The sequence below is a fragment of the Nerophis ophidion genome, linkage group LG16 (genome assembly GCF_033978795.1).
Source record: "Nerophis ophidion isolate RoL-2023_Sa linkage group LG16, RoL_Noph_v1.0, whole genome shotgun sequence".
In the NCBI taxonomy this organism is placed as follows: Eukaryota; Metazoa; Chordata; class Actinopteri; order Syngnathiformes; family Syngnathidae; genus Nerophis; species Nerophis ophidion.
In genome coordinates, this window is record NC_084626.1 from 20,666,896 (window position 1) to 20,738,338 (window position 71,443).

Consider the following 71,443-nt stretch of genomic DNA (forward strand, 5'->3'; position numbering starts at 1 on the left):
CAGTCTGATAGTTTATATATCAATGATGAAATATTAACATTGCAACACATGCCAATACGGCCAGTTTAGTTTACTAAATAATTTAAAATTTCCTGAAGAAGTTCTTGTTGAAAACGTCACGGAATGATGACGCGTATGATGCCGCGTGTTTGTGACGTTACTGGTTGAGTGGACATTTTAGCCCAGCACCACTTTCGGCTAAAAGTCGTCTCTTTTCATCGCATAATTACACAGTATTTTGGACATCTGTTTAGCTGAATATTTTGCAAATCTGTTTAGCTGAATATTTTGTAATTTGTTCAATTAATAATGGAGAATATAAAGAATGCTGTTGGTGGAAAGCGGTGGATTGCAGCTGCCTTTAGCAACCGAAACACAGCCGTGTTTTTGTTTTGAAGCTTTAGCGAACATGTTTCTCTACCACATGTCAACCAGCAAGTTTTTGGATGAGAAAATTGTGATATTAAGTCAGCCCTTACCGGAGACTTGTGCAGAGTTAGCATCCTCCTGCAGCAGCTGTCAAAAAGGCAGCTGTGATCTTGGCTCCTCCATTAGCTTCTCTCAGAGACACTGGCAGTCCCCGCAGCCCTCCAACTTTCAAGTATGACTTTATAATCTCACTAAAACACTATTAACATAATAAGCAGATAATGGATTTTCCAGAATTATCCTAGTAAATGTGTCTAATAACATCTGAATCACTCCCACTGTTGTCGCCTTTTTCTTTTCTAGTGCTTCACTCTAACTTTTAATCCACAAATCTTTCATCCTCGCTCAAATTAAATGGGGAAGTTGTCGCTTTCTCGGTCCGAATCGCTCTTGCTGCTGGTGGCTATGATTATAAACAATGTGAGGATGTGAGGAGCCTTACAACCCGTGACATCACGCGCACATCGTCTGCTACTTCCGGTAAAGGCAAGGCTTTATTAGCGACCAAAAGTTGCAAACTTTATCGTGAATGTTCTCTACTAAATCCTTTCAGCAAAAATTTGACAATAACGTGAAATGATCAAGTATGACACATAGAATGGACCTGCTATCCCTGTTTGAATAAGAGAATGTCATTTCAGTAGGCCTTTAAAGATTCTCAGATCATGAGAAACATTTCTGGTCTGATGAGACAAATATTGAACACTTTGGTGTTAATGCCAAGCGTCATGTTTGGAGGAAAACAAGCACCATTCATCCCCAGTACCATTCATACAGTAAAGCATGGTGGTAGCAGCATCATGCTGTGGGGATTGTTTTCAGTGGCAGGAACTGGGAGACTAGTCAGGATGGAGGGAAAGATGAATCCAGAAATGTAAAGAGACATCCCTGATGAAAACCAATACCTCTAATCCAACTTCAAAGGTGCTGCAAAAGGGAATTGGCAAAACTGTAGATATTAAAAAAAAAAAAAATCTTGTAAAATTATATTCAAAAATACTTGAGACTGCATGTGCGAAAAAGGTGCATTAAAGTATTTTGCAAAGGCTGTGAATACTACTGCAGGTTTTTATATATTTTAATTATGGGATAATGTGTGTAGAATTTTGAGGACACCATTTCATTTTGGAATAAGGTTGTAACAAAACGTGGGAAAAGTGAAACACTGAATACTTTCCGGATGCACTGTAAAAAGTGAGCTTTGATGTCCTTATGACATCTGTGTTGAGTGAATAGTAAAGTGTCTATGCCGGGTTTGCTGCTACTCGATGGATTTATTTTGTACCTTAGGTATATCTTAGCCCTGCAATGAGGTAGCGACTTGTCCAGGGTGTACCCCGTCTTCCGTCCGATTGTAGCGGAGAGGCACCAGCACCCCCCCACGACCCCAAAGGGAATAAGCGGTAGAAAATGGATGGATGGTATATCTTACACATGCATAATTTGATTCAAACAAACCTTTTGAACCATGACGAATTGATTTTAACTTTTAGGACACCTTTTAATAACTGTAGGGCTTACATGAAATAAATGTTATCTTTATGAAATATGTAAACATTTATACCCCTACAATAAGCCTATGTCACAGGGTGCTGTGGCGCAGATTGTAGAGCAGCAATGCCAGCAACTTGAAGGTTTCAAGTTCAATTCTAGCTTCCACAGTCTTAGTCACATCTGTTGGGTCCTTGGGCAAGACACTTCACTTTTGCTACTGATGGGTTGTGGTTAGCACCTAGCCTTCCATGACAGCTTTTGCCATCAGTGTGTGAATGTGATCTAAAATGTAAAGCGCTTTGGTTATTTATTTGCAGCATGGCCAGCAAACCTGAGCATTCCAGGTTCAAATCCCACTTCTGCCATCAAGACACTTTTTTTTTTTACATTATATAGCACTTCTCTAGTGACTCAAAGTGTTTTACATAGGTTGAAAACCTCTGCACTTTCTTCAGTGATGTACCCCCTGTGAACTTTTTTTTTTTTTTTTAATTCAAGTACCCCCTAATCAGAGCAACGCATTTTTGGTTGAAAAAAAGAGAAAGAAGTAAAAATAAAGCACTGTCATCAGTTTCTGATTTATTAAATTGTATAACTGTGCAAAATATTGCTCATTTGTAGTGTTCTTTCTTGAACTATTTGGAAAAAAATATATACAAATAACTAAAAACTTGTTGAAAAATAAACAAGTGATTCAATTATAAATAAAGATTTCTACACATAGAAGTAATCAACTTAAAGTGCCCTCTTTGGGGATTGTAATAGTGATCCATCTGGATTCATTAACTTAATTCTATTTCTTCACAAAAAAAAATTTTTTTTATCAATATTTATGGAACATGTCCACAAAACAAAAATCTAGCTGTCACTGAATATTGCATTTATTTTCAAAGTTTATGAACTTAAATTCATATTTTATTGAAGTATTAATCAATAAATATATTTATAAATGATTTTTGAATTGTTGCTATTTTTAGAATATTTAAAAAAAAAATCTCACGTACCCCTTGGCATCCCTTCGAATACCCCCAGGGGTATGCATACCCCCATTTGAGAACTGACGACTCCCAATATCTAAGCTACATTAAAACTAGTGTGGTGTCAATAGGAGCAGGTGGGTAAAGTGTATTGCCCAAAGACACAACGGCAGTGACTAGGATGGTGGAAGCGGTAATCGAACCTGGAACTGTCAGGTTGCTGGCACAGCCACTCTACCAACGGAGCTATACCACCCGCTTCCAGTGCCACCCACACTGGTTTAAATGTTGCTTAAAATAATGTGTAGATAATGGGTTTAAAACTATGTGAAGTGCTATATAAATATAACCCACAATAGTAAATAGGTATTTTTAACTGTGCCATAGACCAAAGTGTAAATATTTAATAGTTTGGAAACAAAAAAAACACAACAAAAAAAAAACGCGCCAAATGTTAAAGTGCTTTATTAAAATGGTAAAAAGATGTGATAAGTGTCTTGAACGTGTGAGAATCAGTGACAAGTTGTGCAGAGTGAAAAGTGATAACATGATCTACAATATTTTAAATGTTCATTGCAATGAATGCAGCAGCACCTTCATCCACTGCTCCATGTCTGACCTATAACCCAAAGCAGACGCCGCTTGGACCACTAATGGCAGTTAATAAACCCCCCATTGTTATCATACCTGCTGTGTGCCACCAGTATCATGGCCGTCGGACGTCCACTTTGTCCGCGTGAAAGACGCAGCACGAAGGAGTTCGGTGGCAAACCCACAGCTTCCGTCTTCAGCAGCACCATGTGCACGTGTGAGGGGAACTCTGCGTGGTCCTTCACCAGGAAGTGCTGCTCCCTGACAAGAAAAAAAATATTTTAAAAACGTCCATTATTAATCCTCAGTATTATCATGTGGTACCTTTTGGAGGAGATGATCAAAAGATCATTGAAGAGATGAAGGTGGATGCTGGTAAGCGATGTTCTCGTCGTCTGGTAGCTGCTCTCCACGGTCAGCTGGTTCAGAGGACCATCGTGCACCAAAAACCGGCCACTTACCACCAGAGGAACGGCCTAAAAGAAAGAAGCGGTTGAGGACAAACCAGCAAAATAAGAACATTTGAAAGTCCACAAGAGCCACCTTCAGTTGGCCAAAATCCAGCAGCATCTCCAAGGCGACCAGCTGCTCGATGAACTTCATTTTTTGGATGCCCTCATCACACTCCTTCACTATCTGTCACAGCAACCATGTTGATGCAACCTTGATTTTATTTGCATTTAATATTCAAACATTACCTCATGGATGGCCTCCTTCGCTTTCTCAAGATAGAACAAACTCTCCGACTTTTCTTCCGTCAGTTTAAGAATACTCTGAAGGGAAACAATGTAAAGATAAAATAAATAAATTAAAAAAAACGTACATGCAGTGTTCCCTCAAAAGCTATTCACATGTCGGAGCTCATACTCCAACAGGCTCCTTCAGCTTCCTTCCAATAGTGTTCGATTCAAAATCACCATTTCGCACTCAATCCAGCAATTTATGATATCTGTCTATTACCTGACCACTTTCAGTCTCTTTATAATGTATATTTTTTTGCTGGATCTACTCTATTTTAGGCTGCCCTTTTTTTTGCTGCAGCCATTACGTATACTTTAATATTGTACTTTGTATATATATATATATATATGATAAATGGGTTGTACTTGTATAGCACTTTTCTACCTTCAAGGTACTCAAAGCGCTTTGACTCTACTTCCACATTTACCCATTCACACACACTGATGGAGGGAGCTGCCATGCAAGGCGCTAACCAGCACCCATCAGGAGCAAGGGTGAAGTGTCTAGCTCAGGACACAACGGACGTGACGAGGTTGGTACTAGGTGGGGATTGAACCAGGGACCCTCGGGTTGCGCACGGCCACTCTTCCACTGCGCCATATATATGTCTACTACAGTACATTTATAGTCTACTTTATACCTGCATTACCCTTTCCATATCTTTGTAACTGAGCTACTGTGTGGAACAATTTCCCTTGTGGATCAATAAAGTTTGCCTAAGTGTCACGGAAGATTTATGCAGTGCATTAAATAAAACCCAACCTAATCCAGAGAGAATTTATAGTGTGCTATTTCGCAATTCAACCGAGTGACAAGCGTCCCACATAAAACACTCATTTATTCTAACTTCTGAGCTTGTTTCACCTCTTCTGTCCTTATTGGCGAACACCATGCACAAATAAAACTGGCAAAACTTGACTCAGCAGCACCACCTATTAAATTGCAATTTTTTTATTTTTTCAACTTGCAAATCGTTAGGCGTGAGTAAAACCCTTGTGTGTTTCACTCCATAATTACCTGCAGGATGAGTTTTATGCGAGTGATTCTTTGGAAAGGAAGGACGAGGAAAGACTTAAGATTTTGTCTTTGGCAAACCGGATCGTCTTCCAGCTGCTTGAGCGTACCCACGAAGTCCGGGTTGTGCTGCCTGGAAAGGACGAGCAGGAAGTAGAAACGTGGACGCCGCTTCAGCGGTGAAGAGCGTGGTGACTCACAGCAGATGCTTGACCAGAGCTTCCTGGTACATCATGTTTGTCACGTAAGGCACATAGCGAGTACGGAAGGAGGGGCAGTGATCCAGCACGATGTCCCCTAGCTGGGACATGAAGACACTTTCCCCCAGGCGGATCTCCAGGTCCATGAGAAATCTGCAGGACATAAGACGATAAAGTAACCATGTACACAGGAACAGTGTGGCACTCCTACTTCTCACTGGCCGCCTTCACGTGACGGATGTTGGAGAACAAAGTGTGATGCTCCAGCCGGGACAAGGTGTGTTGGAGGGCCTTGGACGCGCAGAAGTGATCCACGGCCACGCCCAGACTCCTCAGGTAAGACGCCTCAGAGCCAATCAACTCAAACATACACTAAAGAAAAAAATACATTGAGACTTTTTAAATATGTTAAGAAAGAAAAACATTTCATTGCTCGGAGGTGGAGACTACTAGCATGTAATTACGCCCCCTGGTGGCAATGAGGGCATCACACCTCTTGAAGCCGGACCTGTCCAGGAGTCAGGAGGCTCAGCAGACCCGCAGCCTTCACTTCCTCCAAGTCCTGCCACAGCATGCATGGCGACACTCTGATCACGTGACCATCGGGAGGTGGAAGAGTCTGCTCAGGTGAGCTTGGTTGAAAGTTCAGACGGGATTGAAGACCCTGCAGGTACTGCGGGGCGATCAGCTCAGTCAGTGACCGTTTGTTGTTTAGTCTCTGGAGGTCCTCTTTGACGTTCTGCAGACAGTAGTCCTGATAGAGGGGACCTAAAAAGTACATTAATTCTACGTTAGATGCCATAACTCAATTAAGTACCACAGTAATCACCTTTAACCCCTCAGGAAAATTACATGGCTGCGGTTTACAAAATAAATCAGTATGTAGTTTGTTCTATGGTACTCGTACATGTATTTTTTTATACATTTGGAATTAGTCAACAAAAAAACTAAAAATGCGTTTACAAAAGTATTTGTAGGCATTTTTTTCAAATACATATTTTAAGTCTTTAAACAAAATATTACAATACTTGAAAACAAAACACATTTGTGCATTTTTCCCAAAATTACAATACTGCTTTACGAAAAACGATTTTGTCTCTACATTTAACTGTACAAAATATACAACCCCAAAAATATATATGAAGTTTTCCCCCTGTAGACCTGTACATTCTTGGATTTAAAAAAGCAAAACTTTAAAACAGTTCTCAATATTGGTGAACAAATAGTCGATTGCAATACTGTATAATGTTTGTTTTTTTCCCCTAAATGGACAAATTTAATATATCTTCATTAAAGCAGATTCAAACTAGCATTGTTAACTGCTAAATAACCAACTTTTATCTTTCAATCACCATCAGCAGCTTCTCCATATTTCATGAATAAAATGTTTATATATTATTTTAAGCGTGTTTGGCTGCCTTTACACACATTCTGCTTCAGTAGGTTGCAGGCAAGCAATGCTGTACAATCAAACTGCTTCACCAAGTTACACAGACATGTTTTTGATGATTTATTTCTTTAATTCAATGAATAGCATCCTCTTAGCACTGTCCTTTACACACTTTCTTCAATGCTTGGAAAAACAGTTATAACCATCGCTGGCTATAAGCAAATGCTAGCGAGCTAAACCACAGGATGTTTTATTTGATCATACAGGGTGTGACATTTACAATGCCAACTAGTGGGAGGAGGCTCATAACCTGAATCTTTGTTGGGGAAAGAAAGTAAAACTAGCAAAAACAAAACTGGGGGACTTGTATTCTGTGGTACTAAAGTACTTAAAATAAGCCATATTGGCACTCATTGTTGGTCAGTATGGTTTGAGCATTGGTACTTTCATTTAATTTATGGAATTTGAAAAACAGAATTGTTTATCAATACATCCATTTTCTACCGCTTATTCCCTTTGGGGTCGCTGGTGCTTATCTCAGCTACAAATCGGGTGGAAGGCGGCAACAAATTTAATTGAAAAATAAAGCATTTTTCCAGGATCAAAGAACAAACAAAAGTTTTTGGACTAATTTTCAAAACGTTGTCCCTACAAGGTCGCTCCGTGTACCTTCCGTTCATTCTATTTCCAATTCTGAAACCCAAATCAAAAAATAAAATTAGCACAGTTTATTTTTTTTAATCATACATGGCAATTTAAAAAAAAAAAAAAGGGGGTTGATTTTCATTTAATATTGCCGTTACATTTTATTTTGTGCTGTTTTCCTTTAATGGATTTACATTTTTCCAGATAAACACAAATCGAAAAAATGTTAAAATGCAAAAACGTGTGGTTATCCGTGGAATGACAAATTGAACCGGAAGCAGTATTTTAGCTTTTCCTTTGTTTTTAGCATAACTAATCTTTATTCGGCAGGCGTCCCATTGTTTTTTTAAAGTGTTACTACATAAATTTAGTTTCAGAACTGATAATAGAAAAAAAAAATCCGAAATTTGCATTTAAGAATTTGAAATCAAATAAATGGAACATACACAGACCAAGGTGTTGTCAAATAGCAACTTCCGGTTCCGGAATGTAAAACACCTGCTTTTGGTCTGATTTTTAATCTGCTGACTGGTCGTTTTCTTTTTTGTAACGTGAAATCTAACTGGAATATCCAACCCATTTTTAGATCTAGTTACTGCGTTTTGACACTGGGAAATTTTGTTCAACATTTTTTTTTTTTTTTTACCATGAATTGATATACGTGGACCCTGGCTTAAACAAATTGAAAACCTTGGGGGGGATGTCGTAGTGGTTTGTACAGTCCTTTGAGACTTTGTGATTTAGGGCTATATAAATAAACATTGATTGAAAGACTTATTCGGGTGTTACCATTTAGTGGTCAATTGTACAGAATATGTACTGAACTGTGCAATCTACTAATAAAAGTTTCAATCAATCAATCGTACTCCAAAATAAAACTTTGAAGTTTTGATTTGTAATTCTCATGAGTGTACTATTAGAGCAGGGGTCACCAACCTTTTTGAAACCAAGAGCTACTTCTTGGGTACTGATTAATGCGAAGGGCTACCAGTTTGATACACACAAAGAAATTGCCATAAATAGCCAATTTGCTCAATTTACCTTTAGTAAATAAAAAAATAATATATATATATATATATATATATATATATATATATACATACATACATACATACATACATACATACATATATACACACACATATATATAAATGGGTATTTCTGTCTGTCATTCCGTCGTACATTTTTTTGTCTTTTTACGGAAGGTTTTTTGTAGGGAATAAATTATGAAAAAAACAATTGAACGGTTTAAAAGAGAAAACAGGAAAAAAATGGAAATTAAATTTAGAAACAGTATATTTTCATTTCCGACTCTTTAAAATTCAACGTAAAAAAAAGACAAAAACTAGCTAATTCGAATCTATTTGAAAAAATAATGAATTTATGGAACATCATTAGTAATTTTTCCTGATTAAGATTAATTTTAGAATTTTGATGACATATTTTAAATAGGTTAAAATCCAATCTGCATTTTGTTAGAATATATAACAAATTGGACCAAGCTATATTTCTAACAAAGACAAATCATTATTTCTTCTAGATTTTCCAGAACAGAAATTTTAAAAGTTCAAAAGATTTTGAAATAAGGTTTAAATTTGATTGTAAAGATTGTCTAGATTTGCCTGAATAATTTTTTTGAATTTTAATCATAAGTTTGAAGAAATATTTCACAAATATTATTTGTCAAAAAAACAGAAGCTAAAATTAAGAATTAAATTAAAATGTATTTATTATTCTTTACAATAAAAAAAATACATTTACTTGAACATTGATTTAAATTGTCAAGAAGAGAAAGGAATTTAAAAAGGTAAAAAGGTATGTGTTTAAAAATCCTAAAACAATTTTTAAGGTTGTATCTTTTCTCTAAAATTGTCTGTCTGAAAGTAATAAGAAGCAAAGTAAAAAAAAAAAAAATGAATTTATTTAAACTAGTGAAGACCAAGTCTAAAATATTTTCTTGGATTTTCAAATTTTGAGTCTTTTCTCTCTTAGAATTAAAAATGTCGAGCAAAGCGAGACCAGCTTGCTAGTAAATAAATACAATGTAAAAAATAGAGGAAGCACACTGGTAAGTGCTGCTATTTGAGCTATTTTTAGAACAGGCCAGCGGGCGACTCATCTGGTCCTTACGGGCTACCTGGTGCCCGCGGGCACCGCGTTGGTGACCCCTGTTTTAGAGCAAGGTGTCACAGTATTGTATTGCCAAAGGTGGCGCGTCCATTGACTAGTGGACGTCTCATAAATGTAGAAGCGGCAGAGTTAGCATGCTGTGGGTCCGTGTTTTAAGTAGATAGTTGCTAAGCAAAGTGGCGGACATTTACGGTTGCAAAATAAACGCTTACCTAAAGAGATCCCCAGTCTCCTCGTTTAAAGCGCATGGCATATTGTTGTAATGTTGATGTGCCATTTTTGATCAGGCAGCACCGTGACCACCACAAGGGGTTCAGGCGAAGTTGTAGGCAATTGGGCTAGTGAATTGTTTAGAGCAGTGGTCCTCAACCTTTTTCAGTGATGTACCCCCTGTGGACATTTTTTAATTCAAGTACCCCCTAATCACAGCAAAGCATTTTTGGTTGGAAAGAAGAGATGAAGTATAATACAGCACTATGTCATCAGTTTCTGATTTATTAAATTGTATGACAGTGCAAAGTATTGCTAATTTGTAGTGGTCTTTCTTGAACTATTTGGAAAAAAAGATAAAAATAACTGAAAACTTGTTGAGAAATAAACAAGTAATTCAAATGATAAATAAATATTTGTACACAGAAGTAATCAACTTAAAGTGCCCTCTTCGGGGATTGTAACAGAGATCCTTCTGGATTCATGAACTTAATTCTAAACAGTTCTTCACAAAAAAATAAATCTTTAACATCAATATTTATGGAACATGTACACAAAAAAATCTAGCTGTCAACACTGAATATTGCATTGTTCCATTTCTTTTCACAGTTTATGAACTTAACATTCATATTTTGTTGAAGTATTATTCAATAAATATATTTATAGAGGATTTTTGAATTGTTGCTGTTTTTAGAATATTTAAAAAAAAATTTCACGTACCCCTTGGCATACCTTCAAGTACCCTCAGGGGTACACGTACCCCCATTTGAGAACCACTGGTTTAGAGCAGCAGAGCTAACATTTGCGCATAATGTATCTGTGTGCCGGGCTTCAATTAAGTTCAAGTTGAGCACAATAAAAAGTAACATACTTTGCAACAAAATGCAGGATAATGTGTAGAAATTATTGAACCCATGCAGTCCGCAAAAATGCAATAACCTAATGTCACTTTTCACCTACTAGTTTAAGCACGCACATTTAAATGGGATCTAGTCGGGGCCGGCGCTAAGTGGGGCTTGGGAAGGTGCATACCACCGCCCCAGAGGTCAGCGCGGGACTTACGGTTGTCAGGACTCACCCAGCTTTGACCTGGGGATAGCAGGCATCTTACCATTTATGCCTGGAGAAGCTTAGACCATATACGGTTATGATAATCACAAATGCTGGACGTACATCGACTTTAAGGTTGCCCCAGTCTGGACAAATCATGGCTGACTATTTTATATTGCCGCTCACAATTCACTTTGTAAGGACCAAACTCACAAGTGGATCAACGATTTTGCCGCATAAAAAAACAGAAACAAGAACAAATGAAGTGGTGGTATACTTTCATAAGCGGTTTTGAGTCTTTGCTGCTGCTCTGAGTGGGGCATGAACCCTGGTCGCTAGCATGAAAGGTGATGGTGCTGACTACCAAGCTAAACACACGTATTTCCCGCTGATGGCACAGAATTTAAAGGCCCACCCTGGCTCTGATTAGTTCCGCCACTGTATCTAGTAAGAATATATGTACGATTTTGATAGTATCATGAAATGTGTTGGTTATCTTTTAGAACTTGCATGGAGTGATGAAACGCCTGCATTGTGTCTCCATGGCATCATGCCGTGCACCAGCCCACCTCTTCCAATGGTACCAAAGGAGGGGGCTTGTGTAGTGACAAAAGTAATTGTGGTCAAATTTGACCATGTGGTCACTCAAGTGAACTTACAGATGTGAATGTACTTTGACTTGAAGGACACAATCGCCACTTCCTCCTCTTCTGGATCTTGAGGCCTGCACGCCATCACAAAGAAAGTTGTTAATGAAGCCAGAGATCACACCTTTTGTGACGTCTTACTCTTCTGTAGTTTCCTGATCAGTCAGCAGAGATGAGAGGCGCTCATGTCCTGGAACAGAGAACTTCGGCACCCTACACATTTTTCCAAAACTCCATAAATTCATTTCAGCCATCGATCTGATGGCTGATGAAATATCTACAGGACTACAGGAGAACACATCAAAAGTAAAACATGGAAAATTGCAATGTAATTTTCTCACTTGTCATCCTTGCTGCGGTCAACAGGGTCATGTCCTGGTTTCTCTCCTAGAAGAGGGTCTTCAAAGTAGGCAATAAGCTCAGCGATCTTGTCTGAGCTGCAGCCTTCATGCATGCTGTCAAACTGAGCCATGGTCTTCATCTTCAGAAGCTTCATCTTGGAGCTCATTAAAAGCTGCTGCCAGGAGGCAATCACACAACGCACGACAGCTGCTGAGGTCGCTTGGCTACTAAAAAAAAAGGAGAAAAAAACAACCTACAAAAAACATGACAATGCATTTACCCAACTGAAAAGAAACACAATAAAACTAATTCCACACACTGTACAGAATATACAAATACTAATTAAGCTTTATTTGCTCTTTCATATCTGATACAAGATTAAAAGTATATTGCAAGACAAATCAAATAAAGTGATGTCATTTTCTCACCGACTAAATGAAAACGAAATGAGCACCCAGTCCTGAAGATTGGACGTACACGTCCAATATATAACCTTCAAAAATTAAATTGTAAATGTGCTTATATTTGTAATGTATAGATGACCATGTAATGATATCTTTGATTATTGAGGAGAGCAGAAAGTACAATTCTCTGTTTTATCAAGAGAATTTATTGATACGGACACTACATATTTAAGGAAAGGGTATTATATATTTAATGCTTGGAACAATAACTGACATGTTCAGGATTGAACAATGTAGAAAAAAAACAATGCGATTTATAGTAGAAAAGACCTTCAAACCACTGAGTTGGGTGCTCATCAACATGCAAAAGTCAAGTAAAGTAGTATCAGTACTTGAGACAGCATCTTCCTGTTGTGGAGGGACGAGACATCTGGATTAGAACCAAAGTTCAAATGAGACAGACGTTAGCGGCTCGGAGTCTAGGTGGGCACGGTGATGCTGCGGGCCAGGAGCGCCAGCAGTGCCAGCTCTACGATCCCGTGTGCACGCTCCAGAGCCTCTGCAGCATCGTGGGCAGAAAAACCTGCAGCCTGGATTCTCTGGATGTGTTCCATTGGAAATTGTTCTCTAAAGGGAGCTGAAGGTGCGGGCTGAGCGAGAGGGGTTGCAGCAGCGGAGGAGCATGAGGAGGTGCTGGAGACCTGAGGGCTGAGATGGGAGTCAGAGGCTCCTCCTTCTGCAGCCTCGCTCCCCTGCTGCCCCTCAGGGGGTTTCCTGAAGTCCCCATCAGAATCGGGAGGACTCATCGACTCAGGATGACAAATGCTGATATGACTGGCTTCATCTTGGCCCGCGCAGCCTTCTGGAGGCTCCAGGGGTCCCTCAACAGAGTCTGCTCCTTCTCCATCCCACACAAGACACCCTGAAGGTCCTTCACATGCAGCAGTAGCGGGTTTGGCTTTAGCATCGCTTGCTACTGCTTCGGGCGTCACTTTCTGCAGGTCCTCCAGATGTGTCGGCAGCTGGGGGGTGGTGTTGGAGAGCAGCAGTTCGTGGAGCTCCATGAGGGCCGCGGCCAAGGAGGGGATGCTGTCAGCGCTGGAGCAGCGCTCGCCCTCAGGCTGTTCCCTACAAGAGCTACTCACACTGTAGGGGGGTTCCATTTCTACGGATTGGTTGGGATCAGTTGGACATGTTTCTGGCGTTTTAGAAGGGCTGGGCCCAGTCACCTCCTGCTCCATGGGCACCTGCTCTGCATGGAGGGAGTTGTCCTCTACCTTGGTAGATTCTCCAGGGACAGGACCACCATCTGGACACTGAAGAGCTTCTGCTGATTGACTGGGTCCAACTGTGACACTGTTACTGGGGACCTGCTGTGGCGTAGAACCATCACCCTCCTGGCGGCTGTCTTGGTCCTGGCACTGTCCTGGCTCTAAGATCTTATCAAGAGGGACCACGGAAGACTGTGGCAAATCCAAGGTTTGGTTCTGCTGGCCCGGGGAAGGTCTAATGGAGGGATGAGTGGTTGATGAGGACATTTGGTCTGAGATTGTGGGAAGTGACGATGACTGTGGCTGTGGTGAGGTAGTCTGTCCATCTGCAGTGTCTTTTTGGAGGAGAATACATTTGCCATAAACACTTAGTTGGGACCATTGCTTAGGACAACCTTAATGTATCAATACAGTGGAACACGTCATCTTCTACGTTCAAAACTGCCGTCTCGCATCAAATTGAACAAGAGATGTCAATAAATGTGACACGGCTCCAGTTCACCAGCAACCAAAGAATAATTTATCTTTTCTTTGGCTGTTTGGCAACACTTATTTCAAAAGGTAAACCGCCATGTTAGATGAAGTGCGCATTCATAAAACAAAACATTCACGTCAGCAATTGTTAACTTCTTTTTTGCGAGTAAGATTAATAAAAAAAGTAAAACAGTTAAATAAAAGTTTGAATTGCCTGTGCGGTAATTAAAGGTTTACAGATGGTGATGTGGACTTTCTAAGAACAAACGTCCAGACTCAGATATTCCACTGTAGATTGTAAAAGCTCACACATTGACTGAAGTTACTTGCTTGTACTTGTTTTATTCCCACAACAGTAAGTAGAAGATGTATAGAAAAAAACACATCAATTAACATAAATGTATCTTGCAACATAGCTTAAATGATAATAGCTAAGAAAAGCAATGGATTTAGCACAGACAATGGCTGGCTTGAAGTACCTGATTGTTTGGACCTCTCCAGCTGTCTCCATTTGCATCAGTGCTGCTCTGCTATGAGGTTAACACACAGCACACGTCATGCAGAAGGACGGAGAGAGTTAGCAGTCACGCACACACAACATGCAGCAAAAAAAAAATTAAAAAAAATCACATTTTGGATTTTTATTTTTTAAGCCTGATCTATTGTACCACAGGACTATAAACATAAACTAAACTACAACTTGTATTATATACTTAGTCATGTCTAATAATGCATCACGATGAAGAACAATGAATTCCATTCCGTACAAACAGAATCAAAATCCACATGTATAAAAAACACTGCACACACGTACTTCATTTTTGCTCGAGCAGTCTTTGTGTCTCTACATGTGCTATGTTCCTCCTTTTGGCACTTAGGAGCAGACATTGAATGCACAGCAATTCCCTTCCTTTTTAAATTGGTTACTTTAAACGTTAGATTAGAGTCTTTAGACAAAAAAAAGCCAATATTATTGTATTTTGTAATTTAATAAACATGTTTTACACTACGATCTATTAAATGATGACATTGCCATTTATTATGATGTCCTGTGAACAACATGCCAAAAATCTTAAACAACAACATTTAACAACTTGATGTCATTAAATATTAATTTGACTGACAAACTGTTTTTCTGGATAAATGCTCCCTAGTATTTGCAATGTTTGTAATATATATACATACTTTACATCATTTAGATGAGAAAAACGAGGGAAAGATTATGACTGGCTCAGAGGCGAGCAGTAAGTAGCTCCAGTTCACGTCTGCTGCTTGGCTCTACAGCGTCTCCTTTCACACTTCGGCTTAGAACAGCTACTACACGCAGGACAGACAAGCAGTGACTTAAGTTTGTGGTCAAAAGCTTGAACCAATGTGCTCCTCATTTTCAAGAGTTGAATGTTCAATTATAGTCAGAGAAAAGTTGCATGTTTTCCTTTAACCACATTTTCACTCAGTCATTTCCATTATACAGGTGAAACTCATCAAAATAGAATACTGTGCAAAAGTCCATTCATGTCAGCAATTCAACTTCAAATGTGAAATTAATATGTGATATTAACTCATTACATGCAAAGTGGAATATGATAAGCCTTTATTATAATTTTGATGATCATGGCTTCTTGGAAGACCCCACATTTGCTGAGCTTTTCATAAACTGTAAGCCATAATCATCAAAATTATATGAAAACAAGACTCAAAATATCATGTGTTGCAAGGTATGTATGATATTTTCACCTTGTAAATCCAAACAAACCATCTGAATATTTTGAGTTCCACCATTATATTTTCTAGGGAGATGATAAAAGATTCGTACATTTTTGAAAATATTCCTAAATGTTACATTCTTGCGTAATTTTAACATACCAATCAATCATCAATCAATGTTTACTTATATAGCCCTAAATCACTAGTGTCTCAAAGGGCTGCACAAACCACTACGACATCCTCGGTAGGTCCACATTTATTTTGTTAAACTCTACAGAAGTATACCGAAAATTCCAGACTATATTTCGCTACTTTTTTTGTACACATTGAACCTTTTAAAACGGTGCGGCTAATTTATGGATTTTTCTTTGCTGATGGTCGAATATATCACTCGTAAAGATTCTTTATTCATCGCTCCAAGCAACGTTTTTAAGTTTTACAGTATAAATAAAACTGTTTATTTTTCCGAAACCGTCCCATGTGTGATGTTTGTAGAAATGTTTTCATGCATATTTGTACGTGTTATCGTAATGTAATAATGCTAGCGCCGTTAGAATTAACTAATAGGCTAACACGTTTAAGAGTGTTTGTGTTCGTATTACTAACTTACAATGGCATTCTTTTTGTATGATTTCAGTTTAACAAATTCCTCAGTAAATTCACCAAGATGTTACCGAACGTTATTTCATATGTTTATCTGATTGGGGAGCTAGCTTCTGCAGCTAGTGGGTCCATAATGATATCTTCTGTTTTGTTTGATCATACTTTTTACTAATGTGTCACAGACACCGTTTGGAAACAATTAATTTATGTAAAATAAACATTTACAGAATATTTATGTGTAAACAACTTATTTTGAAACGTATATATCTAAGGCTTAAAGTCTGTTGCGGCTAATATACGGATAAAAAATGTTCCTAAAAATTTGTGAATGCGGCATATATATCGGTGAGCTACACAGTCCGGAAAATAAGGTATCTATTTTTAAATGTTATGTTTTTTTATGCTATATGTTCATCTTAAAACCTCACTATGGCTTTTTATGGTCAATTTAACTCTAAACCAAACAAAATTGATGCTAATGAACCTTTTGTTTTATTTTTTTCCAAATAAAAATCGATAAGAGAACCGTTAAGAAACTGCATCGATGGTAGAACCCAAAAGTGGAAACGAAACTGGAAAAATCTGTTCAATTCCTATCCCTAAATGTTACAAAGGGTTATTTTGGCTAAAGACTATTTTCCTTCAGAAGGGACATAGTTTGACAACAACAGTACCTAGAATTGTCTCTGACCAGGAGACATTATGCGTTTAAAATGACCAATTACAAAGGAGAGGAACTGCTGGGCCCGCCTCTTAGTGCCAACAAGGAGGAACGGGGTACGCGTAAGGAATTAGAGAACTAAGCGCTCAGAGAGTGGTTCTTATGTAAGCGGACTGTAGCACTGTTTTGACAACTTGCAGTTGTTTTAATGCATGCTTTTTACTGGACTTTGCGTCAAAGTAAGTGGCGATTGCATGGAGTGATCGTACAACAACGGCGTGAATGGATTTGAAAAGTGCTCATGCGTTTGTAGTTTATATGTTTCTTACCGCTTTCTTGTATGGACCTCTGAAGCGCTTCAGCAAGCTCTCTGTCCGCTATCTCTTCCGGACGACTCTCTTCGCGTCCCTCGGGCCCGTATGCCAGCCGGGCGCATTCAGGCAGCTCAGCCTCAGACAGGAAGCGAGTCTCCGTGCCTGTCGTGCCAATGAGAAGCACGTTTCTCTTCAAGTCGATTGAACACTGCGGGAGAAGAGAACAATGATGTGCATCCTCCAGTGTAGATTGCATCCAATCGGGCGGATGGAATCAGGGATTGTACCTGGTGTCTCTTCAGCATGTCCAGGCCAAGGAGCATATCCATGGGCTGGTCCTCCAAGATGGAGAAAGAACAGGGAAGAAAATCTCCTTCAATCTGGACCTGAGCTGTGTGGATAAAATTGAATGAGCAACATTTTAGCAACTTGGTGGAATGCTGACTTTTCAAGGTCCCCTAAAAAAAGGCAACATTTACTTTTTGATAATGTTCTAAATAGCGGTTAGGGTTGGGCGATATGGCTGAAAACTTTATCACAATATAAGTGTTTAATGTCAGTCGATATCAATAACTACCTATATTTTTCATGATCTACTGAAATTAAGGACCAGGAGGAAAATATATCAAATGTAAACATTTTTATTTAAAATGTAACCTTCCTCTGATTATAATCGCCTCAACTATCATGGAAAGGAAAGGAAATATCATCACAACCATGGGAAAAACTCAAACAATGCAAACAAGATTCCAAAATCACATTGGACACATTAGCCTCTAAAAATGAATGGTGCAGACACGTTTGTTACTGGATACTTTTTAATACACTTCTGCCTTGGAGGCTTTGTACGTGTAAGTAGTATAGACATATAATTATTCTGATACTTATTTCTAATGATAAATGTGCTGTTTTCGACTGCAAAATTGTTAAACTGACGACACGTATTACGTCTGGCTTTTTTTATACTCACAGCCTACTACCTACCATGTTTATCTTTTGCAAATGACTGCACTGAAATAAAAGAAATGACCAACCTTGTGTGCTTATTGGATGATATTTAGATGCTAACTGGGTGTCCAGCTTTGCACAAGTAAAAACGTTGCTGGACTGCTTGTATCGGACATTATATCACATATCTTTCATGCAAACACATCATATAATACTTGTTTTTATTTGCTCATATTGGGCAAATGGTATCGAATCGGGCCACTCCTAGTTCTTAAAGTAAAATGTGTCCTTGGAACCAAATTATTTGATTCACTTTTGAGAGAAGAGGCACTAAATCACTTTTCATTATACATATTAGGGCTGTCAAACAATTAAAATATTTATCCAGATTAATCACAAGTCATGGTTCAATCCAAATTAATCGCAGTTAAATATAATTTTTCATCATTATTAAGTCTACCCCAGACACAGGCCTCAAATTTTTACTTTTTAAGGTCAAGGCAAGTGTTGCCCAAAATGAGAGCTCATATTTTAGGGCACCAAGGCAAGTTAGAAGGGCACCAAAGCAAACATTATTTTCTTTCAAGGCAGGGGCTCCAAAGCCCCTGCCCGAAGAGGCAACGCGGGTCCCCCCTTCAATGGGCTCACCACCCATAGCAGGGGCCATAAAGGTTGGGTGCGTTGTGAGCTGGGCAGCAGCCGAAGGCAGGGCACTTGGCGGTCCGATCCTCGGCTACAGAAGCTAGCTCTTGGGACGTGGAACGTCACCTCACTGCGGGGGAAGGAGCCTGAGCTAGTGCGAGAGGTAGAGAAGTTCCGGCTGGATATAGTCGGACTCACCTCGACGCACAGAAAGGGCTCTGGAACCAGTTCTCTCGAGAAGGACTGGACTCTCTTCCACTCTGGTGTTGCACGCAGTGAGAGGCGACGAGCTGGGGTAGCAATTCTTGTTTCCCCCCGACTCAATGCCTGTACGTTGGAGTTCAACCCAGTGGACGAGAGGGTAGCCTCCCTCCGCCTTCGGGTGGGGGAAAGGGTTCTGACTTTTGTTTGTGCTTACGCACCAAACAGCATTTCAGAGTACCCACCCTTTTTGGATACACTCGAGGGAGTACTGAAAAAGCTTTCTACCGATCACCACCTTGGGGCTGAGTTGGCTGGGATGGTGGGGGAGGATGCTGGACAGACCTGGAAGGCCCAAACGCATTGTGAGGGTCTGCTGGGAATGTCTGGCAGAGTCTCCTGTCAGAGAGAGTTTCAATTCCCACCTCCGGAAGAACTTTGAACATGGCACGAGGGAGGTGCTTGACATTGAGTCTGAGTGGACCATGTTCCGCACCTCTATTGTCCAGGCGGCTGATTGGAGCTGTGGCCGCAAGGTTGTTGGTGCCTGTCGTTGCGGTAATCCTAGAACCCGTTGGTGGACTCCGGCGGTGAGGGATGCCGTCAAGCTGAAGGAGTCCTATCGGGTTCTTTTGGCTCATAGGACTCCGGAGGCAGTAGACAGGTACCAACAGGCCAAGCGGTGTGCAGCTTCAGCGGTCGCTGAGGCAAAAACTCGGACATGGGAGGAGTTCGGGGAAGCCATGGAAAACGACTTCCGGACGGCTTCTAAGCGATTCTAGACCACCATCCGCCGCCTCAGGAAGGGGAAGCAGTGCACTGTCAACACAGTGTATGGTGCGGATGGTGTTCTGCTGACCTCGACTGCGGATGTTGTGGATCGGTGGAAGGAACGCTTCGAAGACCTCCTCAATCCCACCAACATTTCTTCCTATGAGGAAGCAGTGCCTCGGGAATCTGTGGTGGGCTCTCCTATTTCTGGGGCTGAGGTTGCTGAAGTAGTTAAAAAGCTCCTCGGTGGCAAGGCCCCGGTGGTGGATGAGAACCGCCCGGTGTTCCTTAAGGCTTTGGATGCTGTGGGGCTGTCTTGATTGACAAAACTCTGCAGCATCGCGTGGACATCGGGCGTGGTACTTCTGGATTGGCAGACCGGGGTGGTGGTCCCTCTCTTTAAGAAAGGGGACCCGAGAGTGTGTTCCAACTATCGTGGGATCACACTCCTCAGCCTTCCCAGTAAGGTTTATTCAGGTGTACAGGAGAGGAGGCTACGCAGGATACTCGAACCTCGGATTCAGGAGGAACAGTGTGGTTTTCGTCCTGGTCGTGGAACTGTGGAACAGCTCTATACTCTCGGCAGGGTCCTTGAGGGTGCATGGGAGTTTGCCCAACCAGTTTACATGTGCTTTGTGGACTTGGAGAAGGCATTTGACCGTGTCCCTCGGGAAGTCCTGTGGGGAGTGCTCAGAGAGTATGGGGTACCGGACCGTCTGATTGTGGCGGTCTGCTCCCTGTACGATCAGTGTCAGAGCTTGGTCCGCATTGGAGTTCAAGTACCTAAGAGTCTTGTTCACGAGTGAGGGAAGAGTGGATCGTGAGATTGACAGGCAGATCGGTGCGGCGTCTTCAGTAATGCGGATGTTGTATCGATCCGTTGTGGTGAAGAAGGAGCTGAGCCAGAGGGCAAAACGCTCAATTTACAGGTTAATTTACGTTCCCATCCTCACCTATGGTCATGAGCTTTGGGTCATGACCGAAAGGACAATATCACGGGTACAAGCGGCCGAAATAAGTTTCCTCCGCTGGGTGGCGGGGCTCTCCCTTAGAGATAGGGTGAGAAGCTCTGCCATCCAGGAGGAGCTCAAAGTACAGCCGCTGCTCCTCCACATCAAGAGAAGCCAGATGAGGTGGTTCGGGCATCTGGTCAGGATGCCACCCGAATGCCTCCCTAGGGAGGTGTTTAGGGCACGTCCAACCGGTAAGAGGCCAAGGGGAAGACCCAGGACACGTTGGGAAGACTATGTCTCCCGGCTGGCCGGGGAACACCTTGGGATCCCCCGGGAAGAGCTGGACGAAGTGGCTGTGGAGAGGAAAGTCTGGGCTTCCCTGCTTAGGCTGCTGCCCCCGCGACCTGACCTCGGATAAGCAGAAGAAGATGGATGGATGGATGGATATATATATATATATATATATATATATATATATATATATATATATATATGTATATATGTGTTTGTTTATCCATTCATCCATCCATTTTTACCGCATTTCGGGCGGGAGGCGGCGTACACCCTAGACAAGTTGCCACCTCGTCGCAGGGCCAACACAAATGGACAGACAACATTCACACTCACATTCACACACTAGGGCCAATTTTTTTAGTGTTGCCAATCAAACTATCCTCAGGTGCATGTTTTTGGCGGTGAGAGACAGCCGGAGTACCCGGAGGGAACCCACGCAGTCACTGGGGAGAACATGCAAACCTTCGTATTGTGAGGCACACGCAAGAACCCCCGGTCCACCGTGCTGCCCATGTTTGTTTTATATATATATATATATATATATATATATATACATATACATATATATATATATATATATACATATATATATATATATATATATATATATATATATATATATATATATATATATATATATATATATATATATGTATATGTATATATATATGTATATATATATATATATATATATATATATATATATATATATATATATATATATGTATATATATATACATATATATGTTATCAATTAATAATATCAACTGCTCAGTGGCCTAGTGGTCAGAGTGTCCGCCTTTAGAATGTTAGGTCATGGGTTCAAACCCCGGCCGAGTCATACCAAAGACTATAAAAATGGGATCCATTACCTCCCTGCTTGGCACACAGCCTTGAGGGGTTGAATTGGGGTTTAAATCACCAAAAATTATTCCTGGGAGTGGCCACTGCTGCTGCTCACTGCTCCCCTCACCTCCCAGGGGGTGATCAAGGGTGATGGGTCAAATGAAGAGAATAATTTTGCCAAACCTAGTGTGTGTGTTAGATTTTGATTGAGGAAGGTTTATTTTTTTTGAAGTTATGTACATTTATATGCACATGTAGATGCAGTTTCGGGACAGATCCATTCGGAGTTTGAGCAGAAATGTTTTGTTTAGGAATTAACTATACACAGTAAAACATTAACATAACAAAAAATGTGTGTCAGAAATGGTTTTTGAAGAAATACCTTTGTGACATGAAAAAAACACAAGTAATGTAAATAAAACATGGTGTTTACTTTTTGATATCGATATAAAACTCAAAGCGGTTTGGCTAATAATTTACCCACCCCTTCCAATGGGCAGCTTCAATACATGTCTTAAAACTATGTCTACAGACGTGGAAGGTGTAGGTGTAAAAAAAAAAAAAACTCTCACCCAAATGAACTCTGCCGATGATCTTCTGCGTGCCCACTCCCTTGGCAATCCCTGCCCAGCGGCGATCCACCAGGCGCATGATGTTGCAACGCTCGGCACACGCTTGGCTCATTATGGTCATCTGAGCGCCTAAATACACGCAGCATGGGCCAGAGAGCAGAGACAGAGATGCCTTGAAATAATATACAGTACGCTGCATACTTGCCCTTGCATTGACGAGTTAAACACAGAGATTCATCAATCTAAAATGTAGTAGGGTTGCACGCTAATGGCCAAAATAGCACAGCACTGGGCGGAAGGCGCCATTTGAATGATGCTATTAAAATGTTCCTAAGAGGGTGAACTAAACAAGTATCCAATGGTTCACAGCAACAATACAAGTTAAGTCACTACTTTACCTGAGTCAACAAAAGCTTTTACTGGGTGCCCGTTGACTTTGCAGTTAATGTAGAGCATAACCACCTGCCCAAAGCTTTCTGGGGCCTCCTCCATGGCAATGGTCATATTTTCTTCTACGTTGTGCTGCCTGGAGTGTGCAGATACACAGCGTAATATAAATTACATTCCAAAATGAGTGTCAACCATCATGCCTGATTATTATGTTATAGATGATGAACTCTTATTCAAACCTGATATCCTCCTCGATTTTCGCCTGCGCATCCAAATCGAAAGGATCTGCGGTCAGCAGTCGGATTCGCTCCTGCTCACGCTTCGCTCGGTCCTGCTGTTGCTCCAGCAACACTTTGGTGAAGCGCTCTGAAAAAAAAACAGACGGCTACAGCGTGTAGAAGATCACCGCAAAGTGACATTTCTTCATCTACCTAAATCTCCGCTCAGCAGAGCCTCGGCCAGGGGCGGGTTTCGCTCTTTCAGGAGAGACAGCTCGTGTGGATTGGAAAGGAGCATTTGCTGAAGTAAGGCAGGGTCATCCAGCCCCTGAGGAGAAGTGGAGCCACGACTGGTCGTTGGTGCGGAGGTTTGTGCGCAATTCTGTGGTTGCTGCTGTTGTTGTTGGTGTTGTTGTTGTTGTTGTTGCAGCGGTGACAGCTGCGGCTGTTGTTGTTGTTGCCTCTGCTGTGGAATCTGCTGCGGTGGGATGACAGTACTACGAGGAGCCGTGGAAGAAGAGGTGCCAGGGACTGTGATGGAGCTAAAGTCGATACGGGGCAAACCTGCAGAGAAAAGGAAGTGAAGGTTGGTAAATAACGTTATCCATTTACAAAAGGGATCTCTCTGTAGACTCAATCTAATAAAGCAATAAGTAGCAATATTTTATGAATCATTGCATAAAGCCAAGATGTTAAAAGCAAAGTTTGTCACCTGTGTTTAGATGAGGAATTTAGAGATTTGTGTCCAAGTTACACATTAACGGACATAAGATAATTAAGGCTGCAACTAACGATTATTTGGATAGTCGATTACTCATCCACTATTTTAATGACTACTCAAGTAGTCGGATAATAAAGCGTAAAGCAGTTTAAGTTATTTTAGGCATGTGCTTATGAACAAAGATGACTAATTAATTCATAAATATGTATTCATACTGTAACTGTGCTGCTCATTTAGCTGTTAAAAAATTCTAATGACCATTGAAATATTGTCTATTTAAAAGAAAGAAAAGGCAAAATGCTAAAAAAAAATGTTTTACCTTGTTTATGTATTTAAAAACAGTTAAATAGTAGCAATGAAAACAAACAACAAAACTAAAAATCTAACTTCCTCTTAAACAAAAGCATTTTGTGAATTTTAAAAAGCTACACACTTGTAGATTGACTATTGATTAACTCTTGGCCGTTTAAGCATTCTAATAGACTCAATGTGTAGAATTGTATGTTTAATTAATTCTTAAAATGTTGGCTATTTAATAGATTGTATGTTTAATATTATGATACCTACGCATTGGTGGCTGTCTGTCTCTATGTGTGTGAGTGCAAGCGCGTGGTTCACTTTTGTTATTGTGTCTTTTTTTTGCGGCATTGCAAATTGAGGTTGCTAAAGAAGTACTTGAATTGTAGACAAAGTTTAGCTGGCTGACTTTGGCTAAAATAGGAGTTTTAGCACGGTGGAGATGGGTTAGTGCATGTGCCTCACAATACAAAGGTCCTGAGTAGTACTGGGTTCAATCCCGGGCTCGGGATCTTTCTGTGTGGAGTTTGCATGTTCTCCCTGTGACTGCGTGGGTTCCCTCCGGGTACTCCGGCTTCCTCCCACCGCCAAAAAACATGCACCTGGGGATAGGTTGATTGGCAACACTAAATTGGCCCTAGTGTGTGAATGTGAGTGTAAATGTTGTCTGTCTATCTGTGTTGGCCCTGTGATGAGGTGACGACTTGTCCAGGCTCCAGGAACACCCACAACCCCAACGGGACAAGCGGTAAAAAATGGATGGATGGATGGGAGCTATAGTTATTTTTAACACAATTTTTTCTCACACTTGTACGCGTGCTAGCAAAGTACAAGTTAACAATCTTACCGAGGCTGAGATTGTGTCTTACCCCTCAGACTTCCAACATAATGCCTTTGATTTTAATGCTTGCGTATCACAGATGTACAGATATAAAAAGGTCTGCTTTGCAAAATGACCAAAGTATTCATGTTTTTTTTAAGAATAAGAGGAAATGTTTTCACTTTACATGTTATCACCGGCAATGTTTTTGGGAGTGGCAGCGCAGTTTCTCTCTTCTCAGAAAAACACGAGTGATGATGTCACGACTATTGTCGAAATATAATTGTGGGAGACAAATCATTGCAGCTTTCAAGATAATAATAATAACTGCTCTACATAAATACAGGTTTATCTTCGATTTTAACAGCTTGAAGTCAAGCATTCTGAAAAAGGAACCACATGGAAATGTTTGGATCTGATTATGGAATATATGACAACATGTCATGCTAAATGGTATGACAACAACTGTTGCTTGTATTAAAGGCAATATATGGATACCACAAGTTAATTATGTACCTCCTGCAATCTAGAGGATTTATTTGTCCTACGCGTTACTGGCATAGCTGCACAAACAAAGATACAATATTTCTAGGAAATGAATAACAATTGGGGCAAGCGGGATGGGTACCTTTCACATTTGAACCTATACGATACCAATATCTGGGAACCGATACTCAAAGGTAGTACTGTGTGATGTTGACAAAAATATGTATCTGCATGTAGCTAATCTTATATCTCCATAACGAGATGTACAGTGGAAGCTCGATTTACAAACCCCTCATTGTCAATTTATGAACTGCAGACTTTATACAATTTTTTGGTATTTTAATGTTACATCCACCCATTGCGTGCCTACATGGCAGCCATTTTGTGCCTGGTAGCACATCCATTGTGGGCTGGCTGATTGATTTCCCACCCTCACTGCTCACTGTTCTGCTCCATTTTTTACTTTGTCTTTTTGAACAAAAGACATCTTCCTTGACCACCCCCGAACTGTGAACCATCACTTTAACTGCTGCTGTGACCCAAGGTCACCTCCATATTTATACTGTTGACTGTTAATCAAAATGTGCAATAATGTTATGTTACTTACTGTGCCTTGTACATACATTTTTATTTTTTATTCTTAGCTAAGTACCGTTTGACTTGTTGAAGGGTGGACAAGCAAAGTAAGATTTTCATTGTACGGCAAACTGTGTGTTTAACTTTGGATATGACAATAAACAATCTTGAATCTTGAATCAGTGTTGCAGGCGTTAGCTACTGTGCTCAATTCTACTTTCTGCTTTTAAGTGTTTTGAGCCTTTTCACATAATTTTTGTGGTTTTGCTAGCTCAATAAGAGTACAAAAGAAGCAATGGACGAAAGATCAGTAGTTTTAAACATTCAAGAAGTATCCGCAGCGTTCTGTTGTTATTGTTGCTTCACATGAAATGTTCTTACCTGGAAAGGCCGGCTGAGTTGGCGGTGGTCTGTTCGCTTGTCTTAGAACCACAACATCTCCATCTTTCACGCCGTAGGTCCCCAAGGCACGAGTCGGGTCTTTTAGGGGCTGTTCTACATAGGTAATCTAAACATGGAAGAAAGTATAGAAAGAGTGTTGGTCACATAGAAGATTTACTGTATGCTTAATAGATAAGAATGATCACATGTAACAGTTGTCTACCGCTGGGCTCGAACAAGCAACTACAAAGCGAATGTGAGTTAGGTACAGCAGCGTTTTGCAATGACCTAAAAGCCCCTGGGCCCTTATCCAAAATAACTATGCATGGTGTTCTGATTAAAAGTTTTCATACACCACAAACCCCAAAATTTGTACAAAATGTCCCCATCCCAAAGAGGATTCAAACCTATTCCTCTTTACTACTAGTCCAACCACACCACTAAACAAGTTGTTGTCACTCACAGGGTAAGATTGGCCACACAAATATTTAAAGGGGAACTGCACTTTTTAAAATGATTCTGTCTGTCATTCACAATCATTATTAAGAGACAAAAACATATATTTTATTTTACGATTCCTATGTTGCCTTCAGAGCCTTGTAAAACAACTTAAAAAGCCTCTATCGATCCATCCATTTCTACTTGTCCTTATTGAGTCTGCGGGAGTGGCTGGAGCCAATTGCAGCTGCATTCAGGCGAAAGGCGGGGTACACCCTGGACAAGTTGCCACCTCATCGCAGGGCCAACACAAGTTGTTTTTTCAGACAACATTCACACTCACATCAACACACATGGGGCAATTCATTTCTGCCACAACCTATCCCCAGTGCATGTTTTTGGAGGTAGGATGAAGCCGGAGCACATTTTATATATGCGCTGTAAGTATATTTATAAATAATGTAGTAACAGACCAGTCATAACAAGATATAACATGTACAATATGTACCCTATTTTGGTTATTTTAAGCATCATCTGAACTTCTTTCCTGGGCGCATTTATTTCAGTCTAAGCAGCGCAGTCCGCGACCCCAAAGGGAATAATCGGTAGGAAATGGATGGATGGAAGACTTAAAATATAAACATAAAATAAACATTACAAAGGTATTTTACATAAATCAAATACAAGGTTTAGTGTTAATTAATTCACACAAACTACATAAGTTTACGCATATAGATATTGAACAACATCCACTGCAAACATTGTCTAAACAGAATTAGATTTAAGGTGCAGCGTATTCGCTGTCTACTTGTCAAGTTTGGATCTTCATATATTAACAAGCTTTGATTGTCAGATCTACTCAGACAAAAACACGACCACGAATACAAAAGACATCACAAAGTCAGCAATTTCAATACACAACAAAACAAAACTTATTTGTATACTCTAGCCTTTAAAAAAGACCCCCTTTTTAGACCAGTTGATCTGCCATCTCTTTTTTTGCTGCTCCCCCCCCCCCTGCTTAGAGAGGTTATCAGGTGACAACAGATGATTCGCTAGCTGTTCAAAGTCGGGACTGGGATGGACCACTCCTCTGTACTTGGGATGCAACTCAGTATTCTTCTTCCTCCAAACACGACAAGTTTAGTTTAAACCAAAATGGATACATGGATGATACAGCAGAGGATTGGGAGAATGTCATGTGGTCAGATGAAACCAAAATAGAACTATTTGGTATAAACTCAACTTGTCATGTTTGGAGGAAGAAGAACAATGAGTTGCATCCCAAGAACACCATAACTACTGTGAAGCATAGAGGTGGAAACATCATGCTTTGGGGATGTTTTTCTTCTAAGGGGACAAGATGATTGATCCGTGTTAAGGAAAGAATGAATATATCGTGAGATTTTGAGCCAAAACCTCCTTCCACCAGTGAGAGCTTTGAATGGTTGACCAAATACTTATTTTCCACCATAATTTACAAATATATTCTTTAAAATTCCTACAATGTGAATTCCTGGATTTTTTTTCACATCCTGTCTCTCACAGTTAAAGTGTACCTATGATGAAAATTACAGACCTCTGTCATCATTTTGAGTGGAAGAACTTGCACAATCGGTGGCTGACTAAATACTTATTTGCCCCACTGTATATATATATATATATATATATATATATATATATATATATATATATATATATATATATATATATATATATAGTTTGTTTGGCTTATAGCTGTTGGCCTCAACAACAACACTACTTCGTGCTGTCTGCGCTCACTTGATCAGGTAAACACAATTTTATCACAGTTAATTTTCGGCTAAATTCATGTCCCCAACAAAGTCAACTGGACAACAACAATGGAGCCAAGCGTTCACCAGTTTATCCACTTTCCAGGTTTTTGTACCTCGTCTATCAAAATAAAAGCAAAAGTATGATTCATGCTAGCAAAAGGCGCTAACTAGCTCGGCTAGCTCCACAACTGCTTACCTGAATTTCCCCAGCAGGGATTCCTGATTCGAGTTCACAAAGTGCTACAAAGTCTCTCAGCTCCAATTCCGGGGACACATCGAGGGCAAATGTGCTTTCTGGGCGATCCCTCGGTGCGCAGAAAACGGTGACCAGCATCGCTTATTTGGCTGAGAATGAGTGGATGTAACAGAGTTATGTTCTTCCCTTTATTCACAGAGGCGAGCCCCGACGACTCATTTGGACTTGGCCCACTATTTAGGCGTATTTAACTACACTAAACCATCAAATTAAATACTTTGACTTGAACCAAAGATAGTTTCGAACTTACTAGATTGACAGAAGGCGTGTGGTGTTACAGCAGACCAAAAAGTCAACATCAAGAATTGCTCCTATTGCTCAACAAATGCCGTATTGGTTTTACGACATGCCGTATGGACGGGAGTTGGAGTCGTGATGGCACAAAAAGGCCGAGTTCTTTACGACGCCCCCTACTGGATTACGATTGATGTAATGCAGTGTTTTTCAACCACTGTGCCGCGGCACACTAGAGATGATCTAATTAAAACGTTTTTTTGCAAACCAGTAATTATAATCTGCAAAATTATGTGTTGTTGTTGAGTGTCGATGCTGTCTAGAGCTCGGCAGAATAACCGTGTAATACTCTTCCATATTAGTAGGTGGCAGCCGGTAGCTAAATGCTTTGTAGATGTCGGAAACAGCGGGAGACAGGGTGCAAGTAAAAATATGTCTAATGCTTAAACCAAAAATAAACTACTGAAACCCACTGCTACCGACCACGCAGTCTGATAGTTTATATATCAATGATGAAATATTAACATTGCAACACATGCCAATACGGCATTTTTAGTTTACTAAATTGCAATTTAAAATTTCTCGCGAAGTGTCGTGTTGAAAATGTCGCGATATGATGACGCGTATGAGACGTGCGTTTGACGTCACCGGTTGTAGCGGACATTATTTTCCAGCCCGATCCAAGCTATAAGTAGTCTGCTTTAATCGCATAATTACACAGTATTCTGGACATCCGTGTTGCTGAATATTTTGCAATTTGTTCAATTAATAATGGAGAAGTCAAAGTAGAAAGATGGAGGTGGGAAGCTTTTAGCCTTAAGCCACAAAAACACAGCCGGTGTTTCCTTGATTAAAATTCCCGAAGATGAAGCTTTTCTATGGATCAGAGCGGTCAAGCGAACATGGATCCCGACCACTTGTCAACCGGCAGGTTTCGGTGAGAAAATTGTGGTAAAAAGTTGCCTCTTACTGGAGATCAGCGGAGCTTCTGTTCTGCTGCAGCTTTGTGACTACTCTCAGAGATTCAACACACCCGGGGACACACCCCTCCAAATATCAGGTATTATTTAACTCACTAAAACAATAGTAATACAATAGGCAGATCAGGGATTTTCCAGAATTATCATAGTAAATGTGTCTAATAACATCTGAATCGCTCCCACTGCAATCGCCTTTTTTTTTTTTGTTTGTTTCTTTCTAGTCCTTCACTCTAAATTTCCTCTTCCACGGATCTTTCATCCTCGCTCAAATTAATGGGGAAATTGTCGCTTTCTCGGTCCGAATCACTCTAGCTGCTGGTGGCCATGATTGTAAACAATGCGAGGATGTGACGAGCTCTAAAACCAGTGACGTCCCACGCACATCGTCTGCTACTTCCGGTACAAGCAAGATTTTTTTTTTGCGACCAAAAGTTGTGAACTTTATCGTCGATGTTCTCTACTAAATCCATCCATTTTCCATTTTCTACCGCTTATTCCCTTTTGGGGTCGCGGGGGCGCTGGCGCCTATCTCAGCTACAATCGGGCGGAAGGCGGGGTACACCCTGGACAAGTCGCCACCTCATCGCAGGGCCAACACAGATAGACAGACAACATTCACACTCACATTCACACACTAGGGCCAATTTAGTGTTGCCAATCAACCTATCCCCAGGTGCATGTCTTTGGAAGTGGGAGGAAGCCGGAGTACCCGGAGGGAACCCACGCATTCACGGGGAGGACATGCAAACTCCACACAGAAAGATCCCGAGCCTGGATTTGAACCCAGGACTGCAAGAACTTCGTATTGTGAGGCAGACGCACTAACCCCTCTGCCACCGTGAAGCCCTCTACTAAATCCTTTCAGCAAAAATATGGCAATATCGCGAAATGATCAAGTATGACACATAGAATGGACCTGCTATCCCCGTTTAAATAAGAACATCTCATTTCAGTAGGTCTTTAGGGAAGGCTATGCAAAATGAGAATAAAACTGAACTGGCTACTAAGTCAACAAAAACAGAATGCTGGACGACAGCAAAGACTTACTTTGGAGCAAAGACGGCGTCCACAATGTACAAACATGACATGACAAGCAACAATGTCCCCACAAAGAAGGATAAAAACAACTGAAATATTCTTGATTGCTAATACAAAGTAGATGCGGGAAATATCGCTCGAAGGAATACATGAAACTGCTACAGGAAAATAACAAAAAAAAGAAAAAAAGCCATAAAAATAAGAGCGCAGGACAAAGACTAAAACACTACACACATGAAAACAGCAATAAACTCCAAATAAGTCACGGCGTGATGTGACAGGTGGTGACAGTACACCTATTTTGAGACAAGAGCTCTATTGATGTCCATCCATCCATCCATTTTTTACCACTTATTCCCTTTGCGGTCGCGGGGGGCGCTGGTGCCTATCTCAGCTACAATCGGGCGGAAGGCGGTGTACACCCTGGACAAGTCGCCACCTCATCGCAGGGCGCTATATTGATGCATGCTTGGTTATGCTTTAAAGTCATATCCAACAATTGCGACAATGACTTTTTACTCTCAACTTTCGTTTTTTTAATGATTTCTGCTGGTGGTGTGCCTCTGGATTTTTTCAACACAAAAAATGTGCCTTGGCTCAAAAAGGTTGAAAAACACTGATGTAATGTACATGAACGCCACGAAATAAGACCATTCATATGGGATGGATTTTTTTTTGCAAATTAATTAGTTTTTATGATAGATGGCATAAGCAAAAACAATGTTTGGCTTTCAGGTCAAATGTAATGTAATCAACAACAAAAAATAATTATCCAACCAAATAATTTCTGTTCTTTAGGTGCTTTAAAACCAATATCCACCTGCCCATTTTCTACCACTTGTCCCTCTCGGGGACAAGGCAACAACACTGGTGTAGGTGTAGTCAGTTGCCCCTAAATAATGGAATGCACTCCCTTAAGAGCTGAGAGCTGCCCCTTTTTAATAGGCAGTTGAAACCACATTTGTTTAGACATTATACATATTTCATTATCATTTTTAAAATTATTTTTATATATAAATTTACATTATTTGTATTACCATATTTACTATTTTATTTGCAATGTGTACATTGTTGCATCATGGTATGTGCCTGAGGAAGTAAAATTGTCTCAACTTATATACTGTCAGAGTTAGTTTGTGACGAACCCCAAGATGCAGAGAAGGTGGCAGGCATTGAGTAGGAAAACATGATTTAATAAAACACTAAGACAAAACCAAACAAAAGGGGTACAACAAAAGGCGCAAAGGAGGCGGATAACAGCTTGGTTATGGACAAAAAACACTTACTGTGACAAGACGTAAGGAACTATGGCATGAACAGAGTGAACAAAATTAGACAAAGCTACAAGCGACAAGACAGGTAGTGGTGACATCGACACGACACGACAGGAGTGACAATACAATAATCCAGCACAGACTGGAGGGGTAAACAGGTCTAAACAGGAACGGGCTGATTGACTCCAGGTGTGGCCAGGTGCCAATCAGCCTCATCTGAGGGGACACAGCACTCAGGGAGACAAACAGGAAACTGAACCAAAATAAGAGTGCTGACCGGAACTAAAGACAGGAAGTACTACACACACAGAGGAAAAAGTAAAACACAAACAAACTGTCAGTGGCAAGCCTGACATATACATCAGTATGATATTGATACATATGCATATATTAATAAATATACAAATACAAATGAAATATACAAATAAATAATTAATGTGTATGAATAAACGCGTATTTGTAAATACATTTTTGTTGAATTGTCTCACATCAACTTATATATATCAATATGATATTAATACATACGCATACATTAATAAATAAAAATATAAAAATACAAATACAAATGTGATATACAAATGAATAAAACATTTGTATGAATAAACCCGTATTGGTATATATGTTTTTGAGATTTGAAAATATATATAAATAAAATTTATAAATATAAAAATGTGATATACAAATAAATCAATAGTTTGTATAAATAAATGTGTATTTGTAAAAATATTTTTGAGATTTAAACATTAATATGCTTGATTTTGTATTTATATTTGTATTGAATTTGCATATGTGGATCACTTTTTTGCTTTTGTGTCGATGAGACATTCCTCCCACAAACCAGATGCACAAATAAATTTGACCTACACACTCTCCTGAACAACCAGCATATATATTACATTTGTATTTGTATATTTATTCATACATATGTATTGATATAGTCATCCATGGTCCGGTGGCCATGGATGAAGTGCTGGCTGTCCGGAGTCGGGACCCGGGAGTGGACCGCTCACCTGTGCATCGGTTGGAGACGTCTCTGTGCTGCTGACCCGTCTCCGCTTGGGATGGTCTCCTGCTGGCCCCACCATGGACTGGGCTCCCACTATTATGTTAGCTCCACTATGGACTGGACTTTCATGATATTATGTTAGACCCACTCGACATCCGTTGCATCCGGTCTCCCCTGGGGGTTAGGGGAGGTCACCCACATCTGCGGTCTTCTCCAAGGTTTCTCATCGTCATTCACATTGACGTCCCACATGGTTCGGAGTTTCTCCTTGCCCTTTTGTGGGCTCTGAACCGAGGATGTCGTTTATGGCTTGTGCAGCCCTTTGAGACACTTGTGCTTTAGGGCTATACAAATAAATATTGATTGATTGATTGATTGATTGATTGATTGATTGATTGATTGATTGGTTGGTTGAATATCATATTAAAATATATAAGTTGATGTGAGACAATTCTACTTCCATAATCGATTGTTTGGCTTGTAATGTAATATAATCAAGAACAAGAAATAATGACTGGACCAACTAATTTATGGTCTTTAGGTGCATTAAAACCAATATCGATCCATTTTCTACCGCTTGTCCCTCTTGGGGTCACAGGGGGTGCTGGAGCCTCTTACAGCTGCATTCAGCACGAAAAGGCGGGCTACACCCTGGACAAGTCTCACCTCATCACAGGGCCAACACAGATAGACAGACAACGTTCACACTCACCAATATCCATCCATCCATCCATTTTCTACCGCTTGTTACTTTCGGGGTCGCGGGCGGTGCTGGAGCCTATCTCAGCTGCATTCGGTTGGAAGGCGGGCTTCACCCTGGGCAAGTCGCCACCTCATCGCAGGGCCAACACAGATAGACCACATTCACACTGACCAATATCTTCAACCAAAATAAATACAAACATTTGGTATATTTATTTTAGAGTTTATAAAGCAAAAACACTGGTGTTGGTGTGGTAAGTTGCCCCTAAATAATAGAATGCTCTCCTTTAAGAGCTGAGAGCTGCCCCTTTTTAATAGGCAGGTAAAACCAAATTTGTTTAGATGTGCATTATACATATTATTCCATTATAAGTGTTTTTATTATTTTACAGTTTTTTCCAATACACACACTTTTTTTCTAACTGTGTGTATTTTTTTCCAAAGGATTTACACACTTTTCCAAACACAACAATCAATTTTCTTAATTCCTAGATGATTTGCAAAATGACTCACTTCGGTGAAAACATATGCCCATTCATCAAAATAATGCAAGCATTTGTAAAAATGCAGTTTTACTGTGATCTCACATTTACACTGACTTCAAATGATAAGACACAATTGGAGTGGATTACTCAATGTGTAGACTTAAATGTGTGAAAATGTAAAATTTAGTGTGTAAACAATTATTTATAATATCAATTATTTACATTATTTGTATAACCATATTTACTATTTATTTTCCTATGTATATATCGTTGCATCATGCTATGTACATTTTTTGATTGTATTGTTTGTATTTAACCATGTGAAGCACTTTGTGAGCTCTCTCTGTGAGAAGCGCGGTATAAATAACATTTGCTTACTTAGTGTCTTGTCAAGAGTGTTGTAAGACACAATCTATGTGGTTAAAGTTTGCATATTAATTAAGAATGTGTGCGTGGTGGTTTCCATGAAGCCATATGCAAAATGCGGTCATGTTCTAACTGGCAGAAAACACTCTGGCACAGTTTCCCATCCGTTAATACAGAGTGACAAAAACACACAAAGGTTGAAACATGACTAAATGGCACCAATGTTGAATTGTTTTTTTACTTTTAAAACTTTTTCGCTGTGAGGTGGTGGCTTCAAAGACAAGGTACAAAGTACATTATTCATAACTTTTTACATTTTTGTGAAGCTTAATTTTCATTTGATATCATATTTTTAACCTTCCATCCATCCATTTCTACCGCTTATTCCCCCTTTATTTACCCAATAAAGTCCCATTCAGATTAAGAGTCTCTTAATTGGTGTATTCTTCTATATTTATTAGAATTATAGTAATACATATATTTTTGCAACTAAACTAAATCAAATACAATATCCATCCATCCATTTCCTACCACTTGTCCCGTTCGAGGTCGCGGAGGGGCGCTGAAGCCTATCTCAGCTGCAATCGGGCGGAAGGCGTCGAACACCCTGGTCAAGTTGCCACCTCATCGCAGAAAATAGAGTATCGACTAGTCCAATTATTGTCAAACTGTGGAACATGTACCACTCGTTGTACGCAGGTCTCCATCTAGTGGTGCGTCAAAAGAATCACTTGATTGAAGTACAGTGTTTTATTTCCCTATATTCAAACACAGTGTTACTGTTCAAACTGTGTGTAGTGGCACCAGTGGCCAAAAATATTGGCTATACTCGTTTTTAATGAATACTTAGGCCTACCACACTACTGTATTTTAATGTTTGTCATTATGGTGGTGCATGGAGAGACAAGTTTTATCTGGGGTGGTACCTGGTGAAAAGTAATTGAGAACCACTGGACTAGTTGCTTGGAAATAATAAAATGGGATTAGTGATTATAAAAAATGGTTTCTTCAATATTATGTTCATATTTGAGATATTTTGACAAAGTAGGAATGTTAATTTCCTGCATCACAAATGAACAAAAGTGTATACAGGAAGTTATTCATGGAGTAAAAAGCATGTGGTTGACATAAGTCATATAGGCGGTGATTGCCTCCAGTGGTGTTTCTTCACTCTTGTCTTTTATCACCCAAATACAAAACATGCTTCCTCTCAAAGTGCTCCTCTTGAGTCTGACTTTTCATAAACTCTTTGACAATTTGGATGCGGCATTCTCTTGTCCAATAGGTAAAAATGTATTTTTGTGTGTCTGTGCATTCAACAAGGTGATTGTTTCTGTCTTCTCATCTCATCGAAATCTAAGGCCAGCGGATACATTTGTGCAACAGAAACCAGAAATGTTGTCAAGCTTGTCCTGATGGATATTACCAGCCTGAAGAGAACCACTCCAAACAGTGCAAACCGTGCACACGGTGTAACGAAGGTAAAGTCGGAATATTTTTTGGGGGGCAGTTTTCAGCCTGAATTCAACATGTTTTCTTGGCAGCGTCGGGAAGTGAAGTGATAAAGAAATGCACAAAACAGATAGACACACAATGCCGGTGCCGAGGTGGATTCAGTCCTGTGGAGCTTGATTCTGCTACCTGTGAATGTGCCCTTGGGTTTGGGTTAAAGCAGGGAGGTAAAGAGAACCAAATGCAACCTGTCCAAAATCTACACAACTTGTTCAAGTGACTGACTCCTTCATTTTTCTTGCCAGAATGCTCTAAATGTGAACATGGATTTTTTAGCCCACGTCCAAATTCCCCTTGTTCCAAATGGAAAGAGTATGTAGTATTTTTCTCTTGTACACATATTACGGTTGTCCCCATACCAAATTTTCAGTAGTCAATACCTATAAATATTTTATATACTTATTCGATACCACGATAAAAAAACAATAAAAAAAACTGAACCCAAATACTTCTTAAAGGGGAACTGCACTTTTTGGGAGGAATTTTTCCTATCATTCACAATCTGTATATGTGAGACAAGCACACGTTTCTCTTATTCTTGCATTGTAACTCATAAATAATCGCTAGCAAAAGCTAGCTAGTAATAGAAGTGTTAGGGTTTGATCTAGTCTGCCTAAAACGCACTCTAAAAACCTCCAAAAACCGCAGTTATTATATATACATGTTGTATGTAAATATGTAATGTAGTAACAGGCACAATTATAAGAGCATTGAATATTTATGTATTTTGCTCATTTTAAGTATACGGCTGCGGATTATTTTCACAGATTCGTCATAACGTTTGCTATTTCCTTTAACATCAACAACAACAACAACAACAATACCAATTATGGCAAAATTCATGAGAGCCAACAACGACTACTTTGGGATGAATGATGATCCAGAACCTTATATATTTCAGCCTGACTATACTACAGAGGATCTATAAGTTTTAAAAGCACATTGATAAGCGGTTGCAGCAAGTAGCACTATTGCAAAGTGCTAAACAGGAAATACAAATTATAAATAATAAAACAATCACTTACTGTATAATGTCTGCTCTCAGTGGGATACCGAAAAATGGGATGTTTATATATTCCCGTTTAGATGAAGAATTGATTATAAGCTTCACGCAAAAAAAAATGATAGTGCAAATGAGCGTCTTTTTGTGTTTTTCTCGCCTTCCCCGCATATTAATTGAACATCAAAGTTCACCAACTTCTCGGTTTATGGCCTCAACCTTCTACTATTTAATGACTCCCATTGTTAGCCACCACGTACTTGCCAACTATTACAAATTAGAATGTTTATGAAAGGCAAAATTCCCCCCAAAAAGTGCAGTTCCCCTTTAAACTAACTAATTCATTGAAAAGTGTTTACAACCTCCCGGTATTACCTAAATAATACCAAAAGTCAACAATTTTACATTGTAGAAAGAACAGCAATGGCGGGGAGCCTGTAATACACAGTTTAAAACAAACAATATTGGTGGTAATATTTTTTCATTATGGTGGTATTGTGACATCATCATGTCATTTGTAATGAAATAAACCAGGGATTCTCAAACTGTGGTACGTGTACCACTAGTGGTACACAGGCTTTATCTAGTGGCTTTATCTTGGTTAAAGTACAGTGTTTAATTGTCCTATATTCAAACACAGTGTTGGTGTTCAAACTGTGTGTCAAAAATAATACATATACTTTTTTAATGAATACTTTAGCCTACTACGCTACTGTATTCTAATGTTGGTCATTGTGGTGCCAAGTTTTTCCTGATGAGCTACTGCGTGAAAAGAGTTTGAGAACCATTGAAATAAGACTCATAAAATGGATAAACATATATTTAAAGACAAATATTTGTGTTTGTATTCATTATTAATATCAACCTTACAGCCTTTTCTCATTACATTATGTATTTGTACTCTGTTTACTTTTTTGTTTATTTCTCCAATGTGCCATAAAAAAGAGGTGCAGTTATGCTGCACTCACACACTTTCATTAGCATTGGTTTATGAGTGAGAGTCGACCGGAAGCATTACATTTGTTTTATTAGACTTCCAAAAATAAATAAATATATAGAAACACAGTTGTTGTTTTTTTCAAAATAGCAGAGATTTTTCTTTCGCGTTTTCTCAGTGCTCACGAATTCATGCGGATCGCCGGGGAAAAAGTTTGCAATATTCTGTACCAACAAAAGGGAAAAAAATGGTATTGATGTATTTTTGTGTGTTGGTATCAACTTGGCATTGAGGTATCAATACATGTTGTATTATATAATTAATAGATTCTTCCCCCCTTGCATCCAAGGTGTAAGTCCGGCGTGAACGTGAATGGCAGCAGCACCTCTGACATGCTCTGCAATGGCGAACCAAAGACACCAAACACTACGATGTCTGTCGTCACAAATGTAAAACTCCACCGTCCACAAAGTCCTGACCATATTCATCATAATCATGATATCACCAAGGCTACCACAGATCATTATGTCCCCTCCAAGGACAACATGCAGCCAACCCAACCTCCAAACATCACCCGCCACCACGTTGGTAAGACACTTTTCCGATATTTATGCTACTTTATTACTTATTATTGTATTCAACAGGCATTTCCTTCGTCATCTTTGCAATTGTTGGACTGCTTGTTTTGACTGTGGTGACGTGTAAAATGCACGTTAATCCTTGCATGAGAAGACAGCCAACGGTGCAACGTATGTAGTTGACTTTTCTTTTAATTTTTCTATGCTAAAAAATGTACAGTGCGAGTTCCAACCTCCAAATTTGCGGCGTTACCTCCCAATTTTTTTTAAAAACATATTTTTCTGGACTAAATGAAACATTTTAAAGCATAAGAATGGCTAAATTTAGTGAAAATATTTACACTACAGTCATACTGGCCACTCGATGAGACCACACCAATTACAGCATGCTGTATCGTGGCCACTGATTGGTGCAGTTTATGTTGGATTAAAATAATGCAAATTGGAATATTTGGGTGTTAGAAGGCTGTTATAATGTTTAACTCGGGATGTCCTGATACAAATGTTTCACTTCCAATACCGTACCAATATTGGAGCCATGAGTTAAAAGTTAAAGTACCAATGATTGTCACACACACACTAGGTGTGGGGAGATTCTCCTCTGCACTTGACCCATCAGTTCCACCCCCGGGGAGGTGAGGGGAGCAGTGAGCAGCAGCAGTGAGCAGCAGCGGTGGCTGCGCCCGGGAATCATTTTTGGTGATTTAACCCCCAATTCCAACCCTTGATGCTGAGTTCCAAGCAGGGAGGTAATAGGTCCCATTTTTATAGTCTTTGGTATGACTCGGCTGGGGTTTGAACTACCAATCTAAGGGCGGATCAGGTATTGGTCAAGACTTTTATTATTTGGTAGTGTGGATTGTTAGAAATGGATTGATCAAGTGAAATTAGTCAATAGCTATGTGCACATAGACACAATTTTTAGGATTAAAAGCCTAACCAGAATAAAAATGCTTCATGTAAACATGCCATTCGGAATATTCCGACAAGATCACGCACGTTCTTATCAAATTTGAATTCCGATCGGATTGGAGGTTATGAAAACACATCTTCAGAAATTCGGGTTAGAATGATCTTTACTGCACATGTCTTTGATGTCAGCTATACTTTGGTGGTGGAGCTGGGACTAAATTTAATAGTGTCCGAATAAAGCGATTGTCTTGCTGCTGTCTCTCCCCATTCAACATGTACAGATGTAGCGTTATATGCTGTTGAGTTTGTTGCTTTAAAATTATACTAACAAAAACAAAACTACGGTCTGGTGTGTCATGTGTAGATGTAACAATAAAAGAAAGGATCCAGTTGTCGTCTTATCAGGCTGTTTTAGTCACGACATTACAGCTACTCTAAGTGTTAACTGCTAGCCTCAAACGCATACACAGAATGTCATAACATAAAGACGCACCGCAATCCATGCCTAATCACAACATAAAAAGCAGAGAACAGCTCCATTTAAAAAATAAATGTAAGACAAAAGTAGTAAACAGAAGGAAAAAATTATAAATAAATACCGTGATAATGTCGGCAAGCAAAAACGCACAAATCCATGTTTCTTTACAGTAAAGGTCTACTGCTTCTTCAGCATTTGCAGTGAACAAACTTGTCCAAAAGATGGCATTATAGCACAAATAATAACATACCTTTACTTTTATGTGTTAGATACTGCGCATGTCAAACTATTCCGATTGACGGCGCGATGCATAAAAATGCATGTCTTAATCTGATATTTATTTTCAGGGTTCATGTACACAGTAACATTGTAATCCGGATGATGATCAGATTAAATAAATGTTATCCATGTACACATGGCTAATGGTAGGTATGAAAAACATTGACCTATTATTAACCATGTGGAATGGGCTTATGCTGTCTTTAAGGTGAAGTGGACTGGTAATTATTTCTTTTGTGACACCTAGGGTTCCAATATTTCCTGAAGTTAAACTCATGACGCATTAAGTTGAACATTGCGGACACCTTTATTACTGGATACTTGCTAATACGCTTCTGCCATGGAGACTATGTGAGTGTAAGTAATACGCTATTATAATTATCTAACACTTTTTTATATTGACAAAGGTGTTGTTTTAGTCTGCAATATTGTTCAATTATTATTATGTATGTTTAGCTTGCCTGCTATTGTGTGCTTAGCTGTGTTGTAGCTGCTAGCTCGTAGCCTATAGCCTACCATGTTTACCTTGTGTAAATGACTCAACTAAGCTACAAGAAAAAAGTTTGTGTTTGTAACTTAAACGTTTGTGTGATGCCAGCATGGCTGCAGAGGTTATGTTTGTAACGGATGTATGAAATCCAACTGGTCGCCGTTGCTGCTGTCCCAGGATAGAGTTTTTTGCAATGTTGATGTAGTAAAAAGCTAATATTTTTAAAACAAGGAATGGGGAAGTATTTAATGTGCCCCGTTTGTGTTTGTGTTGTACAAAGACAAGCATGGTGTGGGCAGCGTCATGTTGTGGGGCTGCACGAGTGCTCTCGGCATTTGGGAAAAAAAAGTTTATTGAGGCAAACAGGAATACCAACTGTGACATAGTGAAGTAGAGCATGGAAACTGGGCCTCAGGGCAGTTTTTTTTATAATTTAAAAAAATAGTTTTAGTTTTTTTTACCTTCATTTGAGTTATCTATTTTAAACACCAATGCCTTGATAATGAAGCATGAGTCAGACTTAAACTGAACATTTTCAACATCCTCAAACGGAAGGCGGAGGAGAACAATGTGTGTAACAACCCCCAGCTCTGTGATTTCGTCATAGAGGAATGGAAAAGGATTCCATTAACAAAATCTAGTAAATTCTATGTCAACAAGATCAAGGCTTAATTTCATGAAAAATATTGTATTAGCATCATATACAAGCTGGACACAGACTTCTCTACATTGTCGTCATTCATAATTCACAAATCTTTGCAGAAATGTGAGGCATGTACTTTTGTAAGCAACTTTTAGATGCTGGGGTGTGTGAGTGTGAGGAAGAAAAGAAAAGATATTTTGGTTTGCGTGCATGAATGTCTACACCAGGGGTACCCAAAGTGGGGCTTATGGGCCAAATGTGGCCCGCAGAGTGGTTTTATTTGGCCCGCTAAAGTGTGGCTTCCCAAATCTAATATTCATATTCGTAGTGAGCTTGTTCATGCTCACAAAATAATTAGGCTCTTTCCCACCAGAATTTTAGGAACTTTTGCTTCCTGGAACCTCTGGTTCCTGGATCTATAAATTGCTATAGAAGTGTTTGGTTTATGTTTCCATCGCATTTCACAGTTCAGGGTAGTTCAGGTAGTTCAAATCAGGCTGATGATGTATTGAGAAGGGGTTTACTATATTTCTATACTGATATCATGTAAATAAAAAGACAGTATTAGGGTCCCAGTTCTTTTGCTAAAAAGTAAGTCGATGAAATACAAAGCAATCATATACAAAATTATATGATTTTGAAAATAAAGTGTACCGAATTGTTCCTAAAAAGTCAGGCTTTTTTCCGTTATGTCCAATAGTCAGAAAGTCGTCCTCTCAGTAAATGATGAATTCATGAGGGTCAGGCAATTCCATTTGGTCCATTTCAGCTGTAAATAACAATATATAAAAAATAAAAGTCAGTGTTTATCTCACGCCGACAACACAAACACATCGGCATTAGTGTTAGCTTGTTAGCATTAGCATTCTTCTCACTCGGGTTGGGGCTAAAAACTACACGAATAGAGTATCATTGACTACTTTTACAGCATGTAATAAAGTAAATAGGTAATATTGGATGTCACTTACCTTTTACTCGTGTGCTCCTTTTTTCCACATTTATCTAATTAAGTCAAAGTCTTAAGCGCCTGAGGTTGCCGCTTTGAGTCCGGCTTCATACTCCTCCGTAATTGTGTTCAAAAGAGTTTGTCCACTTGTTGCAGATTTGCGTATCGAAATGAAGTTTGTAAAAATGATAAACAACAATAAACTGCGTAGAGTTTAAAGACTGCGGCCGAGTAAAAACACTCCGAAATAGTTCTACTGATCAGCATACTTCAGCACAAAGATGCCGCACCAAAGTTCTTGCATTTCAAAAGCTCCTTTCATTCTTCTTTCTCTCCGTTGTCATGTTTGTTGTTAAAGAAATACAAAAGAAATAAAAAATAAACTATTTGCTTCGTATATTCCTATAGCGGTCGTGTGTTTGAAAGAGAAGTTTTAGGAACGCCCCCAACTGTGTTCAAACAATCAGTGTTCAACAGTGATTGTTTGAACACAGTGGAAAAGGCCTAATGGTGTCCGCAAGCAAACTGGTGATCATTTTCTTTGACCTCAGTTAAGGAACTTTACTATTCATCCTGAGGCTATTTGTGTTTCATGCTTGAAATGTTTAGCCTGTGGCCCCTTGGCAAATGGAGGTATGAGTTGTCAAGACCTTGAATGTATGAGCCATCGGTCGGCAACCCAAAACGTTGAAAGAACCATATTGGACCAAAAATACAAAAAATAAATCTGTCTGGACCCTAAATAATATTAAAAGGCGCGTATAAGTCTTAAAATGAAGGCAACACATTGCGTAAGTTTGTATATTAGCAATAATAGCCTACTATCAAAATGACTTTGTGTCGCAGGCTGAAGCAAATCTTCGTTGACAGAAATGTTGAAATGCAATATTTACTCTACACATTTTTACAACATTAGAAAATGAGTACATCAGGGGGTACTCAGAAGGTGAGATAACTCCTGAAAATTATGCTTTTATTGGCCAAAGGTAAATATGTGTGTGTCCAAGTTATAGAAAACGGCAGGCTGTCTTTTTTAATAGATTTATTACAATATTTGGCAAGCTAAGCAATGTTTGCTGTGGTCTGGAACAACATGGCACGCAAACAACTATCTGAAATGCAGCCAATATTACATACAGATAATATGTGTCATGAGACATGAATAAGTAAATATTACACAAAAAGGATAAAAGTAGAGGATATTAAATGAACTCAAATATACCTACACATGAGGCATAATGATGCAATATGTGTAACCGGTGGTCTTTTCCTCTGCATTGTGTGGCTTTTATGGAAGACGACCGAAACCATGGGTTGCTCAGCTGCACTTTACTGATAATACAGAATACAATTGTCACCAAAAACTTTCTGCCATCGTTGAGCCCCTCTCCTGTTATCGTAGACCAAGGGTCACCAACGCGTTTCCCGCGGGCACCAGGTAGCCCGTAAGAACCAGATGAGTAGCCCGCTGGCCTGTTCTAAAATTAGCTCAAATAGCAGCACTTACCAGTGAGCTGCCATTTTTAAAAAAAAATGTATTTATTTACTAGCAAGCTGGTCTCGCTTTGCTCGACAATTTTAATTCTAAGAGGGACAAAACTCAAATAGAATTTGAAAATCCAAGAAAATATTTTAAAGACTTGGTCTTCACTTGTTTAAATAAATGCATTTATTTTTTTTACTTTGCTTCTTATAACTTTCAGAAAGACAGTTTTAGAGGAAAAATACAACCTTAAAAATGATTTTTGGGATTTTTAAACACATATACCTTCTTACCTTTTAAATCCCTTCTTCTTCTTTCCTGACAATTTAAATCAATGTTCAAGTACATTTTTTTTTTATTGTAAAGAATAATAAATACATTTTAATTTAATTCTTCAATTTAGCTTCTGTTTTTTCAACAAAGAATATTTGTGATATATTTCTTCAAACTTATTATGATTAAAATTCAAAAAAATTATTCTGGCAAATCAAAAAAAAATCTGTAGAATCAAATTTAAATCTTATTTCAAAGTCTTTTGAATTTCTTTTAACATTTTTGTTCTGGAAAATCTAGAAGAAATATTGATTTGTCTGTTAGAAATATAGCTTGGTCCAATTAGTTATATATTCTAACAAAGTGCAGATTGGATTTTAACCTATTTAAAACATGTCATAAAAATTCTAAAAGTAATCTTAATCAGGAAAAATTACTAATGATGTTCCATAAATTCTTTTTTAATTTTTTTCAAAAATATTCGAAGTAGCTAGTTTTTCTCTTCATATTTTTCGGTTGAATTTTGCATTTTAAAGAGTCGAAATTGAAGATAATCTATGTTTCAAAATTAAATTTTCATTTTTTTCGTGTTTTCTCCTCTTTTAAACCGTTCAATTTAGTGTTTTTTTAAAATCATTTATTCTCTACAAAAAAAACTTCCGTAAAAGGAAAAAAAATGTACGACGGAACGACAGACAGAAATACCCATTTTTTGTATATATAGATTTATTTTTTAAAAGTAAATTGAGCAAATTGGCTATTTCTGGCAATTTATTTAAGTGTGTATAAAACTGGTAGCCCTTCGCATTAATCATTACCCAAAAAGTAGCTCTTGGTTTCAAAAAGGTTGGTGACCCCTGTCGTAGACAAAAAGGGCAGTAGTAACATACACAGTAAAATAAAAACATACCTATATACTTGTTCTTATGCTATCTGAACTCACTATGTTCTCTGCTGGCTGTACATATCCTACTGTAAGACCTACACTGTTTCAATGTCCACATTTCTCTGTTGATGCAATTGTTGATGACTGAAGTTCTGATATCAACCAAAGCTCCCCACCCACCCCCCGGATTGTAAATAATGTAAATAATTCAATGTACATACTATGATGATTAACTTGTGTGATGACTGTATTATGTTGATAGTATATATTTGTACCATGAATTGATTAACGTGGACCCCGACTTAAACAAGTTGAAAAACTTATTCGGGTGTTACCATTTAGTGGTCAATTGTACGGAATATGTACTGTACTGTGCAATCTACTAATAAAAGTATCAATCAATCAATCAATCAACCTGATAATACAGAACACAATTGTCCTCAAAAACTTTCTGCCATCGTCGAGCCCTTACACAAATAGAATAATGAACAAGAAATGAATTGAAGTTCTTGACAAAACATTTTCTGTTGTCGCATGGACGCCTACCTCTCCCGTTATCACAGTAATTATTACAATAGGAGGGACAACGGACAATGGTTCCACATTGACAAAACATCAAACAATATTCAGGTATTTACATGTAACTTACACATTTTGTGTAATTATAACAAAAATACAACATTATAAAATACATTATTTACAAGACGCATTCGACCCTGTTACATTTGTACATAAAGCTAGCCTAAATAGCATGTTAGCATTGATTAGCTTGCAGTCATGCTCTGTCCATATATGCCTGATTAGCACTCCAACAAATCAATAACATCAACAAAGCTCAGCTTTGTGCATTCACGCACAGAATTAAACTTTTGGACAAAATGAGACACAGAAGGAGTGGAAGATTTTACATGTAAAAAAATTGTTGCTTGGACCTGTGATGAGGTGGCGACTTGTCCAGGGTGTACCCCGCCTTCCGCCCCATTGCAGCTAAGATAGGCACCAGCACCCCCCGTGATCCCAAAAGGTAATAAGCGGTAGAAAGTGGATGGATGGATGGACAAACTGTTGCGTCACAGTCCACACTCTGGTGAGTTCAAAAACCGGCGAAATTAGTCAGACAAAACGATGTTCACCAAATTCTCTCATCAGTGAAGCATACACACAAACATATTAAACAGTGAGCTTTCTCACAATTGGGAAGGTTTGTGTCATGTTTGTCCTCAAACAAAAAAAATATTCTAAAACAAACAAATAATTCCCCCCCATCTTTTTCCATTTTAATCCCTTTTTAAAAATGCTCGAGGGAGCCACCAGGGCGTCACTAAAAAACCGCGTGCTGCTCGAGAGCTGCAGGTTGCTGACCACCGTATGAGACAAACAACTGGGAAAAACACATGTTCACAACAGTACCCTTTGCTGGATCTGGTTTCGACACTGCAACCTTGTGTCTGACGCAAACTACACATTTGTAACCTTTATGCCCTGTTGTTATGAATATGAATGTACATCTTGAGGTGTATTTGCAGTGGGGAAGGACATTTTAACTTTTGTATGAATTGTTTTTTTCTCGTTTTTAGCAATCAACTCATTGTGTCGAAGGCCCGTAGAAGAAAGCGGGGATGGCAGTCGCTCCGCTCTCAAAATTATTCCAGAAGATGTGTAATCCAACTTCACCGCATTTAGATTTTTTTTTTTGTTATACACATTATCCACCATATGATTTGATGAGTAAATACTGTGTGAAATGACATGTCGTATTTCACTTACTTGCTCACATACTACAAACCCTGTTTCCATATGAGCTGGCAAATTGTGTTAGATGTAAATATAAACGGAATACAATGATTTGCTAATCCTTTTCAACCCATATTAATTTGAATGCACTACAAAGACAACATATTTGATGTTTGAACTGATAAACATTTTTTTTTTTGCAAATAATCATTAACTTTAGAAGTTGATGCCAGCAACACGGGACATAAAGTTGGGAAAGGTGGTAATAAATACTGATAAAGTTTATGAGTTTGAACATCAAATATCTTGTCCTTGTAGTGCATTCAACTGATATGGGTTGAAAAGGATTTGCAAATCATTGTATTTACATCTAACACAATTTCCCAACTGATATGGAAACGGGGTTTGTACTTTACCATGAATTGATTAACGTGGACCCCGACTTAAACAAGTTGAAAAACGTATTCGTGTGTTACCATTCAGTGGTCAATTGCTCGGAATATGTACTGAACTGCGCAATCTACTAATAAAAGTTTCAATCAATCAATCAATCAAACATAAAACTGTACTGGCTGCCTGTTAATGTTGATAGCGTTTACAATACAATATATTGTATAAAAAATAAAGTCAGATACTTTTTTTCCTCTGCATATTTAGTGTGTGTGTGTGTGTGTGTGTGTGTATGTGTGTGTGTGTGTGTGCGTGTGTGTGGTCGGGGGTTTTTTTGAGTGACGTCAAAGATGTTTCTTCTTTCCTTTGCAAAATGTTACCTCTCATGCATGCTTTCTTTTCAAGCTAGCGTGGAGTTTCATGATCTTAAACCTCAAACAGCTGTCAGCGTAATATTTGGAAATGTCAAACTTTTACCAGTAAGCTTTATAACATTGAAAAAAAGGCATGCGATTATTCATTAAAAGTTATCACACGAGTCATGTATAGATGTAGATTATACACACAATTTGTTTTCAGCAAACATGCTCTTTTATGTGAACTGCAGATGTTACCTGGAAGTTTTTTACACATATAAGGCATAACTAATGCATAAATAATACATACATAAACATGTTTAGCATATAATAATTAAAATACTTAAAAAAGTCAGGGTTTTGTCCACAATGTCCAACAGTCATGACGTCGTCCCAACAGTCATGACGTCGTCCGCTCAGTAAATGATTACTTCATGAAGGTCAGGCGATTCCTTATGGTCCATTTCAGCTGCAAATAACATCCATTGATCCATCCATTTCCTACCGCTTGTCCCTTTCAGGGTCACGGGGGGTGCTGGAGCCTATCTCAGCTGCATTCGTGTGGAATGCGGGGTACACTAGACAAGTTTCCACCTCATCGGAGGGCCCTGTAAATAACAATATATAAATAATATATTTCAGTGTTTACTTAACAAAGACAACATGAACACATCGGATTTCACATTAGCTGTTAATTAATTTAAAAAAAACGACACAATTGGCCTGTCACTGACTACTTTTACAGCATGTAACCAAGTAAATATTTAATATTTGATGTTGTTTACCTTCGTTCCACTCGTTCATAATTCCACATTTCTCTTCAATCTACGAAGTCAGAGTCCCAGTAAGCAGCTCACCATGCCGCTTCAAAATCCGGTTGAATACTTAACAATCCTCGGTATATCGTTTAAAAAGAGTTCTTTCTCTTCCCATAGCATCGCAGACTGAATGAAGTTTGTAAAAATGAATAAACAGCATTAAACTGCATACCTGGTCACGGTTCTGGATGTGGAAGCAAGTTGAGGTGGAACCAAATACAGTAAAGCAAGGAAAAAGGAGCACTGAAGTGCTGCTCCAAAGGTTTATTCCAACAATTCGCAAAAGACATAACGATCCCACCAATACAAGACAGCAAACAGAGAAATACATACACAAAGTAAATAGACAATTGAGCACACCTGAACTAAGCACAAGAGGAAGGAGAGAGCGGATTGGATGAAACCAAGGCCTGGACAAGACACAGGTGCAACTCTAAACCCCATTTCCATATGAGTTGGAAAATTGTGTTAGAAGTAAATATAAACGGAATACAATGATTTGCAAATCCTTTTCAACCCATATTCAATTGAATATGCTACAAATACAACATTAGGGCTATATAAGTAAACATTGATTGATTGATATGTGATGTTCAAACTGATAAAATAGTTTTATTTTTTTGCAAATAACCATTAACTTTGGAATTTGATGCCAGCAACACGTGACAAGGAAGTTGGGAAAGGTGGCAATAAATACTGATAAAGTTGAAGAATGCTCATCAAACACTTATTTGGAACTTCCCACAGGTGTGCAGGCTAATTGGGAACAGGTGGATGCCATGATTGGGTATAAAAACAGCTTCCCAAAAAATGCTCAGTCTTTCACAAGAAAGGATGGGGCGAGGTACACCCCTTTGTCCACAACTGCATGAGTAAATAGTCAAACAGTTTAAGAACAACGTTTCTCAAAGTGCAATTGCAAAAAAATTGGGATTTCAACATCTACGGTCCATAATATACTCAAAAGGTTCAGAGAATCTGGAGAAATCACTCCACGTAAGCGGCATGGCCGGAAACCAACATTGAATGACCGTGACCTTCGATCCCTCAGATGGCACTCTCTAAAGGATAATAATAGTAATAATAATGGAGTAGATTTATATCGCGCTTTTCTATTGTTAGATACTCACAGCGCTCACAGAGAAGTGGGAACCCATCATTCATTCACACCTGGTGGTGGTAAGCTACATCAGTAGCCACAGCTGCCCTGGGGTAGACTGACAGAAGCGTGGCTGCCAGGTTGCACCTACGGCCCCTCCGACCAACACCAATCATTCATTCATCATTCATTCACCAGTGTGAGCGGCACCGGGGGCAAGGGTGAAGTGTCCTGCCCAAGGACACAACGGCAGCGATTTTGATGTCAATAGATGGGAAGCGAACCTGCAACCCTCAGGTTTCTGGCACGGCCACTCTACCCACTACGCCATGGCGCCCCGATATCACCACATGGGCTCAGGAACACTTCAGAAAACCACTGTCACTAAATACCTGAGTCATCTTTAATTAGCTGCTATTTTGGATTTTTGCTATTCGTACACAAGACTGCTTCTTTAACGCCTGTTTTCTCGTTGTGTCATTGGGTTGCTTGGGTGTAGATCCCTTTTACAACACTGGAAGGGGCATTGAATGCATCATTACATCAGCAAACTGAAACTTACGGTGAACTTCGACGTCAATTGTTTAATTGGAAGTGTGCGTCAATTCAAAATGAGTTACCTTATAGACACTTTAATATCACTTGTGTGCTTTAAACTGTATTGTAACTCATTCTGTCAGTTTTAATGTAGTCTAATGGCTGTTTGGCATCAAGTTCACAAGCTAAATGCTAGCTGAGTATCAAACCCTGGTTGGGGCCTGTGTGTAGCATTGGACATGTTTGTTAGCTCCTATTTACAATTTAGAATGATTGTTGTGATGCTATTTAAATTCTATTAATAATTACATTACTTAAGGCTGGGATGTTCAAATTCTGTGCATTTATGTAAACTGTGTATACACACTTAAGTGACAGCCCGCCGCAGGCTTGTCCCTATATTCCATTGAATTGTGGTCACTTTAAATGATTTATTATGATTGCATTTGTTTTGTATAGGAAACCACACAAAAGCAAACAAACAACTCATGCATGTCTTCAATATACAAACCCCGTTTCCATATGAGTTGGGAAATTGTGTTAGATGTAAATATAAACAGAATACAATGATTTGCAAATCATTTCCAACCCCTATTCAATTGAATATGCTACAAAGACAACATATGTGATCTTCAAACTGATAAACATTTTTTTTTTTTTTGCAAATAATCATTTACTTTAGAATTTGATGCCAGCAACATGTGACAAAGAAGTTGGGAAATGTGGCAATAAATACTGATAAAGTTGAGGAATGCTCATCAAACACTTATTTGGAACACCCCACAGGTGTGCAGGCTAATTGGGAACAGATGGGTGCCATGATTGGGTATAAATGGAGCTTCCATGAAATGCTAAGTAATTCAAAAACAATGATGGGACGAGGGTCACCACTTTGTAAGCAAATGGTCGAACAGTTTAAGAACAACATTTCTCAACGAGCTATTGCAAGGAATTGAGGGATTTTACCATCTAGGGTCCGTAAAATCATCAAAAGGTTCAGAGAATCTGAAGAAATCACTGCACGTTAGCGATTATATTACGGACCTTTGATCCCTCAGGCGGTACTGCATCAAAAACCCACATCAGTGTGTAAAGGATATCACCACATAGGCTCAGGAACACTTCATAAAACCACAGTAACTGCAGTTGGTCGCTACATCTGTAAGTGCAAGTTAAAACTCTACTATGCAAAGCAAAAGCCATTTATCAACAACACGCAGGAAGGCCGCCGGCTTCGCTGGGCCCGAGGTCATCCAAGATGGACTGATGCAAAGTGGAAGAGTGTTCTGTGGTCTGACGAGTCCACATTTCAAATTATATTTGGAAACTGTGGACGTGGTGTCCTCCGGAACAAAGAGGAAAATAACCATCCGGATTGTTTTAGGCGCAAAGTTCAAAAGCCAGCATCTGTGATAGTATTGGGGTGCATTTGTGCCCAAGGCATGGGTAACTTACACATCTGTGAAGGCACCATTAATGCTGAATGGTCCATACAGGTTTTGGAGAAATATATATTGTCATCCAAGCAACGTTATCATGGACACCCCTGCTTATTTCAGCAAAGCAATGCCAAGCCACGTGTTACAACATTGTGGCTTCGTAGTAAAAGACTGCGGGTACGTTCCTGGCCCGCCTGCAGTCCAGACATGTCTACAATCGAAAATGTGTGGCGCATTAAGAAGCGTAAATTAGACAACAAGACCCCAGACTGTTGAACAACTTAAGCTAAAGAATTCCACCTTCAAAGCTTCAGCAATCAATCAATCAATGTTTACTTATATAGCCCTAAATCACTAGTGTCTCAAAGGGCTGCACAAACCACAACACGAACCACTACGACATCCTCGGTAGGCCCACATAAGGGCAAGGAAAATTCACACCCAGTGGGACGTCGGTGACAATGATGACTATGAGAACCTTGGAGAGGAGGAAAGCAATGGATGTCGAGCGGGTCTAACATGATACTGTGAAAGTTCAATCCATAATGGATCCAACACAGTCGCGAGAGTCCAGTTCAAAGCGGATCCAACACAGCAGCGAGAGTCCTGTTTACAGTGGAGCCAGCAGGAAACCATCCCAAGCGGAGGCGGATCAGCAGCGCAGAGATGTCCCCAGCCGATACACAGGCGAGCAGTACATGGCCACCGGATCGGACCGGACCTCCTCCACAAGGGAGAGTGGGACATTGGAGAAAAAGAAAAGAAATGGCAGATCAACTGGTCTAAAAAGGGAGTCTATTTAAAGGCTAGAGTATACAAATTAGTTTCCTGAGTTCCCAAACGTTTATTGAGTGTTGTTAAAAGAAAATGTGATGTAACACAGTGATGAACATGCCCTTTCCCTACTACTTTGGCATGTGTTGCAGCCATGATATTCTAAGTGAATTATTATTTGCAAAAAAAAAATAAGTTTATGAGTTTGAACATCAAATATCTTGTCTTTGTAGTGCATTCAATTAAATATGGGTTGAAAATGATTTGCAAATCATTGCATTCCGTTTTTATTTACATCTAACACAATTTCCCACTTATATACAGTATATATATAGATGTTCTTGTATGTGTGTGTATATATATATATATATATATATATATATATATATATTTATAGCAAGCCACATTTGCCATGTAGCTGTATAATTTGCCATGTAGCTTAGCTTAGCTTTAGTTTAGAGTAACTTGTGGCTTAGCTTACCACATTTTCCAAGTAGCTTGCCCATCTCTTAGTTCCTGTTAAAGTTCTAGTGGTGGAAAATGGCCATATGTATACATGTTTTTAATGGGAGAAAGAGATAGCACTGAAGTACTGGATTAGACCTCACTTGGAAAATGTCTTGTATTGGGGTATGTTTGTTAAAGAAAGCATAATGTTTAATAATCAAACATTTGCATAAATTAAATACATTGTTGGGTGTAATCTAAGGGCGTGCAATCAATCGCAACTGGAATGTTTGGTTTGTCTTAGAAGACGTTTCGCCTCATCTGAGGAGGCTTCATCAGTTCATGCTCATAGACTTAGATTGGTCAGATCTAGTCATAGGCAGGTTGAGTGTACATTTGAACATTTAACAAACATGTATGAAAGATAGAAAACTTCTATTTGCTATAATCACAATTAATTATGAGTCAACAATGGACAAAAAGCAATTAATCAAATTAAATGTTAACATTTTTAGAAAATCCTAGATTGTTCATAAATCCACTTTTCACATTTAGTTTGTTGTTATTGTCAGCACACAGAGATCAGCAACCAAGACTCCTCCCACAGGCAACATAAAATCCATACGCACAAGCAGCTTGCTGTCCATAATGGTTTCTCTTCATGCCTCAATAGCAGCTCTTTGGATTTTAATATGCAGTTGGACTTTAGAATTTGTTGCAGGCTGTGAGACTACTGGGATCAATGGGAGATGCTGCAACCTTTGCCCCCCAGGTAACATGGCTAATCATTTGATCAGATCTGTATCGCTTGCATACGATAGACTTGGTTTATTGCTACTTCAAAGGAACACATCTAAAGGAGTTTTGCACAGACACAAACCAGACTGTCTGTAGTCCGTGTCCGAGTGGCTTCTTCTCTCAACAACCTAACTTCTTTGACCGATGTACAAAATGTGTGCTGTGCCAAGGTGATCACCAAGGTAAGAACTGATGGGCAATTTAATTCTATTGAACCACAACAAAGAACACTGTTTGACAAGAGGATGTAAATGTACCAGTTTGAGAACTGCAGGAAGTGGTGGTTAGCATTACTGTCTGTCAGCAGAACAAGAAGAGACATGTTCGCCAATTGCAAACGCAAAGTGTTCGTGCAGCCCCGGTTTCCTGTGTTCCAACAAAGTGTGTTCAGAATGCCAGGAAAATAAATGTGCTGTTGGTGAGAACGCTGAACAGAAATGTAAGACTGTCACACTTACTGCAAATGAAACGTTTCCACAAATGGAACATCGAAAGCCAATGTAACTATCGTACATTTCAGGGTCTGCTACAGACTCCATGCTGTACGAGTGCAAGCAAGCATGTCCTGATCAAGAATATTTTGACGTGGAAATGAAAATCTGCAGAGCCCGGACACAGTAGGAACTTTTTGTTTAACTTATGCCAAAATGTATCACAGAATAAAAAAGGTTGATTGTTGCTCGACAGGTGCAGCAAAAAGGGACTTGTGGAGCAATTTCCAGGAAATAATACCCACGACTCTATCTGCCTTGACCACGGTGCGTACGTGAAAACTCATTATATGCTAATGCACAAGCAGAGTTGGGTAGAGTATCTGAAATTGTACTAAAGTATAAACTTTAGTAATATGACTCAAGAAAAAGTAAAATAAACACTTATGTAAGAGTAAGTATTCAGTAAAAAAAATACTCTAGTACTAAGTCACCGGTAAATAACTTCTGATTTATATTTGAGCAATTTTTTATATATTAAATAAGACATTCATAATACAAAGATCTAGAGGCAAAAAGTACGTATGAAACGTACAAAAACAAGCTAAATAGAAGTTGATTCTAACAGTGTTATTATGGAAATGATTAAAAAAAAGTTTATTAAAAATATTTCAGGACCTGTTAACACTGTAGTATGGGGAATGTTGTTTACTAACGGGGAGATGACGGCAGACTAACACCAGGTGGCAGTAATGTTCAATAATTATATATTTATATAACAAACAATACTAAACTAATGAGATAACCCAAGGAAATGGAGTGTGTCAAACCCAAGTGCATAAGTGTGTTACTATGTGTGTAGATTAACTGAAGTGTGTGTTACAAAGTGTTGTAGAGAGCGAAGGAACAAGGCAGTCCGAGAGGCAGGCAGATGAACATCCAGGGCAGGAGAGAAGAGGCTAGAACCGTGTTCAGGCGAGGGTCAGGAATCGAGGAAGGCAGTCCAAAAACACAGGGGGGGAACAAAAGACGATCTCGAAGGGGGAAGACTCTGCGGGAGAGCAACACGGACGTCAAAATCACGGAGGGAAACACAACAAGGGTAAGCGGACATCAGGCTTACGGTACACAGAGAGGTAACTAAGTTCCCCCGTTGATCCTTGGGTCCACTGGACCTTTATCTAGCCCGCCCTCATCAATTCCAGGTGAGCAGATTGGCGAGTGGTTGCAGGCTTGTCGCTGCGTGGGTATGCTGCGCTCAGCGTGAACGGGGCGTGTCCGAGCGCGCAGCCAGAGGAGGAACTGTGACAAACAGATGCAGGAGGAAAAGGGGTTCGAATCCACGCCGTGACATGGAACATATATTCTAAGTAACAAAGACTTGATTTAGTTATTTGGACACTAGGGGAACATATTTTAGGTAACAAACACTTAATTTAAAGTTATTTGGTCAGGGTTAGGGTTGGGGTTAGAGGTTAAGGGTTAGGGTTAGGATTCGGGTTGGGGTTAGGGTTAGTAATGGTGAATATGTTCCCCATACTAAAGTGTTACCGGCTTACTGGTTGTATAATAAGCCCATGCAGAATAAGGTATTAATAAGTACTTAAAAATGACTAATTAAAAGCCAATATGTTACTAATTTGCATGTTAATACGCCACTAATTAATGGTGAATATGTTCCCCATACTAAAGTGTTACCCTGAACCTTTAACGCACATTAGACACACCTTATAAAATCAGGCTTTTTACTGATCATCTGTTTTTTATTATGGCCGTTCCTGTCGCATGCGACGAACTGCTTCCCGTTTTAAGCGTCTCTCTTCCAAGAATGACTTGCATGCCTCTTGAGAGACTCTGCAGCCGTTGTCAATTGCTGCACGCCAGTTGGATCTTTCACTTGCAATAGCCTCCCACTTGTCAAAGTTAATGTTGAAATATTTCAGGTCCTTCTTGATTACGTCTTTATTCGTATGATTCAATAATGTGCGTGTATATTTCAATAACAAGTGCTTGTTTCAATGATACGTGTCTAACTTTTTCAATAATGTGTGTATACTTCAGTAATGTGTGTATGTTTCAAAAATGTGTGTATGATTCAATAATGTATACATATTTCAGTAATATGTGTATGGTCTAATAATGTCTTGTGTTTCAATAATGTGTGTATGTTTCAATAATGTGTCTGTTTCAAAAATGCCTTATGTTCCAATAATGTGTGCATGTTCCAATAATGTGTGTATGTTCCAATAATGTGTGTATGTTTCAATTAAGTGTGTATGTTTCAGTAATGTGTGTATATTTCAGTAATGTGTGTATATTTCAGTAATGTTAGCATGTTTCAATAATGTGTGTGTTTCAATTAAGTGTGTATGTTTCAGTAATGTGTGTATATTTCAGTAATGTTAGCATGTTTCAATAATGTAGTATGTTTCAAATATGTGTGTATGATTTCAATAATGTTTGTATGTTTCAATAATGTGCGTATATTTCAATAATGTGTGTGTATTTCAATATTGTGTGTATGTTTCAGTAATGTGTGTATGGTTCAATAATGTGTGTATGTTTCAGTAATGTGTGTGTTTCAATAATGTGTGCATGTTTTAAATCAATCAATGTTTACTTATATAGCCCTAAATCACTAGTGTCTCAAAGGGCTGCACAAACCACTACGACATCCTCGGTAGGCCCACATAAGGGCAAGGAAAACTCACACCCAGTGGGACATCGGTGACAATAATGACCCAGTGGGACGTCGGTGACAATGATGACTATGAGAACATGATACTGTGAAAGATCAATCTATAATGGATCCAACACAGTCGCGAGAGTCCAGTCCAAAGCGGATCCAACACAGCAGCGAGAGTCCCGTTCACAGCGGAGCCAGCAGGAAACCATCCCAAGCGGAGGCTGATCAGCAGCGCAGAGATGTCCCCAGCCGATACACAGGCGAGCAGTACATGGCCACCGGATCGGACCGGACTCCCTCCACAAAGGAGAGTGGGACATAGAAGAAAAAGAAAAGAAACGGCAGATCAACTGGTCTAAAAAGGGAGTCTATTTAAAGGCTAGAGCATACAAATGAGTTTTAAGGTGAGACTTAAATGCTTCTACTGAGGTAGCATCTCGAACTGTTACCGGGAGGGCATTCCAGAGTACTGGAGCCCGAAATGAAAAAGCTCTACAGCCCGCAGACTTTTTTTGGGCTTTGGGGATCACTAATAAGCCGGAGTCCTTTGAATGCAGATTTCTTGCCGGGACATATGGTACAATACAATCGGCAAGATAGGATGGAGCTAGACCGTGTAGTATTTTATACGTAAGTAGTAAAACCTTAAAGTCACATCTTAAGTGCACAGGAAGCCAGTGCAGGTGAGCCAGTACAGGCGTAATGTGATCAAACTTTCTTGTTCTTGTCAAAAGTCTAGCAGCCGCATTTTGTACCAACTGTAATCTTTTAATGCTAGACATGGGGAGACCCGAAAATAATACGTTACAGTAATCGAGGCGAGACGTAACAAACGCATGGATAATGATCTCAGCGTCTTTAGTGGACAGAATGGAGCGAATTTTAGCGATATTGCGGAGATGAAAGAAGGCCGTTTTAGTAACGCTTTTAATGTGTGCCTCAAAGGAGAGAGTTGGGTCGAAGATAATACCCAGATTCTTTACCGTGTCGCCTTGTTTAATTGTTTGGTTGTCAAATGTTACAGTTGTATTATTAAATAGAGTTCGGTGTCTAGCAGGACCGATAATCAGCATTTCCGTTTTTTTGGCGTTGAGTTGCAAAAAGTTAGCGGACATCCATTGTTTAATTTCATTAAGACACGCCTCCAGCTGACTACAATCCGGCATGTTGGTCAGCTTTAGGGGCATGTAGAGTTGGGTGTCATCAGCATAACAGTGAAAGCTAACACCGTATTAGCGTATGATGTCACCTAGCGGCAGCATGTAGATGCTGAAGAGTGCAGGGCCAAGGACCGAACCCTGGGGAACTCCACACGTTACCTTAACGTAGTCCGAGGTCACATTGTTATGGGAGACACACTGCATCCTATCAGTAAGATAAGAGTTAAACCAAGACAGGGCTAAGTCTGACATACCAATTCGTGTTTTGATACGTTCTAATAAAATATTATGATCGACAGTATCGAAAGCAGCGCTAAGATCGAGGAGCAGCAACATAGATGACGCATCAGAATCCATCGTTAGCAATAGATCATTAGTAATTTTTGCGAGGGCTGTCTCCGTGGAGTGATTTGCCCTGAAACCGGATTGAAAGGTTTCACATAGATTGTTAGACGCTAAGTGTTCATTTAACTGCTCCGCAACAATTTTTTCGAGGATTTTTGAAATAAAGGGAAGGTGAGACACCGGTCGGTAGTTTACCATGAGGTCAGGATCGAGGTTAGGTCTTTTAAGAAGAGGATGAATAACCACTTTTTTGAATGCTAGGGGAACAGTGCCCGAGGAAAGTGATAAGTTTATAATATTTAGCACTGATGGACCTAATAATACAAAGAGCTCCTTGATCAGTTTCCCAGGAAGAGGGTCAAGTAAACATGTTGTATGTGTATGTGTAATGTATGTGTCTTAACTGTTTCAATAATGTGTGTATATTTCAGTAATGTATGTATGTTCTAATAATTTCTTGTTTCAATAATGTGTGTGTTTTTAATGATGTGTATGTTTCAGTAATGTGTGTATGTTTCAATAATGTGTGTATGTTTCAATAATGTGTGTATGTTTAAATTATGTGTGTATGTTTAAATTATGTGTGTATGTGTCAATAACGTGTGTATGTTTCAATAATGTGTGTATGTTTCAGTAATGTGTGTATATATGTTTCAGTAATATGAGTGTGTTTCAATAATGTGTGTATGGTTCAGTAATGTGTGTATGTTTCAGTAATGTTTGTATGTTTCAATAATGTGTGTATTTCAATGTGTGTATGTTTCAGCAATGTGTGTATGTTTAAATAATTGTGTATATTTCAGTAATGTGTGTATGATTCAATAATGTGTGTATATTTCAGTAATGTATGTACTGTATATTCTAATGTCTTATGTTTCAATAATGTGTGTATGTTTCAGTAATGTGTGTATGTTTCAATAATGTGTGTGTTTCAATAATGTGTGTATGTGTCAATAACGTGTGTATGTTTCAGAAATGTGTGTATGTTTCAATAAGGTTTTTATGTTTCACTAATGTGTGTATGTTTCAATAATGTGTGTATGTTTCAATAATACGTGTTTTAATGATGTGTGTATGTTTCAGTAATGTATGTATGTTTCAATAATTTGTGTATGATTCAATAATGTGTGTATGTTTAAATTATGTGTGTATGTGTCGATAACGTTTGTATGTTTCAGTAATGTGTGTATGTTCCAAAAATATGTGTATGTTTCAGCAATGTGTGTATATGTTTCAGTAATTTGTGTATGTTTCAATAATGTGTGTATGGTTCAATAATGTGTGTATGTTTCAATAATGTGTGTATATTTCAGTAATGTGTGTATGATTCAATAATGTGTGTATATTCTAATGTCTTATGTTTGAATAATGTATGTGTTTCAATAATGTGTGTATGTTTCAGTAATGTGTGTATGTTTCAATAAGGTTTGTATGTTTCTGTAATGTGTGTATGTTTGAATAATGTGTGTATGTTTGAATAATGTGTATATGTTTAAATAATGTGTGTATGTCTGAATAATGTGTATATGTTTCAATAATGTGTGCATGTTTCAATAATGCGTGTCTAACTGTTTCAATAATTGTGTATATTTCAGTAATGTGTGTATGTTTCAATAATGTGTGTATGATTCAATACTGTGTGTATGTGTCAGTAATGTGTATATGTTGTAATAATGTCTCATGTTTCAATAATGTGTGTGTTTCAATAGTGTGTGTTTGTTTCAATAATGTGTAAATGTTTCAATAATGTGTCTATGTTTCAATAATGTGTGTATGTATCAGTATTGTGTATATTTTTCCGTAATGTGTTTGTTTCAATAATGTGGCCTTGTGGTTAGAGTGTCCGCCCTGAGATCGGTAGGTCGTGACTTCAAACCCCGGCCGAGTCATACCAAAGACTATAAAAATGGAACCCAGTACCTCCCTGCTTGGCACTCAGCATCAAGGGTTGGAATTGGGGGTTAAATCACCAAAAGTGATTCCCGGGCGTGGCCACCGCTGCTGCTCACTGCTCCCCTCAACTCCCACGGAGTGAACAAGGGGATGGGTCAAATGCAGAGGTTACTTCCACCACACCTAGTGTGTGTGTGACAATCATTGGTACTTTAACTTTAATGTGTGTATGTTTCAGTAATATGTGTATGTTTCAGTAAAGTGTGTATGTATCAATAATGCGTGCATGTTTTAGTAATGTGTGTATGTTTCAGTAATGTTTGTATGTTTCAATAATGTGTGTATGTTTCAGCAATGTGTATATATTTCAATAATGTGTGTACAATTCAATAATGTGTGTATATTTCAGTATTGTGTGTATATTTCAGTAATGTGTGTGTGTTCCAATAATGTCTTATATTTCAATAATGTTTTAATAGTGTGTGTGTTGCTATAGTCTGTGTCTGTTTCAATGATATGTGTGTGTTGCTATAGTCTGTGTCTGTTTCAATGATATGTGTATGTTTCAATAATGTGTTTCTGTTTCAATATTGTGTGCATGTTTCAATAATGTGTGTATGTTTCAATAATGTGTGTATGTTTCCATAATGTGTATGATTCAATAATGTGTGTATGTTTCGATAATGTGTGTATGTTTCAGTGATGTGTGTGTTTCAGTAATGTGTGTGTTTCAATAATGTGTGCATGTTTCAATCATGAATGTCAAACTGTTTCAATAATTATGCATATTTCAGTGATGTGTATATGTTTCAATAATACATGTATGATGAAATAATGTGTCCCGTGGGGGTCGCATCTTTATGCGGGATCGTTCCTCCAATGCAATACGGACACTCCGGACGAAAACGTAAAGGTAGGATATGATTTAATAAATAATACACCGTACCAAACAAACAAAAGAAAAGCGTGCCAGGCCAAATGTCCCCGAACCTATCAAGGACAAGTCAAGTGGCGGCGGCGAGTGGAACGCTGCTGCAGCAGGTGAGGCAGGCGACCCGGGAACGGCGACATCCGTGGCCGACGGGGAGGTGGGTGCACTTGGCGAGGCGGACGACCAGGGAGCGGCCACATCCGTGGTCGACGTGGAGGTGGGCGTGTCGGCGCCGTCGTCGTGGCAGGCTTGGAAGCAGTGGACGAGTCAGGCGTGGACGCAGCAGCGGACGAGTCAGGCGTGGACGCAGTAGCAGATGACTCAGGCGTGGACGCAGTAGCAGACGAAACTTGGCTTGGGTGTGGAGCTGGTACTGGTAATTGTCCTGGTGCTGCAACAGGTGCCAGCCGTGGTGCAGGTACTGGTGCCAGCCGTGGTGCAGGTACTGGTGCCAGCCGTGGTGCAGGTACTGGTGCCACCCGAGGAGCAGGTAGTAGTGCCAGCCGAGGAGCAGGTACTGGTGCAAGTACTGACGGCACTTGGCGTTGAGGTGCTGTTACTGGCGCCACTTGTCGTGGAGCAGGTACTGGAGCCCGGCATGGTGCAGGCACTGGAGCTTGGCGTGGCGCAAGTAATGGTACCTGTCGTGGTGCAGGTTCTGGAGCCTGGCGTGGTGCCGGTACTGGAGCTCTGCGTGGTGCAAGCACTGGAGCTTGGCGTGGACTTGGTGCTAGCCGTAGACTTGGACTTGGTGCTAGCCTTGGACTTGGACTTGGTACTAGCCTTGGACTTGGAGCTAGCCTTGGACTTGGACTTAGTGCTAGCTTTGGACTTGGAGCTGGTGGCCTAGCTGGGGGTTGCTGCTTGGCAGGCCAAAAGTCTGGTGGTGGCGGCCGGGCCGGAGGTTGTGGTTTGGCGGGCCCAAAGACTGGTGGTGGTGGCTGGGGTGGAGGTTGCAACATGGCGGGCCGAAAGACTGGTGGTGGTGGCCGGGCCGGAGGTTGCGGCTTGGCGTGGTGAAAGACTGGTGGTGGCGGTCGGGCCGGGGGTTGCGGCTTGGCGTGACGCCGGTGAGCCACCCCACCCGTACCGTTCCCTGCCCTAGCCCCCCCCCCCCCCCCCCCCAAAGGAGCGGATCCCAGACGTGCTCCCCGCGATCTGTAACGCTTTTTTTAGTGGTGGGTGGAGGGAGATCAGGAGGGGGGAAGAATCCTCACCTTTCAATTGTCAAACAAATTGTCTTTCATTTTTCCCTACCTGGGTTTGTGTCGGTGAAAAAAAAGAAAAATGTTGTTTTGTGGGCGGGGATTGAGTCTTGGGGTGCGGAGCCTGAAAATTAAGAGGTGGCTGAGACTGACTAGCTCTAATTTCCAAAATCATGTTCTGATAATGTCTTATCATGGAGTTACAATCTTTAGAGGGCGGCTGACAGAAAGAAACAGAATTTAAAAAAAACTCTTGGTCTCTGACATCATCATGGGAAGAATACTGGGCTGCCTGCAGCTTGCTTCAGTTCGGGGGAGGAGCTTTCGGAACGACGCATCCTGACAGCGAAGTAAAGCCCTTTTGGACGGCTTCGGTCTTTGCTGACGCATCCGGTACTGCGGTGGCGCGGTAATGTCCTTGGGCCATACGAAGTTGATATGGATCAACTTGCCGTTAGGACCGACATCAGGTCCTGGCACTCCAAGGGAGAATGGCGTAGAGTCTCCGCCTCCATTGCCTTTAATACCATCCACGTACCTTTCTCCACCTCTTCGGAGTCCATTGCGAAGGAACTGTCTGCTGGCTTCCTTCTGTCACTTGGGGGTCGCATCTTTATGCGGGATCGTTCCTCCAATGCAACACGGACACTCCGGACGAAAACGTAAAGGTAGGATATGATTTAATAAATAATACACCGTACCAAACAGATAGAAACAAACAAAAGCAAAGCGTGCTGAACGCATGGGAAGTTAAGGCAAAAACTTAGCACAGAGTCCAGAACAGGAATACGTGACTGTTGCTTACCGCAAAAAAGGAAGCCAGGACGAGTGATCAAAAAGGTAGGCTTAAATATTGTCTAAGGTGAAAATCATAAGTAACCATAGTGACAAAACAAACAAGGAAGTGCAACCAGGAACTAAAGAAGTCCAAAACTAACAGAACATAACTAAACTGAACATGATCCGCACCACGGATCATGACATAATGTTTGTATATTTCAGTAATGTGTGTATGTTTCAATAATGTATGTATGTTTCAGTTGACCTGTGATTCATTCCTCACCAGGCACAGAGGCCCTTTATGTGACCGTGGGCATCGGATGTGCTCTCCTGTCCATACTTCTTCTTGCAATTCTGTCTATTGTCTGCAAAAAGAAGTATAAAGCACGTAAGCTTATTTCACAACAAATTATAGAACTGAAATATGCACTGACAAAGATGCGAGTGAGTTTGCATTTGTGTTATCTGTGCTTCAGTGGAAGCTGCAGTTGACTCGCCGGTAAAACGGCCCAGCTTGTGTGAGTATCCCCTGTCAGAAGAGGAGAGTGGAATGCATCTCCAGACTGTTTCTGACAAGAGTCCACTCCAGAAAATAGTTATAGAAATTAATGAATTTAGGACGCCCAGTGTCTAAAGTCTTGTTGTATTGTTACATGTTTATGTGCGCATTTTAGGGTTTTTCTACATGACTATCTTTCTCTGGTGTTTACCAAACCTGAGGTGAATCAGAGCAAGAAACAAACACAAAAGACACATTGAGAACCAATAAAGTTTGGTAAACTGCATTTTAACTCAAACATGTTTTTTTTTTCCTGATTAAAAGTTGAGGAACAAAGCCACTTTGTCTTTTTTTTCTTCCAATATCACTAATGGTCTTTTTAAAAATTCTAAATGTCTTCCAGCCTTGGCAGCAATGATGCATTGCGGGAAGCCTTGCTTGTGCAGTTGACCAATCCTATGGTCAACTGTGTACTACGCTCAAAGACAACAAGCCTTTTTGCCTTTGCCATCACATTATCAGATTATTGCACATACTTTCGAAGATTCAAATAACAAGTCTTAAATATTGTGTACAAAGTATAAATTTGCGTGCAATACTAATGGGCCTGTTCAGTTTAGTTTCAGTTTCAGTTAACGTACTGTAGCAATTTTATCCCATGTTTTTTTGCTACTTTATGCGTCTGCCTCACAATACGAAGGTCCTGAGTAGTCCTGGGTTTAATTTCTGAGCTAGGGATCTTTCTGTGTGGAGTTTGCATGTTCTCCCCGTGAATGCGTGGGTTCCCTCCGGGTACTCCGGCTTCCTCCCACTTCCAAAGACATGCACCTGGGGATAGATTGATTGGCAACACTAAATTGGCCCTAGTGTGTGAATGTGAGTGCGAATGTTGTCTGCCTATCTGTGTTGGTGAGGTGGCGACTTGTCTAGGGTGTTCCCCGCCCTCTGCCCGATCGTAGCTGAGATAGACACCAGCGTCCCCCGCGACCCCAAAGGGAATAAGCGGTAGGAAGTGGATAGATGGATGGATTTCGTATATGTTTTACATGAGGTTTCCCGTTCATTTGATCATCTATTATTACACCCGGAAATGTGTTTTCTTTTACCCTTTCAATATCTACGCTGTCTATTTGTAATTGTAATTGACTTTCTCTTCTGCTGTTACCAGACAGCACTATTTCAGTTTTATTGAGATTCAAAGATAGTCTGTTTTTATCAAACCATCTTTTTAATTTGTACATTTCTTCTGTTATTATTTGCATTAGCTTTTGTGTGTTCTCTCCTGTACAAAACACAGTTATCATCTGTAAATAGTACTAACTTTAAGTCTTTTGTAACTTTACAAATGTTGTTAATATAAAAATTGAACAATTTGGGTCCTAGTATTGATCCCTGAGGTACACCACAAGATATATTTAGTGTTGTAGAAGTGTGTTATATACGGTACTGTATCTTCACGTATTGCTTCCTGTTGGTTAAGTAGCTTCTAACCCAGTTCAAGACCAACCCTCTGATTCCATTCCTTTCTAATTTGTTTATTGAGATGATATGATTAATTGTGTCAAATGCTTTTTTTGAATCCATAAACACCGCAGGAGCACATTTTTTGCTATCTATTGCACTGGTTGTCTCTTTCGTTACTTCGTATAATGACATTGATGTTGACATGTTGGCTCTGTATCCGTAGTGGTTGTCTGTTAAGTGTTTTGTTTTTATTTATGAATTTGTCTAATCTGTTGTTAAACAGTTTTTCAAAAATGTTTGAAAAAGTGGAAATATAGAAACAGGTCTGTAGTTTGTCACTAGTCTTGTAAATCGATACACCTTTTGCTATTAGTTTGAACATCAAATATGTTGTCTTTGTAGCATATTCAACTGAATATGGGTTGAAATAAAGGTAAATTGGCGCCGATATTAGCGATGTTAAATGTTACCTGGAATCTGAACTTAAAACTAGAGGACAACACAGGTAAACATATTCACATTCTTGGTACACACATTCATTAAATAAAGACCTAATTTTTACCGAAAAAGAAACAAAATTTCGGTGGGATCGTCCGACCGAGACTCACTCTCAGCCATGTAAAACTTTTTCTGTGAGGGGAAAAGGGACGGGGCTACACAACCTTGGAAGACTACAGGAGCTCAGGAGGTACAAAAAGACATCAAACCCCCCTCTCACAGGCGAGCAGAAAAGAGAACTATTTGAAGTTAAAATTCACAACCAAAATAGAAAAATAACAAAGGTGTATTTTAACTCCGCTACACCAACTCAACAAACCGTAAGAAACGGAGGTAAAAGCTATTCAAAAGGGTTAAGTTCACTTTTCTCATGTTTGACAGAGACATTTTGGGGCAACGAGGGTGCCAAATGATGATGTGTTCGAAGCAGAAGACATGAAACGGCAGGTTTTAAGTTTCATGTGGGTCGAGGAGGAGGAGCCGCAGTCACCCTTTACTGTGTACCTCCTGCTTGCCTAACAGAATTTCTATTATGGCATCCAGTGGACACGTTTAGAACAGCAGTTTCTTTCGTTTAAAAAAAAAAAAAGCATATAATTTTTATACTTGGCAAACTCATCACGCGGGCTGGAAAAAAACTGTTCCCAGGCCCTGTCCAGCCCGCGGGCTGTACGTTTTACACCCCTGCTCTAAAGTAACGGTACTCTTACTCGAGTACAACGTTTGGCTACTCTTCGTACCACCTACATCAGGGGCATACAAAGAGCCATTTGAGCCCATTTCCCACCAAAGTTAACCCACCTAGAACCGTAAACTCTGTTTGAGCAAAATGACAATAACACTATTTTTAGTTCTGCGATGAGGTGGCGACTTGTTCAGGCTGTACCCTGCCTTCCGCCCGATTGTAGCTGAGATAGGCGCCAGCGCCCCCCGCGAACCCAAAAGGGAATAAGCGGTAGAAAATGGATGGATGGATGGACTATTTTTTAGTTTCATTACATTTAAGCTATAGTATTTATGAAATCAAACACTAGACAAAATATGACATTGATTGATTGATTGATACTTATTAGTAGATTGCACAGTTCAGTACATATTCCGTACAATTGACCACTAAATGGTAACACCCGAATAACTTTTTCAACTTGTTTAAGTCGGGGTCCACGTTAATCAATGCATGGTAAAAAAACAAGTATTTTTGCTCTGATCAGCTTTCCGAAGCAGTTCCGAAACTGCTCTTTTTCGGTCACCTCCAGCTTAGTAGTATTTTTCCACAAATACTGTGTGTTTGTTCAGGAAATGTATTTCCACATTTGATTTTTTTGTTGTTTGCTATTTTCTCCCCACATTTTAAGCAAACAGGTGAATCAACCTTGTCAACAGTAAACACAAATGAAACTGTCCATGTGGCATTAAATGTTTTATTTTTTATCAGAAATGTTTCTCTTTTGGATTTGTCCATTGCTAATTTACTGGGGGTTGACCTCTAAAAACAATGCAAAAGATGATGCATCGGTGCCTATCTCAGCTACAATCGGGCGGAAGGTGGTGTACACCCTGGACAAGTCGCCACCTCGTTGCAGGGCCAACACAGATAGACAGACAACATTCACACTCACATTCACACACTAGGGTCAATTTAGTGTTGCCAATCAACCTATCCCCAGGTGCATGTCTTTAGAAGTGGGAGGAAGCCGGAGTAGCCGGAGGGAACCCACGCATTCACGGGGAGAACATGCAAACTCCACACAGAAAGATCCCGAGCCCGGGATTGAACCCTGACTACTCAGGACCTTCGTATTGTGAGGCAGATGCACTAACCCCTCTGCCACCGTGAAGCCTATTACACATACTTGCCAACCCTCCCGGATTTTCCGGGAGACTCCCGAAATTCAGCGCCTCTCCCGAAAACCTCCCGGAAGAAATTTTCTCCTGGAAATCTCCTGAAATTCACGCCCCCTCCAGCTCCATGCTGACATGAGTGGGGACAGCCTGTTATCACGTCCACTTTCCTGTTATATAAACAGCTTGCCTGCCCAATCACGTTACAACATCTACGGATTTTTAATAAAAAACTGCACACACAAGGAGACGAAGCAGAAGAACAAGGAAGTTACAGCCCTGGCGACGCCGTCTGTAATAGGGTAATTCTATGTTGTCTGTTGCCATCTCCTGGTGAATTTTGGCTATAGCGTTATGGGGTTGCTTTTTGATTGGCCAACGATTTATGTGGTGTTGTGCACCTGACGGCAAGTGACTCTCGCCAGTACGCGAATGGCAGAACAAAGGTTACTCAAATAGTGAAAGGTAAGTGTTGTTTTTCTTTTTTTAAATAACGGGCAAGCACAGTACAGTTAGTAGAACAACAGTTTTTTTTATTACTGTGTATTTGATAGGTGCCGTCTGAAATTCAACTATTTATTTCATTTATATATATAATGAAATAAATATATATATCTAGAATTAATTGAAAGTCAAGTATTTCATACATATATATATATATATATATATGTATATATATATATATATATGTATGAAATACTCGAGTTGTTGAATTATACTCGTCCCATCTAAACCACGCCCCCCGCTCAAACCACGCCTACCCCCCAGCCCCCACCTCCCGAAATCGGAGGTCTCAAGGTTGGCAAGTATGCTATTACAAGATCACAAACTGTAAAATGAAAACGGCTACATTAAAATAGACAAACTAAATAATATAAGATAAGTTCAAATTACTCCTCTCTGAGCTGCAACCTTATCGTGGTAGAGGAGTTTGCGTGTCCCAATGATCCTAGGAGCTATGTTGTCCGGGGGCATAAAGCCCCCTGGTAGGGTCTCCCAAGGCAAACAGGTTCTAGGTGAGGGATCAGACAAAGAACAGCTCGAAGACCTTTATGAAGATGAAAAACCATGGACCCAGATTTCCCTCGCCCGGACGCGGGTCACCGGGGCCCCCCTCTGGAGCCAGGCCCGGAGGTGGGGCACGATGGCGAGCGCCTGGTGGCCGGGCCTGTTCCCATGGGGCCCGGCCGGGCACAGCCCGAATAGGCAACGTGGGTCACCCCTCCAATGGGCTCACCACCCATAGCAGGGGCCATAGAGGTCGGGTACATTGTGAGCTGGGCGACAGCCGAAGGCAGGGCACTTGGCGGTCCGATCCTCGGCTACAGAAGCTAGCTCTTGGGACGTGGAACGTCACGTCACTGGGGGGGAAAGAGCCTGAGCTAGTGCGCGAAGTCGAGAAATTCCGGCTGGATATAGTCGGACTCACTTCGACGCACAGCAAGGGCTCTGGAACCACTTCTCTCGAGAGGGATTGGACCCTCTTCCACTCTGGCGTTGCCGGCAGTGAGAGGCGACGGGCTGGGGTGGCAATTCTTGTTTCCCCCCGGCTCAAAGCCTGTACGTTGGAGTTCAACCCGGTGGACGAAAGGGTAGCCTCCCTCCGCCTTCGGGTGGGGGGACGGGTCCTGACTGTTGTTTGTGCTTATGCACCAAACAGCAGTTCAGAATACCCACCCTTTTTGGGAACACTCGAGGGAGTACTGGAAAGTGCTCCCCCGGGTGATTCCCTTGTCCTACTGGGAGACTTCAACGCTCACGTTGGCAACGACAGTGAAACCTGGAGAGGCGTGATTGGGAAGAATGGCCGCCCGGATCTGAACCCGAGTGGTGTTTTGTTATTGGACTTTTGTGCTCGTCACAGTTTGTCGATAACAAACACCATGTTCAAACATAAGGGTGTCCATATGTGCACTTGGCACCAGGACACCCTAGGCCGCAGTTCCATGATCGACTTTGTAGTTGTGTCATCGGATTTGCGGCCTCATGTTTTGGACACTCGGGTGAAGAGAGGGGCGGAGCTTTCTACCGATCACCACCTGGTGGTGAGTTGGCTGCGATGGTGGGGGAGGATGCCGGACAGACCTGGGAGGCCCAAACGCATTGTGAGGGTCTGCTGGGAACGTCTGGCAGAGTCTCCTGTCAGACAAAGTTTCAATTCCCACCTCCGGAAGAACTTTGAACATGTCACGAGGGAGGTGCGGGACATTGAGTCCGAGTGGACCATGTTCCGCACCTCTATTGTCGAGGCGGCAGATCGGAGCTGTGGCCGCAAGGTAGTTGGGGCCTGTCGGGGCGGCAATCCTATAACCCCTTGGTGGACACCAGCGGTGAGGGATGCCGTCAAGCTGAAGAAGGAGTCCTATCGAGTCCTTTTGGCTCATAGGACTCCGGAGGCAGTGGACAGGTACCGACAGGCCAAGCGGTGTGCAGCTTCAGCGGTCGCGGAGGCAAAAACTCGGACATGGGAAGAGTTCGGGGAAGCCATGGAAAACGACTTCCGGACGGCTTCGAAGCGATTCTGGACCACCGTCCGCCGCCTCAGGAAGGGGAAGCAGTGCACTATCAACACCGTGTATGGTGCGGATGGTGTTCTGCTGACCTCGACTGCGGATGTTGTTGATAGGTGGAAGGAATACTTCGAAGACCTCCTCAATCCCACCAACACGTCTTCCTATGAGGAAGCAGTGCCTGGGGAATCTGTGGTGGACTCTCTTATTTCTGGGGCTGAGGTCGCTGAGGTAGTTAAAAAGCTCCTTGGTGGCAAGGCCCCAGGGGTGGACGAGATCCGCCCGGAGTTCCTTAAGGCTCTGGATGCTGTGGGGCTGTCATGGTTGACAAGACTTTGCAGCATCGCGTGGACATCGGGGGCGGTACCTCTGGATTGGCTGACCGGGGTGGTGGTTCCTCTCTTTAAGAAGGGGGACCGGAGGGTGTGTTCCAACTATCGTGGGATCACACTCCTCAGCCTTCCCGGTAAGGTTTATTCAGGTGTACTGGAGAGGAGGCTACGTCGGATAGTCGAACCTCGGATTCAGGAGGAACAGTGTGGTTTTCGTCCTGGTCGTGGAACTGTGGAACAGCTCTATACTCTCGGCAGGGTTCTTGAGGGTGCATGGGAGTTTGCCCAACCAGTCTACATGTGCTTTGTGGACTTGGAGAAGGCATTCGACCGTGTCCCTCGGGAAGTCCTGTGGGGAGTGCTCAGAGAGTATGGGGTATCGGACTGTCTTATTGTGGCGGTCCGTTCCCTGTACGATCAGTGCCAGAGCTTGGTTCGCATTGCCGGCAGTAAGTCAAACACATTTCCAGTGAGGGTTGGACTCCGCCAAGGCTGTCCTTTGTCACCGATTCTGTTCATAACTTTTATGGACAGAATTTCTAGGCGCAGTCCAGGCGTTGAGGGGTTCCGGTTTGGTAACCGCAGGATTAGGTCTCTGCTTTTTGCAGATGATGTGGTCCTGATGGCTTCATCTGACCGGGATCTTCAGCTCTCGCTGGATCGGTTCGCAGCCGAGTGTGAAGCGACCGGAATGAGAATCAGCACCTCCAAGTCCGAGTCCATGGTTCTCGCCCGGAAAAGGGTGGAGTGCCATCTCCGGGTTGGGGAGGAGACCCTGCCCCAAGTGGAGGAGTTCAAGTACCTAGGAGTCTTGTTCACGAGTGAGGGAAGAGTGGATCGTGAGATCGACAGGCGGATCGGTGCGGCGTCTTCAGTAATGCGGATGTTGTACCGATCCGTTGTGGTGAAGAAGGAGCTGAGCCGGAAGGCAAAGCTCTCAATTTACCGGTCGATCTACGTTCCCATCCTCACCTATGGTCATGAGCTTTGGGTCATGACCGAAAGGATAAGATCACGGGTACAAGCGGCCGAAATGAGTTTCCTCCGCCGTGTGGCGGGGCTCTCCCTTAGAG

The 71,443-nt window shown here is 40.3% G+C and overlaps 4 protein-coding genes and 1 long non-coding RNA gene across 8 annotated transcripts; 2 read left to right on the forward strand and 3 right to left on the reverse strand.

The window, feature by feature from the left end:
• Positions 1-3,349: 3,349 nt before the first annotated feature.
• si:ch73-15b2.5 (rho guanine nucleotide exchange factor 19) lies at positions 3,350-12,029 on the reverse strand. The gene is made up of 12 exons (XM_061874626.1): positions 11,860-12,029; positions 11,660-11,731; positions 11,531-11,595; positions 5,940-6,214; positions 5,658-5,818; positions 5,447-5,599; positions 5,250-5,379; positions 4,190-4,264; positions 4,035-4,127; positions 3,816-3,967; positions 3,588-3,752; positions 3,350-3,519 (listed from the first exon to the last, which is right to left on the reverse strand). Exons 1-12 carry the CDS (start codon positions 12,024-12,026, stop codon positions 3,471-3,473), a joined length of 1,557 nt encoding a protein of 518 aa, XP_061730610.1. The 5' UTR covers positions 12,027-12,029; the 3' UTR covers positions 3,350-3,470.
• Positions 12,030-12,190: 161 nt separating this feature from the next.
• Positions 12,191-29,296, reverse strand: ddi2 (DNA-damage inducible protein 2). 3 transcript variants are annotated; one of them, XM_061874623.1, is made up of 10 exons: positions 29,151-29,296; positions 28,841-28,989; positions 26,411-26,537; positions 23,343-23,693; positions 23,151-23,277; positions 22,920-23,047; positions 22,522-22,650; positions 17,582-17,685; positions 17,310-17,502; positions 12,191-13,870 (listed from the first exon to the last, which is right to left on the reverse strand). In XM_061874623.1, the coding sequence occupies exons 2-10, from the start codon at positions 28,976-28,978 to the stop codon at positions 12,744-12,746; spliced, it is 2,424 nt and encodes an 807-aa protein (XP_061730607.1). In that variant the 5' UTR covers positions 28,979-28,989; positions 29,151-29,296; the 3' UTR covers positions 12,191-12,743. The 3 variants fall into 3 exon arrangements, with proteins under 3 accessions (XP_061730607.1, XP_061730609.1, XP_061730608.1); XM_061874625.1 differs by adding an exon at positions 14,489-14,536 and having other exon boundaries at positions 13,761-13,870; positions 28,841-29,261; XM_061874624.1 differs by adding an exon at positions 14,489-14,539 and having other exon boundaries at positions 13,761-13,870; positions 28,841-29,261.
• A 6,833-nt stretch (positions 29,297-36,129) lies between these two features.
• Positions 36,130-47,749, forward strand: si:ch73-361p23.3 (tumor necrosis factor receptor superfamily member 4). 2 transcript variants are annotated; one of them, XR_009802150.1, is made up of 8 exons: positions 36,130-36,270; positions 36,347-36,466; positions 36,530-36,664; positions 36,743-36,809; positions 38,784-39,022; positions 39,079-39,183; positions 40,929-41,038; positions 46,980-47,749. XR_009802150.1 is itself a non-coding variant. In XM_061874627.1 (7 exons), the coding sequence occupies exons 1-7, from the start codon at positions 36,186-36,188 to the stop codon at positions 47,063-47,065; spliced, it is 837 nt and encodes a 278-aa protein (XP_061730611.1). In that variant the 5' UTR covers positions 36,130-36,185; the 3' UTR covers positions 47,066-47,747. The 2 variants fall into 2 exon arrangements, 1 of the variants encoding a protein (XP_061730611.1); XM_061874627.1 differs by lacking the exon at positions 40,929-41,038 and having other exon boundaries at positions 46,980-47,747.
• LOC133535118 (uncharacterized) lies at positions 41,478-43,424 on the reverse strand. Its single transcript, XR_009802151.1, has 2 exons — positions 42,783-43,424; positions 41,478-42,583 (listed from the first exon to the last, which is right to left on the reverse strand). It is a non-coding gene; the product is annotated as an uncharacterized LOC133535118 (long non-coding RNA).
• A 5,854-nt stretch (positions 47,750-53,603) lies between the features above and the next one.
• LOC133535119 (tumor necrosis factor receptor superfamily member 5-like) lies at positions 53,604-64,060 on the forward strand. The gene is made up of 7 exons (XM_061874628.1): positions 53,604-53,768; positions 53,842-53,976; positions 54,102-54,233; positions 54,315-54,411; positions 54,482-54,552; positions 63,512-63,613; positions 63,702-64,060. Exons 1-7 carry the CDS (start codon positions 53,645-53,647, stop codon positions 63,857-63,859), a joined length of 819 nt encoding a protein of 272 aa, XP_061730612.1. The 5' UTR covers positions 53,604-53,644; the 3' UTR covers positions 63,860-64,060.
• Positions 64,061-71,443: the final 7,383 nt, after the last annotated feature.

Coding starts and splice junctions, on each gene's coding strand:
- si:ch73-361p23.3 (XM_061874627.1), top strand. CDS start 36,186: ATGCTTCCTCTCAAAGTGCTCCTCTTGAGTCTGACTTTTCATAAACTC. Junction 36,467..36,529: donor GTGCACACGGTGTAACGAAG/GTAAAGTCGGAA, acceptor TTTTCTTGGCAG/CGTCGGGAAGTGAAGTGATA. Junction 36,665..36,742: donor GTTTGGGTTAAAGCAGGGAG/GTAAAGAGAACC, acceptor TTTTCTTGCCAG/AATGCTCTAAATGTGAACAT.
- ddi2 (XM_061874623.1), bottom strand. CDS start 28,978: ATGCTGGTCACCGTTTTCTGCGCACCGAGGGATCGCCCAGAAAGCACA. Junction 23,694..26,410: donor AACTCAGCCGGCCTTTCCAG/GTAAGAACATTT, acceptor TTTTCTCTGCAG/GTTTGCCCCGTATCGACTTT. Junction 13,871..17,309: donor GAGGTCCATACAAGAAAGCG/GTAAGAAACATA, acceptor TCCTCCAAAAAG/ACACTGCAGATGGACAGACT.
- LOC133535119 (XM_061874628.1), top strand. CDS start 53,645: ATGGTTTCTCTTCATGCCTCAATAGCAGCTCTTTGGATTTTAATATGC. Junction 53,977..54,101: donor GTGCCAAGGTGATCACCAAG/GTAAGAACTGAT, acceptor GTCTGTCAGCAG/AACAAGAAGAGACATGTTCG. Junction 54,412..54,481: donor ATCTGCAGAGCCCGGACACA/GTAGGAACTTTT, acceptor GTTGCTCGACAG/GTGCAGCAAAAAGGGACTTG.
- si:ch73-15b2.5 (XM_061874626.1), bottom strand. CDS start 12,026: ATGAGCTCCAAGATGAAGCTTCTGAAGATGAAGACCATGGCTCAGTTT. Junction 11,596..11,659: donor GATCAGGAAACTACAGAAGA/GTAAGACGTCAC, acceptor GATGGCGTGCAG/GCCTCAAGATCCAGAAGAGG. Junction 5,380..5,446: donor GCTCTGGTCAAGCATCTGCT/GTGAGTCACCAC, acceptor CGTCCTTTCCAG/GCAGCACAACCCGGACTTCG.